A 72,089-nucleotide genomic window follows, 5' to 3' on the forward strand; every position below is an offset into this window, starting at 1 on the left:
TTTATGTCCTATTAAAGGGTCAAGGCAGTCTCTTTATTTAACCAATGAAATTAACACAAAACAGAAGACTCTCCCCCATCATTGGTGAACAAGACATTTTGCCCTTGTCCAAAGAGTCTGCCTAAGGCTAAAGTGAAAAGTTTTGGATTAATTCCTGTTGGTGTACAAAAGAGTTCTACACTAGCCAAGAATGGAGTATAACAAATGTTTTTTTATCTGGGGATAAACTCACAGAAAGAGTAGCAATCTTCAGTCTTTTGTATGCACTGGGAACTGGAACCAAATCCAGCAGCGAAGGGGCCCACACACACTTTACATACACATTTATAACACATGAAACCATTCCCAAAGTGGACCGGTATCTTAAAGGTTATTGGCTTAAGGAGTTCCCACAACAAATTACAATGGCAGAAGAAATCTCAAAACAACCTATTACAGACTCTGTCATATAGTTATTAGTGGTAACTCTTGTAAGAATTTATAATGAAGAACAAATTAAACTAGGTAAATTACAAAATAAAAAATTTGAGGGGAAAAGGAGCAACAAAAAGTGGAATGAAGTTAAGTCCTACGTTCAAGGAAATAAACAGATTCAAAGAAATGGAATAAAGGGTGATGGAGGAAGGTCATTGGTTAAATAGAAAGAAACTGCTTGGCCCTCATTGGTTAGAAGATAGGTGGGAGGAGTAAACAGGACAGAACGCTGGGAGGAAGAGAAAGTGAGCTCAGACTCCACAGCTCTCCTCTCGGGAGCAGACGCCTCAGAGAGACGCCATGTTCCCAGCTCTCAGGCAGACGCATGCGATGAAGCTCTGACCCAGGATGGACATAGGCTAGAATCTTCCCGGTAAGCGCACCTAGGGGCGCTACACAGATGGTTAGAAATGGGCTAAATTAATATGTGAGAATTAGCCTAGAAGAGGCTAGATAGAAATGGGCCAAGCAGTGATTAAAAGAATACAGTGTCCGTGTAATTATTTCGGGCATGAGCTAGCCAGGCAGCCGGGGTGCTGTGGACACAGCCCCGCCGCTCTTATTACTACAAAAGGGTGTGAATTCAGAGCAAGATCCCACCCAGATAAGTTTCTAAGCTGTGAAAAGGAATTACTGAAAAGGTTATAACCAGGTGTGGTGGTGCATGCTTTTAATACCAGCACTCCAGAAGCAGAGGCTGGCAGATCTCTGAGTTTGAAGCCAACCTGGTTTGCAGAAAAAAATTCCAGAAAAGTCAAGCTTAGGCAGTGAAGGTAACCATTGAAAACAGAAAGTTAGTGAAGATGTGATTGAACAACGGAATCATGTTCCAGCCCCTGTAAGTGGCAGAACTTGGAAGCTTTGGCCATGAGGTTCTGGAGTTAAGAATAGAAGTAAGAGGCTATGGATTTTGCCTCCCCAACTAAGGAAAGATGCGGAGGCCATGCATATTTCAAGGGTGTCCCTGAGTGGAGGCTGTGAAGTTAAATCCTGGATTGCCTTGAAGACCCCAAGTTGTTGTAGAAACCAGAGCCATGAGACACCTACCAAGTAAAGATGCTAATAGGTAGTGGAACTAGCCTTAGAGAAAGAAGTGTGTTGCAATCAACAAAGGAGTTGGAGATCTGAAGAGTGTTTTGACATCGGAATGGAAATGCAGAGTTTGGAGCTTTCCCAGCTGGTTTTCAGTCTTGCTGTGATGCAGTATTTCAGCACTATGTTTGGACTGATAATGTATATCCTGTGCCATTATATATTGGAAGTATGTGATCTTTTTGATTTTGATTTTACAGGTGATTATAGTTAAGAGATTGTGTAAATCTCAGAAGAAACTTTGAACTTTAGACTTTTAAAATAAAGTCAAGATTTTTATAAACTATGGGAACTTTTGAATTTGAACTGAATACATTTTTTTTGTTGCAATATGATATGTTTACAAGCTTTTAGGGCCAGGGAGTGGAATTAATGGTTTAAAGAAAATGGTCCCCAACAGGAGCAACACTATTAGAAAATGTGGCCTTGTTGGGTAGGTGTGGTCTTATGGGAAGTGTGCCACTGTGGAGGCTGGCTTTGAGGTATCATATATGCTCAAGCCATGCCCAGTGAGATAGACCACTTCCTGTTGTCTGTGAGTCAAGAAGTAGGACACTCAGCTACTCCTCTAGCATCGTATCTGTCTAAATGTTGCCCTGCTTCCCACCATTACGATACTGATCTAAACCTCTGGAAATGTAAGCCACCCCGATTAAATGTTTTTCCTTTATAAGAGTTGGTGTGTCATGGTGTTTCTTCACAACAAAAGAAACCCTAAGTCAGACAACCAGAATGAAAACTCTCAGGTGACATGACAGGGAGGAAAATGTGGTTCAGTACAGACAAAGAGGCCAACAGGCATCACCTCTGCTCAGCATAACAGTGGAGTTTCAAGCCAGAGTGAGCAGAGAGAGAAATAGAAAGTCCAAAATGGAAAAGAAAAAGCAGTTACCTATGTGTGCAGAAGAGATGACTGTACATGCAGAAATGAGCAGAGTTTGCAAGCACACACTCATATACTTGTACATACTCTTGCACATACACATGTACACATACATGCACACACAAGCACACACAAGTATGCAGGCACATTAACTCATGCACACACACACACACACACACACACACACACAGAGAATATTAAAACATATACCAGTTTCAAAAGTCAATCACAAAATCAGCATGTAAAGTCAATAGCTTTCCTTCTACTATATGACTCAAAATTAATTGAAATTAACAAAATAATTCTGAGCCAGGGAGATGGTTCAGGGGTAAAGTGCTTGTACCACAAACCTGATGACCTGAGGTCAGTCCCTGGAACCCTCACAGTGGAAGGAGAAAACTGACTCATGCAGGTTGTCTGTTGCGGGAGCTCCTTCTGCTCCTTCAGCCAATAGCCACTGAGATACCAGTCCATTGGGGTGTGGTCTCTCTCCCTTTAAAAAAGCGAATACTTCCCTCTCCTCTCTCTCTGGCTTCCGGCTCTGGCTTCCGGCGACAAGGCTCCTTTCCTGATTGTGCAGAGGGCTGTTGTGTGGGATGGTGATTTGTAAGTTTTCCCCTTTAAATAAATAACCATTCTATTAATCATAATTCCAAACTGGTGTGAGATTGTTTGTGACTTATGCCTTCAGTTTTCCACCCAGGTTGTCCATGCAGGTTGTCCTCTGAGCTCCACACATGGGCTATAACCTGTGCATACCCATCCTTATTTTAAAAAAGCAAGTGTTAGGAAATGAAAAATTTTGCATAGCAAAAAACCCAAAACCAACCAACCAAACAAACAAAATCCAAACCCAAATCCCCAAACAACTAAACAAACAATTAAATGCCTGGAAAGACATATACAGACTGGCAGATAATATTTATAAATCACCTATTTGACAGGTTGATATACAAAATATATAAAAAAGGGCCTCAACACTAGGGAGAACAGGTCTTGCTCCCCAATAGCTAAAGTACTCAGGAGAAAGGGTCCTATACTTCGCATGGGAAGCACAATAGAGCTGACCCTGTTCACAGCAGCATGGGCAAGACCCTGAGGGCACGGGAATGTGAAAGCAGGTTGTGCCCCTCTCATCTGCCAAGTGGTGGCATGGATGAGGGAAAGATGCCCTCCTTTTTACTTTATTTTATTTTTAGGAGGGAAGTCTTGAAAGGGAAGATGGCAGATACAAATGGACTGGGAGATGAGTGGGATTGAGATGCATGATGTGAAAGACACAAAGAATAAATAGAAAGAAAGTAAAAAAAAAAGAATGGCAATCGAAGTCACTGGTAAAGCTCTCACCCAGTTACAAAGGTCACAAGATCTGAACGCACATTTCTGTAACATATGAAAGCCACCAGTATCCCTACTGTCAGAGGGTCGTCTGCTCAAGGGACATCAACTGACATCTGCTAAACTGCTCCTTGAGATGGGAAGATAGAATGTTTTGGTGAGGGTGCAGATACAAAAGGTGGCTGACCACCCAGTCATCTGATTTCTTGGTATGTAGCCAAGATCTGCAATGAGGATCTCAAAGAGGTGTTTGAAAGCTTGTGCTTGCTGTAGCATTGTTCACAAAAGCAGAGGCACGGGAAGCAATATAAATGCCCAATGACAGATTGCTGCCTGAATTCTAATTTTCTTAATAATAAAATCCCAGAGTCAGCTATAGGGGTTAATGCTGAAGATCAGAGAAGCAGAGCGGCCAGCCACTAAGAGATTTCTTACTTCTTCCAACACTTAGACAAAAGGGGTGATCCTGTCTCTACGAATCCTCAGACTGCATCCCCAGACTGCATCCTCAGACTGCATCCCCAGACTGCATCCTCAGACTGCATCCCCAGACTGCATCCTCAGACTGAATACTCAGACTGCATCCTCAGACTGCCTCTTCGGACTGTCCTCAGACTGCACGGGAGCTCTTGTCTCCTCCCACTTTATAATCCTCTCTCCACCTAGCCATATCACTCCTGTCTCCACCTCCCTACTGCTGGGATAAAAAACACGTGACTCCCAAGTACTGGGATTAAAGGTATAAATTATCATTTCTGGTCTCAGTGCTCTGTTTCTCCTTTAGACTGGTTCAGTTTCATGTGGCCCAGGGTGGCCTTGAACTCACAGAGATCTGTCTGCCTCTCTCTCAGGAGTGTTGGGAGTAAAGGCTTGTGCCACCTCTGTCTGGCCTCTATGGCTAACTAGTAGTTTAGCTCTGCACTCTGATTGTCAGACAAGCTTTATTTGTTAGTTTACAAACAAAATATCATTACAAAAAGATGATTAGATAAAAATGTGTATGCTTACAATGAAATATTATCTAACCTTTAAAAGGAAGAAAACCTTGTCATTTGTTAGTGATGAATTTGAGACACACCACCTAGTGAGTTAGTTTAGATTCAGAAAGAAAAGTACTGATTTCACTTTTGTGTGGACTTGAAAAGAGCTCAACTCCTAAGGGCTAGGAATTGAATAGAGATGCCCAGGGGATGTGGGGAGCAGAAAACATGGATATGTGAAAGTTCATAAATTTCTTGCAAGATGGATAAACCTTAGAGACTGAGCACGGGGCTTAGTGCCTGAGGATAGTGACTGCACTTTAGATTTTAAACAAGAAAGACTGCCAATGCGGAAAAGCTAAATGAACAGGGAGGAAGGGGATGCTAGGCAGCTACAGCCCGATGTGCAGGTTGTGCTAGTTCTTCCCTAGGTAGAGCCATCTCCAAATGTGAGTCAGCCATTTCTAATAAAACAGTTTCTAAAATCTCATTTCCATGACAATCACCTTGCATGTGTTTCTCTTGTCCTAGATCACTACTTTGTAGCATTTCCAGAGCCTAGACTGTCTAAACTCCAGACACCCTGCTCTGTGTGTGTGTGTGTGTGTGTGTGTGTGTGTGGTGCAAAAGCATGCACGTGCATAGGTGTAGTAGGTCTATTCATTTGTAAACTGCATGAGGCCTGGCACACTATAAATCTTGTTTAAAATCCTTATATACACACCAAGGTTTCTCAACATGACCACTATCAGCCCTGTGCTTGTGTCCTGCAATCCCCGGGATGACAGTGACATTTCTACACCTCTGCCTATTAGAGTGCAACCACACTCGGAGTAGCCAAAAGTGTCTGGAAACCTTGCCAAAAGTCAGCTGGGGCAAAATCCAGTGGAGTCATAGCCTTAAATGCTGGGTTTAGTGCTTATAATACAGTAGTTAATAGCTAATATGTAGTGGCATTTCAATTGTATTTTAATAACTAAAGATTAACTGACGATCTGAGAGGAAAACAGCCCCACTGGCCTTACAGGCCAGGTAATGGTAACATACACCTTTAATTCCAGTAGCCATAATAGTTTGCCATAGAAACTGAGCAGGGCGTGCCTTTAATCCCAGTGGTGCACACCTTTAATTACTAGAGAGGAATATAAAACGGGAGGAAACAGTTCTCAGACACAGTCTCATCCTGAGACTCCTGGAGACATGATCACCATTTTGGATCAAGGTTGAGGCTGGTGGCCTTAATTTTTGGATCTTCAGGTTGAACTTCAATTTCTATCTCTGAGTTTTTATTAATCACGCTTCATTAATAACCACATTAACAAAATTGCTATTAATTAGATGTGAGAATTGAGTAAGATGGGAGAATTCAAGGATGTCTCCAAGATTCTCTCTTTGGATAGTGATTATGTCTTTTATAATAAAGATTAAGTAGTGTATTATGGGGTATATGATCATTCTGTGTGAAGATGTGTCTGCTTTCCCTCACCTGCCTAAGGCACCTTCTGATTGGTTTAATAAAGAGCTGAATGGCCAATAGCTAGGCAGGAAAGGGTAGGCAGGATTTCTAGAGAGAGAAAGTATCTTGGAGGAAGAATCTGAGAAGGGGGTTTGAGGGTCTGCCCACTGGATGGGGAGAAGGTTGTGGGACTACGGTACTGAGGAGAGGTAACAAGCCACATGGTAGAATGTAGATCAATATAAATGGATTAATTTCAGTTTCAAGAGCTGGTTGGGAACAAGCCTAAGCTAAGGCCAAACTTTCATACTTAACAGTAATTCTCCGTGTCATTGTTCAGGAAGCCGGCGGTTCAGAAAAAGACTTGTTCTAGTAGTGCATCATAATTCTCAATGGCTCCCTTCAAATGTGGACTTAAAGTTGAATTAAGACTTTAGACGGAACTTATGCCCACCAGATTTCTGTCCCTTTGTGCTGCATCCCAACAACCAGCAGATCCCTGCTTTGTGAGTTACATATCCATCTTCTCTTTTTAACATTACACTAATAACTTATGTTTAACCCTCTGACTATTTGTGAAGAATTTTGTTAGTTCTTTTTTTTTTTTTCTTTTTTTTTTTTATTTTTTAATAATTTTTTTTATTAAGAAAAGAAGAAAAAAAACATAAACAAAAAACAAGTTTCCACCTCCTCCCAGCCTCCCATTTCCCTCCCCCTCCTCCCACCCTTCTCCCCCTCCTCCCACCCTTCTACCCCTCCCCCCACTCCTCTCCCCCTCCCTCTCCAGTCCACAGAGCAGTCCAGGTTCCCTGCCCTGTGGTAAGTCCTAGGTCCTCCCCCCTCCGTCCATATCTAGGAAGGTGAACATCCAAACTGGCTAGGCTTCCACAAAGCCAGCACATTAACTAGGATCAAAACCCCGTGCCATTGTCCTTGGCGTCTCATCAGCCCTCATTGTTCGCCATGTTCAGAGAGTCCGGTTTTATCCCATGCTTTTTCGGTCACAGTCCAGCTGGCCTTGGTGAGCTCCCAGTAGATCAGCTCCACTGTCTCAGTGGGTGGGTGCACGCCTCGTGGTCCCGACTTCTTTGCTCATGTTCTCCCTCCTTCTGCTCCTCATTGGGACCTTGGGAGCTCAGTCCAGTGCTCCAGTGTGGGTCTCTGTCTCTGTCTCCATCCATCACCAGATGAAGGTTCTATGATGATATGCAAGATATTCGTCAGTATTGCTCTAGGATAGGGTCATTTCAGGTTCCCAATCCTCAGCTACCCAAGGAACTAACTGGGAACCTCATGTTGGGCACTTGGGAGCCCCTCTAGGGTCAAATCTCTTGCTCACCCTAAAGTGGTTCCCTTAACTAAGAATTGTGGTTCCGTGCTCCCCTATCCACCTTTCCTTTATCCCAATTCTCCTGATTCCCCAAGTCCCCCCTCCTTCCCTTCTACCTTTTCTCTCCCCATCTCCCCTTACCCCCATCCCACCCCACCCCCAAGATCCTAATTTTCTCCCCGGCAATTGGGTCTACTTCCCTTAGCCAAGAGGATAACTATATGTTTTTCCTTGGGTTCACCTTCTTACTTAGCTTCTTTAGGTTCACCTATTGTAGACTCCGTGGCCCTAATTTATGGCTAGAAACCAATTATGAGCGAGTACATCCCATGTTCATCTTTTTGGGTCTGGGACACCTCACTCAGGATAGTGTTTTCTATTTCCATCCATTTGCCTGCAAAATTCGAGAAGTCATTGTTTTTTACAGCAGCGTAGTACTCTAGCGTGTATATATTCCATACTTTCTTCATCCATTCTTCCATTGAAGGGCATCTAGGTTGTTTCCAGGTTCTGGCTATTACAAATAATACTGCTATGAACATAGTTGAACAAATGCTTTTGTCATATGATAGAGCATCTCTTGGGTATATTCCCAGGAGTGGTATTGCTGGGTCCAGGGGTAAGTTGATCCCGAATTTCCTGAGAAACCGAAACACTGACTTCCACAGTGGTTGCACAAGATGGCATTCCCACCAGCAATGGATGAGGGTACCCGTTCCTCCACAGCCTCTCCAGCAAAGGTTATCCTTGGTGTTTTTGACTTTAGCCATTCTGACAGGTGTAAGATGATATCTCAAAGTTGTTTTGATTTGCATTTCCCTGATTGCTAAGGAAGTTGAGCACGACTTTAAGTGTCTTTTGGCCATTTGAACTTCCTCTGCTGAGAATTCTCTGTTCAATTCAGTGCCCCATTTTTTAATTGGGTTAATTAGCATTTTAAAGTCTAGTTTCTTGAGTTCTCTATATATTTTGGAGATCAGACCTTTGTCTGTTGTGGGGTTGGTGAAGATCTTCTCCCAATCAGTAGGTTGCCTTTGTGTCTTATTGACTATGTCCTTAGCTTTACAGAAGCTTCTCAGTTTAAGTAGGTCCCATTTATTCAATGTTGCCCTTAATGTCTGTGCTTCTGGGGTTATACATAGGAAGCGATCTCCTGTGCCCAGCTCCTGTAGGGTACTTCCCACTTTCTCTTCTATCAGGTTCAGTGTGTTCGGGCTGATATTGAGGTCTTTAATCCATTTGGACTTGAGTTTTGTGCACGGTGATAGATAAGGGTCTATTTTCATTCTTCTACAAGATGACTTCCAGTTGTGCCAGCACCATTTGTTGAAGATGCTTTCTTTCTTCCATTTTATACTTTTAGCTCCTTTATCGAAAATCAGGTGTTCATAGGTTTGTGGGATAAAATCCGGGTCTTCTATACGATTCCATTGGTCGACTTCTCTGTTTTTATGCCAGTACCACACTGTTTTCATTACTGTAACTCTGTAATAGAGTTTGAAGTCAGGGATGGTAATGCCTCCAGAAGATCCTTTATTGTATAGGATTGTTTTGGCTATCCTGGGTTTTTTGTTTTTCCATATAAAGTTGATTATTGTTCTCTCCAGATCTGTGAACAATTTTGATGGGATCTTGATGGGGATTGCATTGAATCTATAAATAGCCTTTGGTAGAATTGCCATTTTTACTATGTTGATCCTCCCAATCCAAGAGCAAGGGAGGTCCATCCATTTTTTGGTATCCTCTTCAATTTCTTTCTTCAATGCCTTAAAGTTCTTGTCAAATAGATCTTTCACTTCCTTGGTTAGATGTACCCCAAGATATTTTATGCTGTTTTTGGCTATTGTGAATGGTGAAGCTTCTCTGATTTCCCTCTCTGCTTCCATATCCTTTGTGTATAAGAGGGCGACTGATTTTTTGGAGTTGATCTTGTATCCTGCCACATTACTAAAGCTGTTTATCAGCTGTAGGAGTTCTTTGGTGGAGTTTTTGGGGTCGCTTATGTACACTATCATATCATCTGCAAATAACGAAAGTTTAACTTCTTCCTTTCCAATTCGAATCCCCTTGATCCCATTATGTTGTCTTATTGCTATTGCTAGAACTTCAAGCACTATATTGAAGAAAAATATGGAACGCTTCACGAATTTGCGTGTCATCCTTGCGCAGGGGCCATGCTAATCTTCTCTGTATCGTTCCAATTTTAGTATATGTGCTGCCGAAGCGAGCACATTTTGTTAGTTCTTATCTTCTTCTACTTTGTATTTTCCATTTGTTCACTATATTTTGTATATTTTTCTCATTAAATTTCATCTCTTTTTATAAATCATATTCTTGGTTTGCCAATATTAAAAAAACTAAGTATTTTCATATTTTATATCATATCTTTGCCCAATCTTATATTACATTTCTTGGTTGTTTGGTTAATAACAATTTTGTTCTGAATACAGTAAAAAATGAAAATACATAACATAATTGAATACTCATGAACTTTGTGAAGAACAAATATCTTATAGCCAAATCATGGAATACTTATTTCAAAGGTCTCAAAATTTCCCCCTTTCCTCCAATTTTACAAATTAAAATAAGCAAAACGATATCACTATTTCTAAAATATGCTGCTGAAAATAAAGACAGGATGTATAGCAACTGAGGGCCACACAAATTTCATAGCTCTTTTCTCTCTCTCTCCCTCCTTCCTCTCTCTCTGAGGCCAGGTTATCACTATGTAGTCATGCTGGTGTTACAGGCAAGCACCACGGATCCTGGTGGCCCAGTCTGGGACTCCTGTGTTTCTCATTCACTTTGCTTAGAGAATAGCTGAGCTCAGTTGTGGCACTGGCATGAACTGAGCCAACACCTCAGGAAAGCATGGGTTTTAAGTGGTTTGGAATTTGCTTTTTCATGAGTATGTAATGCCATCACTATGCTTTGTAAGAGAACACCAAGAGTGTTAGTAATGCAGTTCTCTAAGACAGTAAATGAACATTATTCGTCATTATTTAGAAAACAAAAAAGGGCCATCTGGTCAAGAAAAGTTATAAGGTCTCCTCATAGAACTGTATAATAACTACAAGCATCCACAAAAAACAGAGAAGCAAATTTGCTATATTTATAAGATAAAGTGTGTAGTGCCCCATAGTGAGATTATTTATGTCTGTATTTCAGGTAGGACTTCTCTCTCCCATGAATTATTCCATAGCCACTCTTCTGGTCTCTCCTATCATCAGTATTATTGGCAGATTTCTACCACAGCTATCATTTTTGTAGATGCATCTCTCATGTGACACCTCCCCCACACCCATTTTTTTCTCTTTTTTTGTAGAATGTGTTACAAAATGTTCGGGATTGCACTTAGGGCACTCTGTGGTTTCATTCTCAATCAGCTTTCTACTCTCTTCCATCAAGGCTGTGCTGTAGCCACATTGACCCACTTCAGATTTTTGAATGTTCTATGTTGCGTTAAAACACTGTGCTGTCATTCTGAAAATGCCCTTCTCTGCTTTTATATTTGGTGAATTCGTTGAGATGCCTTGAAGCCAAAGTCAAATTTTAACTTCTCAATTTTTTTAATCCCGACTTTCTTCAGAAGTTCATAGCACCTTTATCTAACCCTGAGATTAAGTATGTGATTAATGAAAGTTCCCAAATGATTAAATATTAACTTGTCTAAAATATGAAATGAGGCTGTTTAGTTTCATTGATAGTCTATTAAAAAACTTACATTTTGTAATAACATCTCTAAAATGTTATAAATAAATGTATAATATTTAAACATGTTAAGCTGTGTTTGAAGAGAATCAACCTAATAATACTACCTGAGAAACTTTAAAGCACTGTTTTATATGTATTATTTAACATATTCTGTCATGTATTTTTGTCTAAATATTGTTTGAAATAAAGAAAGCTGGTGAGTATAACTTTAATCTTGTTTCTGTATCCTAAGCTGGGATATCAAACCATCTGTGTTCTGTGGTGTTATGATTATTATTACTATTATTTCTTTTAACAAATTTTTAGTAGAATATGTTATGGCTATCCCAAATAGTTCATCTTTGGAACATTGTTTCATTGCACAAAATAAAAGGAAAGAAAATGCACATTATATTAGATTACAAGGTAAAGGCCAAATGTGGTGGTACACATCTTTAATTTCAGTACTGGGGGAAGCAGAGGAAGATGGATTTCTGTGGGTTTTAGGTCAGCCTGGTCTATATAGAGAGTTCCAGCCCATCTGGGGAAACAGAGTCAGACTTTGTTAAAAAAAAAAAAAAAGAGAAAGAAAAGAAAAGAAAAGAGAAAAAAAAACATCTTTGGAAAATGAGAACTAATGTAACAAGATTTTATTATATTTACTTTGAAGTACACAAACGGCTGACAAGCGGTAAGAGAATGCTGCTGAAGTGAAATGAATACATTTGATGTTATCCACAACACAGTGTCCTTTGTCTTAATCCTTCTCTGCAGACTTCCTAGATACTAGAATTGGGAGGTGAGCTGTGACAGGGGCGGTGGGAACACAGTGGCAAACAGGCAGTAAAAGCTGTGTTCCAGCAAGGTGCAGCTTTTGTTTTTACAAAGTGTGACAAGAATTGTGACTTTGTTGTGACCTTGCACCTGAGCCCAAATAATATATGCTGTCATCAAAACAAGAGCAGTTTCAGAAAGCTAATCAGGATCCTATTTGCTTACAAAGTAATGCAATTTAACCAATCAACATGGCTGTCTTTATCTCTGTTGACCAGTATCAAAATAGCAATGCACTCACATGCTGACAACATAAGAATGGCCACTTACACAATGAAGTAGAGATTTTTACATCTTATTTTTCGGTGCACACAAAGCATTGCTTATTCACAGCCCTTAGGCAATCTTTAGAATACAAGAAAGCTCATCACATTATCCCCTTAGATAATATGGAGCTGGTACAATATGCCATCTTAAACAGAGCCAATGATTAGAACCCATTGAAAAGATTCTGAATTCTCATCCCCAAAAGGCAATGCTTTAATTCCGACACACATCTATGTAAGAAAGAAAGGGAGCAAAATGAAAAGTGGGTGATCACTGTGCTTCAATCAGGTTGTGTGCGTTCCTCCTGCGTTAGCGGACAGGCGGCTATCAGACCATGGACTGATTAGGATTTGGGAGCTCCTCGTATTCCTCAGCATAGCGTTGGTAGTGATCAGTGAGAAGAGGCTGATTGGCTTCATTCTTGGTCCTTCTAGAACGGATCAGACAGGAAACTCCCATAAAGATGACAGCCACAAGTAACAGTCCAGCCACTACAGCAATCGTAATGATTTCAGAAATAGTGAACTCCTGACCTGTTTGAAAAATAAGATGAGATGAATGTTATTGCTATTCCAAAGTTGAAGACAAGACAACTCAAAGAATAAAGACCCTGTGCAGGGTCAATAAAGACCCTGCGCAGGGTCAATGGGTATAGGAAGAATTGCTGGTTTTGGAATCTCGTTTCATCAAGTCCCAAGTTTGGTGATCTTTCATGATATTTTGGTACTTTTGTGGAGGAAAATTTACAATTGAAGGTCTTTAATTTTAAAATATCAAAAATCAGTGTTTTTCTTTTAATAGATAAAAGAAAGTGGCATGGTCTTATGAGTAACTGGTGACATCACAGGTGTTTAAATCGAAAACTCATTCTCAACTTGGCTAGAAACATAGCCTCTCTCATGTTAGAATTAACTTCAAATTTTCAGTTTTGTTATTTTCAAGATGAGAAGTAAAATACCTCTAAAGAGTATGAAGATTAAATAAAATAGAGTGGTGTTTGATTATCTCATTACTGGGTCAGAGTGAGTACCCAGTAAATAATAAACTCCCACATTTTTATTCCCAAACAAGAATCTATGGGAAACCTTCATATCTAATATAACACACCAAGCTCAGCACACTGTGAGGACCATACCTTTAAGATGACACATTTGCTTTCGGAGAACACCACAGTAAAAATTCGCTGACAACACTGACCTGGCCATTGAACTTCATAGGCATATCCCAGGTTGTCTGAAGCAGTAACAAACATCTCTGTGTTGGTAACTGGAGGCCAGAATGGTACCATGTTATATTGCCTGTTATGTCCAATGGGAGCATTTTCCAATGGGAAGATAGAAATATCTAAAATATTCCAGAGGAAACTCGTAAGCAGGCAGGAAGTTGATATCAGAATAGTTGCTATGCTCTGAAGATGGCGAATGTGCAAGGAGCACGAGGAAAGTGTTTTCAGACTTTACAAGAAATAAGGGTACACAGCAGGTTTCACTGTAGAACAGGGTGAATGTAGCACAAACTGTATCACAAATAACAAAAACTCAGAAACAGACATGGATTCAACCTGAAGATCAGAAAAGCAAAACAGCCAAGTCACTAGCGAGCTCTTACCTCTAAGAAATTTTCAGACTGAAAGAGAGCTAGTTCCTGTCTTATACGTGCTTATTTTCCACTACTACCTGGATCTGCTACTATGTTGATCTTGTGTAGACCAGGGTGGGCTTGAACTCACAGAGATCCAGAGATCCATCTGCTTCTGTTTCCCCAATCCTAGGATTAAAGGTGTGTGACCCCACTTCCTGGCCTCTAGTGACTTAGTTTTACCTTCTGGTCTTCAGGCAATCTTTATTTATAAAGCATAAATAAAATACCACTATAATAAACACTGGTATTGCTAGAACCTTTAAAGTCAGAGGACTTGGGTGGTACTGCTATGTAAGAACCTCTCCAGCTCTTCTGTGTTTAAACTATAGAAGCTACTTTAAATAAATCCACAATTTATTTATAATTTGCAAATTACTCAGTGGTCTGTAATTCAAAATTGAGAGATGGTTGCCTTGGACCTTAAATATATCTGTGCAATATTTCTTAATATTTCTTTTTTTTCGAGACAGGGTTTCTCTGTAATTTTGGAGCCTGTCCTGGACCTAGCTCTTATAGACCAGGCTGGCCTCAATCTGCTTGCCTCTGCCTCCCAAGTGTTAGGGTTAAAGGCCTGCACCACCACTGCCCAGCCTGCTGTAGTTTTTTAAATGTTGTTATTCTGACTTCAGATTTTGATAATTCTACAATTCTGATTTCAAAGAATCTTCAATATGTTTAAAACTTTGATAAAGTTCAGAAAAACAACTCTGTCCTCTCTGCTCCTGGACTATTTTTAAAAGTCTGCTTTTGTGGGAATGTTGCATGATTCTTCCCCATTTCTTACTTTAGCTTTTCTCATTAGTTCTTGGCCTCCTTTCCCAAGGGATGTTTAGAAATAAATGGGATATGTGGGAAGGTGTCTGATTGGTCAGTTCTCATTTTTACTCAAGTTTTCAGCATTGACTTTTTCTATTGTTTAAGACTATATTTTATCAGAAAAATGCCACAGGCTAGCTACTGTTTATTGATGGCCTTTCTCTACCAACTGACTGCTTGTGTCTGAGAGTCTTTAGACTGCCCAGAATTCAAGAAGAGGGGTTGAGGGGATGATAAGAAAAAAAAAATTCTGCTTTAATCAACAGCCTTTAGATTAGATCTGGGGAACCTTTACCAAATTTATACGAATGAGCAATAATTAGGTTTTAGCCATTGTATGAAACACAGAATAGTACACATTTTCATGGCTTCTACAAAACTATAATAAGAGAACACTTCTATTCCCTTTGAGATTGGGAATGACTGCATAGATATTACTTATATATTTTTGGCTAGTTCTTCAAAGCCTGTACTTAACAGGAGCTGATTTTGTTCATTTCTAACCTATGAATTCCAGTTTATGTAGTGTTACAATAAAAATAATCAAGTGAAAAAGACAAGATCTTGATGGAGGAAGGTCATTGGCTAAAAAAGGCACTGCCCTGGCCCATTTTATTGGTTAGAGGATAGGTGGGAGGAGTAGACAGGACAGAACTCTGGGAGGAAGAGGAAGTGAGGTCAGAGTCTCGACAGCTCTCCTCTTGGGAGAAGACGCCTGAGAGAGACGCCATGCCCTGCTCCTGGGATGAAGCTCCGACCTAGGATGGACATAGGCTAGAATCTCCCCGGTAAGCGCACCTTGGGGTGCTACACACAGATGATTAGAAATGGGCTAAATTAATATGTGAGAATTAGCCTAGAAGAGAATGGGCCAAGCAGTGCTTAAAAGAATACAGTGTCTGTGTAATTATTTCGGGGCATAAGCTAGCCGGGCAGGGGTGCTGGGGTGCTGGGGAAGAGGCCCCGCCGCCCCTAATACTACAAGATCTGAGTAAATTGGGAGTGTGGGGATCATGGGAGAGGGTAGAAGGGAGAAGAAAAGGAGGGAAATGGAGAAAAATGTATAGGTCAATAAAAACAATTTAAAAAATAATCCCATGAAACACACTCAAAGTGATTGCTATTATTCCAAACGGAACAACTTGTTCTGACAATTATTAAGTTGAACACTGGCGAGATTGGCAAAAAGCAAGTGCCCGATGTAAAGGTATATGCTAAGGAGTGGGGAGTATGATGAAAAGTTAGGGAAATGTCAAAATGTAGATTACTGGACCTGGGTTGAATCATAAAGATATTAATTTCTTATTTTATTTTAAAGAAATTACAGTGGTTTGAATGAGAATGATATATTTAAATGCTTAGTTACGAGCATGTAGATCTGTCTGAGAAGGATTAGAGGATTAGGAGGTGTGGACTTTTTAGAGTAGCTGTGACATTATTGGAGGAGGTGTGTCAACGGGGGTGGGGTGGACTTTGAGGTTTCCAAAGCTCACTCCAAGTCCTATGCCTTCCTCTCTCTTCATGCTGCCTATGGATCAGATGTAAACTCTCAGCTACTGATGGAGGAAGGTCATTGGTTAAAAAATAAAGAAACTGCTTGGCCCTCATAGGTTAAAACATAGGTGGGTGGAGTAAACAGAACAGAATGCTGGGAGGAAGAGGAAGTGAGGTGAGACGCCTCAGACAGAGGCCATGCTCCCCTCTCCCGGGCAGAAGCGATGAAGCAAGCTGCCAGGTCAGACATGCTGAATCTTTCCCGGTAAGACTGGTGCTACACAGATTATTAGAGATGGGTTGATCGGGATATGAGAGTTAGCCAGTTAGGGCTAGAGTTAATGGGTCAAGCAGTGTTTAAAAGAATACAGTTTGTGTGTTGTTATTTCGGGGCATAAGCAAGCCAGGCGGCTAGGAGCCGGGCTGTGGGAAAGGCCCGCAGCTCCTACTACAAGCTACTGCTCCAGCACCATGCCTGTCTGCTTTCCACATGATGATAATGGACCATCACTCTGAAACTACTAAGTAAGCACCCAATTAAAAGTTTTCTTTTATAAGAGTTGTCTGTGTGATGGTATCTATTCATAGCAATAGAACAGTGACTGAGACAGAAAGTAACATTATAAGTAAGAAATTCATTGTCTGTTGCTGTTATGTATTTAAATACACATGAAATATGAAGCAGGATACCAATTAATAAATTCATAACCTTGCAAGTATTTATGTGTGAATTGCCTGTCTGAATTCATTTTTTTGAGACATCTTTGTAGGAGAGACCCAGCCAATCACCTTACTTGTAGGGTGGGGTCCCCCGAGGATATTTCTTACTTATAAAGATTGTGGGTGCACTCCAGGCCGCCCCTTCTGCTTTCCTGTTCACTGCTGGAACCTCTGGTTCTGTAAGTCTATTTCCCAATTAAAGCTGTATATATTTATTACAATTTCTGTCTGTCTGTCAATTTCATTAATTTACGCCGATACACTTGGCGTCTGTTGAAATATGGGCGGCGGGCTATGTCCCGCCACCCGGCTAGCTTTACACCCAAAATAATTACACAGAAACTGTATTCTTTTAAACACTACCTGGCCCAGCCTCTTATTGGCTAGCTCTTACATATTCATCTAACCCATTTCTCATAATCTGTGTAGCCCACAAGGTGGCTTACCAGGGAAGATCTTAACCTGCGTCTGTCTGGCGTGGGAGAATCATGGCGACTCCCAACTCGGCTTCTTTCTCCCAGAATTCTGTTCTGTTTACTCCACCCACCCAAGGGTTGGCCTATCAAATGGGCCAAGCAGTTTCTTTATTAATTAACCAATGAAAGCAACAGATTAGAAAGAAGTCACTCCCAAATCACATCTCCCTGTATAACACTGGCCAACTTCTGAGTACTGGAATTATAGTCACTACCATAAATGACAAATTACTTGTTTCTTAAATGATTTCTGACAGAATAACATTTTGATCAACACATGGATTGTTGGTCTGGAAAGGTTGCAACAGAGCTTTCTGATCTACATAAAGAAGTGTGAGGCCCTCGCTGGATAGATAAAGCAAAAGAGAGCTAACCTTCAATACTGTGTGTGCATGATAAAAGCACAGAAGCTAAAGTTCAGAACATTTCCAAAACATGAAAATTTATGATGTTTAAACTAGTGGAAGCACTTTCATGGTTTTGAAAAGCAACATACTTCACTTGGCTGAGTAGGAACGCAGTAAATGAGGTCTCTAAAATAATATTTTAAAGAATGCAGTGAAATGAACTTGAAAGAGATTTCCTATGGCATGACATAAAAACTCTTAACTTCTCAAGACGATCAAATTTTCATTTTTTTTTGAGGCCATAAAGTAATATAACTCAGAATTACAGATTACGGATATGGCATGTTTAGTGTTTTGTGGAACCCAAGAATAGGTCTGTACCTTTCTTCTATTTATATTAAAAGGAAATGAGAAGGTTTGTTGGAAAATATGGGTAGGAAAAACTTGGAGCACATGGGAGTTATCTTTTCATGACAGGAATGCCAGCAGTGACATCTTAATGGTAACAGTACTGAGAGACTTCCACAGTATTCAATGTGGTTTTCAGTATTTGGCAATGGCTGGATGGGAGAGCTACTGCATCTTTATTTTGCAGCCTATTTTATGGTTGTCAAGTGCTAGCTTATATTGATAGCAACACCACCAGAATAATCCCTTTGCGAAGCCTGCAAAATCATATAAAAGCACCTCACCGGCGTTATACCGCCTCAGCCATTCGTCAAAGACTGCATCAGTGAAAGTATGCAGGAGGACAAAAATCGGATCATTGGGAGACAGATGGGTTTGTCCTCCTGTTCCGTTCAGGAAGAGGTGGGCCAGGTTGTGAAGGCTTCGGACAGCAGGGTCATATTTCCCGGTGGGATCACTGTAACCTATATTTTAAAGTAAGGATGAATATAGTAGAAAACATTGTGAGTCAACAGCATAGATTATATTAGGAAGCTATTTTTCACAGCTCGCCAGGCTAAATATTGCCTCAGTATAATAGTGTTGCCCCTTGTAGTAATGGCTGATGACATTTGCTTGCTATACTCAGAACTAGGTTAGTTCTGAGCTGGTGGTGTGGTATTCCAAATGTAGCTTCTAGGTTAACAATAACAACCCGCAAAAGACAGCAGTCAAAATATATGAGTGCTGAACTTTGACAAGGCACAGACTTTTCTGCATGGAAACCAAGACAGTGAAAATCCCCCAGTTACTGCTTCCACCACTGAGAGCATTGCTGTCACTGACCTGCAAACTCTCCCACCTCCCTCCTTTTTAATGACTGCCAGCATATTTATTTTCAGAAAATTAATTTTGTGGGGATGCTAAAATGCCCTCAATTTCTCTCTTTTTCTACATAGTTTAAAAAATCTGGAATGATTGTTGTTAAAATATTTAGAGAATTTTTAAATCCCTCTACATATTAGGCAGATGAGGATAAATGCCAGTTTAGGTCAGAAAGCAGCTGGGGCTTGTGATCTGTGATAGAGTTAAGTGTATCTCATTGGGTTGAACTTCCATGTCTATATAGTCGCTCATTCATTTACTCATTCATTCATTCATTCATTCTCCTAGTTTTTTGACTCAGGGAACATAGTCAGCATATTGCTTTTAAAAATCAGTACTGTATTCTTATAGATATCAGTCTAGTATCCATATGGAGTAAATATTGAGCCAATTCTGTTGGTGAATTAATATGCTTAAATAAACATAAGGAGAGTGTACAAATTTGATAGCAAAAGGGAATAAATTTGAAGTTAGTGATTGGAGTTACAGCTTACGTATCTCTGAACACAGAAGAGAGAGAATCATTCCTGTTGAAAGGAGGGTGGTGCATAGCACCGGTGTGATGCTGGCACTCAAGGGGAATTCCAATAGTAACAAATTTAAAATTAAGTTAGACATAATTGTACTCCTCTAGAAATTTGAATGCATTATCGTTGGCTGTCTCAGAAAGGCACTACACCTATTTGAACTGCACTACTTCAACTTAAAAATACTTCGACTGCTACGAGGAAAATCAAGCTAAACCTCAGTAGACACTTATTTAATTTTTATAGACTTTTAACATTTGTTATAAAGTGTTTCAACTCAAATAAAACTGCCCAAACCAGACTTTACAGGCTGTCAAGCAATTGGAATTTAAATTGTTAATCTTACCTTTTAAAAAGAAACAATTTGATGATTACGAAAGTTACCTGTAATGCTACACTGTGACCTCATTACACAGGAAGCCCACTAACTGCCAGGCACTAAGTTGGAAAGACTATAGAAATCTAAGGGGTTTGAAACAATAATTCTCCATGATTTTTTTCTCTGATAACCAAATATAATCTGATATTCCCCTTACTTTTGAATTTGAAATTGTGACTAAATCAAAATCAACAGTCAATTCATATAATCCCATGTGATCAATGTGGCATCCAAATGCTTTTTAAAAACATCCAATTTGGGGCTCTCCAACTTACTCTCCTAACTAGATTAATTCAAAACACCCGTTTTTCAATTGTTTGTTTACTTGCCTTCCACTGTGTTTCGAAAACTGTTTGTAGAATTGGAATAAAAAGGAGGTGTGTCAAACACGCCAACCTCCAAACACTGGGTGACATCCTGTGGCGCAGGAAGACGCTGCACTGCTGGTCTCCCCACGTTCCCAGCTGGGTTTCTCCTGATGGGCCCACCCTCAGTGCCTAGGGAGGAAAGGCATGCACACAGTTAGAGAATGTCTACAGGTCTGGCTACTGCTCTTTCATATACAGTGAAAATACTGAAAATTAGATCCTTGTGGAATAACTAGGAAAAGACACGCTCACTGTGAAAAACATTTAAATAACCCTGTCCTGCTTCTGTGAACTGAGACAACCTGATATATCAAAACATTGGAAGAAAACAATAATCACGTTGACAGACATGGGTCTGCATGCTGCTAAATTCAACAAGCTTTATTAAAAGAATATAAGAACATGAGAAACTGAGTTTTGTTAAGAATAATCTTATAAAGCTAAATATAAAACTAAAATATAAAGCAGGCCATGGTAGCACATGCACTTGGGAAGCAGAGGCAAGTGGCCCTCTGAGTTTGAAGCCAGTATTGCCTACAAAACTAATCCCAGGACAGGTAAGGTTACACAGAGAAACCCTGTCTCAAACAAACAAGCAAACAGGCAAAAATACAAACAAACAGAAACATTAAAATATGAAAAATTTTACCCAAATGCCATCTGTTACAAGTCTTCAGAGAGGTAAGAAAAAATACCCCCAAATCTCCTTGGAATTTTGTGCTTATTTCAATCAAAAATTTTTTCCACCTTTTTAAAAATAAATTAATGTCATCAATAAACTTTTTGAAGGGTAGTATGGATGCCTTAAGGGAGGGAAGAAAGGTAAAGAGAGAGAGAGAGAGGAAAGGGAGAGAGAGAGAGAGAGAGATGAGAGAGAGAGAGAGAATCATAAAGAATACATTTTCCAGGAACTCTAAATGACAAAATGACTGTGGAAGAACTTCTGTAAGTAAAGTCAGAGAAATTCTGTAAAGCGTGTAGTCTAGAGAGGGACAGTAGCAGAACACCGTACGCTTCATTCTGTTTGTCTCATGAGCACATAAGCGTGCTCATCAATCCTGGCACAGTGCCAGCTGCTTTCCAGGAAGGATTGACAAGGAGTTGGTGCACACTTTGCTATGGCTCTTTGGTGAAGAGCTTGCAAGGCGCAGAGCAAGCTGTAGGGAATGATGGAGTTAGACCAGAGCCACATTGTGAAGAAATCAGGTTCCAAGCTCAGAAAGTAACACTTAATTCACTGGGAAATGGAGGAACTGCGGTGAGTGGGGCAGAGAAAGAATGGTTAAGAGCACATTTTACGGCTCGCTATGGTGATTGATAGGCTCATAAGTGCTCCACAAGGACAAAGCAGATAGCCCATTGGCCTGCGGGGGACAGCACTGCAGCTCCAGTTGGTCTCTCTTTTCATTCACAAATGTCTTATATTGAATCCTGTGCACAATGTCCCCTATCTGTTGCATTAGCATAACAACCATTAAATACCATAGCAATAAAACATAGACCTCTGTCTGTTAGGAGTGCAGTAGCCACGTACAGTTTGCAGTATAGACTATACTCAAAAACATTCAGGCATCACTAAATCTAAAGTTCAACTTTTAGCTGTATTTGGGGAATTATAAATAAATCCCATGAGGCTTGGAAGTATGGTCTACTTTGGTTGCAAGAAACCACACCCTAGTTCACCTTTTGATATTTTATTGTTGAGACTTTGGGTAGTAAAAGAAATTGGTAGAGCCATTTTGATTTTATCTCAGTGGTTTTCAAATTTAGTTGAACATGGACAACCTCTGCTAATTCAGTCACTAATGTCCTATGAATTCTAGACTTGTACAGTTTCCACACTGGAATGAATGAGAAGTTCAGAATGTGTGAGGGAAAAATAGATTTGAAAAATTCTGTAAAGAAAGAACCATCACTTTTTGTATGACGAATCATAGATGCATTATGAGGGTGGAAAGAATGTCAGGTGTCACTGACTCAATTTCCCAGCCACTACATTTCATGAAACAAGTAAATAACAGTGTGTCTGGAATTTCTAAAGAAATGTCCATCTAAGAATATGCATGTTACAGTCTCCCAAAGATGTCAATGAAACTATAGAAATGAATAAAATCTTCTCAGACAGAAGTAGGATAAAAGAAATAATTTCCGTGAGAGTTTAAGAAGACATATAGTGCCGGGCGGTGGTGGCGCACGCCTTTAATCCCAGCACTCGGGAGGCAGAGGCAGGAGGATCTCTGTGAGTTCGAGACCAGCCTGGTCTACAAGAGCTAGTTCCAGGACAGGCTCCAAAACCACAGAGAAACCCTGTCTCGAAAAACCAAAAAAAAAAAAAAAAAAAAAAAAAAAAGAAGACATATAGTAAGAATGTCATATTGTATGAGAAATATGATGTGATTGGTAGTGTCTTCCTGTATTCTTTATTATGTTTGATTTTCAAAATTAAATGTGTGTGTGTGTCTATGTGTGCACATTTAGAGATCACAGAGTCCCCATGTGGGCTCTAGGAATTGAATTCAGGTTGTCAGCCTTAACAACATCAGCTTTTACTTTTACTTGACTGTCTTGCCAGTTTTTTTTTTTTTTTTTTTGGTTTTTCAAGACAGGGTTTCTCTGTGGCTTTGGAGCCTGTCCTGGAACTAGCTCTTGTAGACCAGGCTGGTCTCGAACTCACAGAGATCCGCCTGCCTCTGCCTCCCGAGATTTTTTTACCATGTTCAATAAACATGATGTTTAATTTTTACATCTTGAATTGTCACAGTGGACAATCTTAAAATTTGTTTAAAAAGGAAAAGTACTCTTCAATTTTCATGAAATTGTGAGGTTTGTTAAATAGAGTGATAGCAAAACCTATGACAAAACAAAATACTTTCGCTGTTATTTTTTCCTTTTATGTCGTATTTTCATGGGCTTTAAATTTTCTTTTTCTTTCTGGACTGGGAAGATAGTCAAACTCAGAGACCTGAGTTTGACCCAAGATCCCACAGGAAAAAAAAAAAAAGTGAAGTACATCAGGGCACACTTGCAATATCAGCATTGGAAAGGCAGAGACAGGTAGAGCCCCAGGCTTGTAGTGAGTCATGGATGCGTTCTGGGGCAGTAAGAAACATTGCTTCCCCACTCCCCTGCTCCAGAGTCAGATGGAGCCTAAAGCCTGGCTTTAATCACAGCCCTTGAGAGACGGAAAGAGCCTGGCAGTTAAATCTCTATGGGCTACATAGTGAGATGCAGGCCAGCTAGAGCTACACAGTGAGACACGGTCTCAAAACTAAAAGAAAATAGGCAGACAGAGCTAAAACAATGACAATTGATGGTGGCCTATGGCTTACACATACACATGTGTATTTACACACTCATGAACATGAACACACACAGACAGACACATGCCACATGATTATGTCTAGCCACCAACATGGCAGGAAAATATCTAAGAACTCCCAGTCCTAAGCACAATAAGCCTGGTGAGAAAGACGCATGAGTTAGTATATGAAGACACTGTGACCTTCAGTTTCATTCCTCTGTCACAAGGTGGAACCAATTGCTCAGGTGTTAGATTGCTAAGGAAATATTCATGTATTATCACATTTCTTATATTAGTACAAAACTAAATATTTTTCTAATGATAAAAATGTACTCAGTTAAATATATTTAAACTATTCTCTTTTTAAGTGCCTAAAGAAATACAAAAATTTATACATAAAATACAAGCAGAATAATATATCACATATGTAATAATAAATCATAATCTTATTTTTCATATGGAAAATCAAATATTTTTTCTGGAAATGCCTGAAGTAGAAAAACAAGAAATAATAGAGAACACCAACAATTAAGACTGTGTTAGCACAGAGAGGGTAACTGTGTTTCATGGAAGAAAATGGGAAGCTCATGAACAGACCAGTGTACAGCAGAAATGTTCTGTGTCAGAGCTGTGTATGTTCTCTTCAGGAGAGCTGGAGCTGAGTCTGCAGGCATCTTTCTTTTCTCGCTTGTATCCCTATGAAAAGTATCCCTTTTGGATGTTGGTTCTCTGAACAAGCATGGAATTTTCCTTTTATTTTTGCTTCCTTCTTGTTCTGCTCCCAGAGCACTCCCAACTAATTTTTTGCATATTTCAGATATTCTTGCAGGATATTTTCAGTAAAACCCCAACCCAAGACACATGACTGCTAAGTAGTGCTTAGTGTGTTAAGAGGATTAATGTACTCTAGGATTTTTGAAACTAAAGTTAGCAATGTACTGATCAAATTGCTGAAGAACAATAATAACATACACAGATACTTATTTCCCAGGAGCACCGTGTACACTGCTTTGCATCTCCTTGGTGCTCAGTGTGCACCTGCACTGGCAGCAGGATTCATTCTGAAGAAACAGGCCTTGCAGGAGCACAATCACTTTATCTAATAAAGAATAGTGAATAGTATCTCTGTCATTCGGGTCTTACTGTTGCAAAGTGTTCCCAGGGTGTCGTAATCTTCTAAGGACTCGCAGACCACTCTCCATTGAGAAAAGACAGAGCTGGGGTTTATAAGAGTAGAATCAAGGCTGCTTCTGGATCCCATTAAGTCATCGGTGCAAATATCGCAGACATTTTTCCCAGTTGCAAAATTCCAATAAGGAAGGGAGAAAGAAGGCTCCTGCAGCATCTCCTAGATCACAGAAATCCATTAGTGGTCCCTGTTTCTACTTACGTCTTTTTTCTTGGCTTGCTTGACTCTGGTGTCCTTTTCTGTTAGCTCTCTCCATGTGCTAAAGAACCAGTGCATGCAATAATAATATCTAGGATCCCAGAGAAGTTAAGGACCTTATTGAACAAAGTTTGTAATTTAGTTGGAGGACTCATATAGGTAGTAGAAGCAATGAAACTCACTTCCTGAAGAAATTTCTACAAATAATTTGGGGGAAATACTGTTTTCATTGTTGGCAGATAACTGTATTTCTATTGCTTTTATTAAAATTTTTGATGTTTCTATCTCTTTTGCCTTCCTATTATTTTTACATGTCTCTCCCCTTTCTCCCTCCGCCAAGATCTGTGTAATAGTTCTGGTTGTTGTGGACTTTGTAGACTAAGCTGGCCTCAAATCCACAGATTCACCTCCAGAGTGCTGGGATTAAGGCCTGCACCTCCACTGCCTGGCTCCACTTTCCTGTTTTTAATGGAAGCACTGCCAATTCTTCGCATCATGTGACCTCAGTTTTGAAATGATTTGTGGAACAGTAAGTATTGGGGTTTTGTTTTGAATGTGGTCTGAATGACTGTAGTTAGGTAGAGTCTGGTTTGCTGACAGACTGCATATTTTGTCTCATACAGATTCTGTTTGCAAAGCTCAAAAGTTTTGTTTAGAGACCTACCCTGCAAAGCTGCACTAGGAAGACGGGAGTCTGCCTGAAGCTTACAGACAAAATGCTAAGCAGATTCAGAATGAATTCTGTGCCTGTTGTTTTTAAGACCAGTGACCTAGTTTCCACTTAGAAACCATCTCACACTTTTTGAAAATGCTTGAGACCAAGGACGCATGCTCCTTAAAACACTGGTGTGGGAGGTCCTTCTGTCTATGTGTTGCTTTTATTGGTTAATGATTAAAGAACTGGCATGGGAGGAGAAAGGCGGAGTTAGGGAAAACAATGGAGCTGCCTGAGACAGACACTGGGAACTTTGCCGGAAAGCCACTGCCATGTGGCGATACACAGATTAATAAAAATGGGTTAATATGTAAGAAATTAGCCAATAAGAAGCAAGAGCTAATGGGCCAGCAGTGATTTAATTAATCTAGCTTTTGTGTGATTATTTTGGGTCTAAGCTATCCTGGGAGGTGGGGTCTGCTGCTACAAAACACTGCCTCCTTCAGAGGGTGAGATTTAGTGCAGAGCTGCTTTTACCTTAGGTAACTTTCAAGGGCCTGTGTCTTTCTGCTCCTTTCCTGTGTCTCCCTTTTGGAAGGCAGCTCCTTATTCTTGGGTGTTTTCGGGCTCAGAAGCTTTTCAAGGTACCCCCAGCTGTTGATCACTAAAAGTTTGTATTACTCATACAAAAATAATCACTGTGCTTTACAAAAGTTAGTGACAACTGCCAAGGGCTCTTTGTAAGTCAAGACCAACTGTGACTGGGCAGCTGACATTTGGGAGCCAGAGCACATTCATATGGTGTTGTGTGTCACAGGTAGCCTGGAACGTGATGATGCCTTGTGCTAGAAAATGGAAGTCATCGAGGTGGAAGTTACAACAGCAGAGTTCAGGCTGGAGACACTTCCTGCCCACCTTTCCAAATTCTCATATGCCATTGGGAAAATGCCTTGAGAGGATGAAGATCTACAGTCTGTTACTGATGGCAGATTTATCCACTCACAATCTATTAAATGTCTTCCCTGTAAACAGAGCCTTAAATACGATGCTGAGAGGAGTGGATGGACTCATTTAATCACCTTCAAAGTAAATACGGACAGACTCCTGTCTGCTATCTTTGTATTGCAGTGCGAAGTAAATACGGACAGACTCCTGTCAGCTATCTTTGTATTGCAGGGCGTCACTCTGTCCCGCCCAACCACTGCTTTTCCTTGAAATGCTAGCATAGTGCCCCGAAATTCAACAGTTTTTTTTTTTTTTAAAGAAGATATTAGTGAATTTTAAGACTTTAACTTTGGGATTGAGATTCATGACTAATGCTTCAAATAGGAAGCTAGTTGAGTTTACAGACTGAATAATTGAGATCCAACAATAAGCAGTTTTATTTGGGGCTGGATACTGCTCCTAGGGCCTTTTGCTTGCTAGGCAACTGCTCTTTATTTGAGCTAACCTCGCAGTCCCTAAACCATTCACTTTCTGAATGACAGTACTTTTCTCAAGTATTTGTTAAGTTAGTGAAAAGGCAGCAGTTATATATTTACCATACTAGATATTCTAGTGTCTTTTGAGTGTATCTGCTTATAAAAAAGGCTTGAAGTTACTGTGCTTGTTTGAGGTCTACTTTACATTCCTCTCCAAAATGCTAGTTTTCAAATGACAATTTGTTTCTAAAGATATGCCATTTTGAGGTCCTTTTAGAAACTATATATATATATATATATATTAAAGGTGTGTAAAATGATATTTTGATATATTTGAATGTGTGTATGTATGAATTTATATATGCATATATATATACACACACACATACACACAATGGAGTAAAATGATTATTACCCCCAAGAAAATGAACACACCCATCAGTTTTTATTTATGTGATGCTTTTGTGTGGGGCTCTTCTGTAAGTCTTAAAGTGGTAGGGAATATGAAAAAGTTTAGTTCAGTGGACATGAAAGGAACCATTGACTTTAGAACCATCAGCTGTTTGAGGGGCTATGTGTGGATAGAAGAGCAAGGCACAGTGCACCCCTTCCCAGGAGGTGGCACCTGCATGCATTCTACAGGTCAGGACGAAGGGCTGGAAGCTGACAATTCCATTGTTTCCTAAATCATTTCCAAACTTTCAGTTCTTGGCCAAACAAGGTCTCCACTGTTTTTCTCATCATTAGCATTCTTTCATTTCACTGCACAAAAGATCAAGGTTGTGGGAAGAATCTTACCTGGAAGTCACAAGTATCCTGACAACGTGATTGTTTTGTCACAGCTCATTCTTGTCATTCAGCACAAAGTGAATCCCAATGATTTATTTACACGTAGGGACCTAAAAACCAAGACGGAACATACCTGCATGTCTCTCTCCAGCTGCAGCAGATGGTACCTGTGCCATGTGAGAAAAGCTGGTCCTTCATGAGAGAAATCCACATCGCCAAAGCTTTCCTGCCCTACCCCAAGGAAGGTTTTTTTGACAGAATAATAGTGTGTCCAAACAAAGTAGTTGTAGATGGAAATGTTCTCGAACTGTGGTGTGTTGCCATCTGGTCCCAGTATGTCTTCTGACCTCCTTGTGGCAATGACAAATTGAGGATGCGTTGTGCGCTTTGCCATATCCAAGGCTCTCACAAAGTGGCTCCTTTCTTCTGCACTTAAGTCAAGAAGATTTCTCCTGACTTTAAGGATGGAAATGTTAAGTTGTGAAAATCAGCACAATCATATTACAACATGCTGTGCTCCCTCCAGTGTCCATTAGTTCATATGTGCTCCCATTCAGATCTTTTATAAGCTATTTAACTGCTTAAATATCATTTCCAAGATGCTTGGGACCAGATAGGTTTTGAGTTTACAGATTTTGAAATATTTTCTTGTACATTATATTTTTGGGATTAGGTCCAAAGCGAAATGTAAAATTCATTTGTTTCATATACACTCCATTATACACGCCATTATACACATAGCCCAAGACAATATGAACTATAGTTTCATCAGTTTGTGTTTAAAACAAAGCTTAGCAGTATGGGACTTTCTATTTGTGATACTATATTGGGCTTGGAAACTTGTAGAGTTTGAAGAATTTTGGAATTTTTGATTATGGATTCCCAATCTGTATGTTATTAAAAACACTCCTAATGTAAACCGTTGTTTAGACTTATCTCTCTACCATTCCCTCTTTTCTCAGCAATTTACTTTAATGGGGCCCCAGATCTTAGTAGGTCCTGAGACCTTATTACAACCAACTCCATGATGGAAATACCAATCAGTCTATAAAACTCATCACATAGAAAACACCACCTGCCAAAACTAAAACAAAGGCCTAATCCATCGACGTCCACAGAGCTTTGGGTAGATCTATAAATGTACTAGCTCTTCTTTTCAGTTTCTGTAGTTCTGCTTCTGACTAACTGATATTGTTAACTGAATTATCCCAGCACAGAACATGGTTTTTGTGCATAAAAGCTCACCCTGAGGAAGGCTCAGGGCTACACTGGCATCCTGAGTACTCAGTGTAGTCACTGGCCAGCTAATAAAGACGTTCTAAAGCCTTGTTCAGGCAGTCTTCTATGGTGCATACCCTGCAACATTTACTCTTGAGTCTTTAAAATCTTTTTAAATCTTACATGAGGATGTGTGGTTCTGCGATATTGTCATATTTATTTTTGTTCACTATTGGCGTTTTTTGTTTTAATTTTCTACTTTTTTTTGAGACAGGATTTCACTGTGTAAGCCTTGATATCCTGGAAGTGACACTGTAGACCAGGCTGTCCCAAAAGTCAGACATCCCCATGCCTCCTTTTCCTGGCTTCTAGGATTAAAGGCATGTGTCACCACTCCACAGTGGAATTTTCTACTTTCTAAACATCATAAATCTTATAAAAACAAGGCAGATGAGCCCAGCATAGTGGTTAAAACAGAGTTTTCTGTATTTTGGCACATTTTCTTAGGCTCAATTTTCCTTTTGTGGTATTTGAATAAAATGAACTCCTGTTTTCCAAAGACACAAAGATTAAAGAGAAAACACACACACACACACACACACACACCACACTTAGACCAGGATGTGGATGATAATAAAGTCTCAAAAGATAGTCTGTGAAACCCTTGGTCATTGTCTGAGACATGTAAAACCAGCAAGTGCTGCTGCTATTACTGTTTTATGCTCCACACACTTGATCCTTCATCTAAAATGCAAGAATTCCATCACCACTGTGAGGAACTATGGTTCCCATGGCAGCTCAGAGAGGAGAGACTGCCTTGTTAGAGTTAGATAGATCTCAGTGGGAATACCATGCTTGCCAAAGGTCCAAATCGATGAGTTTGGCCTTTCTGCATCTAATGGACAAAGATTAGCATAAACACCTCTAGTGATACAAAATCAGTTCCCAACACATAGTTACTGCTCAAGCATTTTTGAAGGAAATACTTGTGTGTGGAGATGACATAAACAAGTGTGTGAGGACCAGAGGAGAGTGTCAGATGCTCTCTATCACTCTCCACCTCACTTTCCTGATGCAGGGCCTCTTGCAGGCGTTCATGACATTTTGGCTAGACCTGTGGTTTTTCAAAACTCCATAGATTCACCTGTCTCTCACCCTTAGGCCTGGGGTTACAGGCACATGTGGCCATACCCAGTTCCTTAAGTGAGTACTGGGGACCTGAAGTCAGGTTCTTCTGCCTCAGCAGCAAGTGTTCTTACCATTCACTGAGCCATCTCTCCGGACCCATGGAAACACTATTAGTTAAAATGTGGGTGGGTTCAATCCCAAATTTCTATACCAGACAAGGTTCTTCAACTTCTTAATTTTCCTTTTGCTTAACTAGGGAAAAATAGTTGAGCTTTATGATTTGTAGGTGTTTCCTGATGTAAGCGATTCAGGTTCTGTATATTGTGTATAACCTTGTAATTGAGTGAAACTGCCTCCCCCATCTTTCCACTCACCTACGAGAGTTTTCTGGTCGCATGCAGCTCCTCTCCACCCAGGACGGCAGGTCCCACAGTTGTGTCCTGAGAAATTGCCGTTGCACTGACATGTCCTATTGAAGAACTTAAGAGGCCAGCCCTCTCGGTCATCTTTGCCATCGTGGGGGTAATGGGGGCTGTGAGGCCGGGAGTCTGCGGTCACAGACTCACACCTTCCCCTTCCTGCCGATGAGCCACAGGGGTCAGTCCCAGGTCCAGAGGAAGGAGACAGGTCTGGGCAACACTCTCTACTTCTCAGAGCCTCAACACTGGTACACTCTCGTGGAAACTGAGCCCAGGTTTGATGAAAAAGCATCAGGGAGAGGAAGATAGAAGCCAGGGGGAGGACTTCGTAAGATTTCATTCTTCTAGAAGAGTACAAGATACAGATAGAGTATGGATACAGATCTAGTATGCTGCTTTTTGCAGGGAGGAAACTGAGGTACCTAGATCAAAGCCAGCTGAAAAAAAAAAGGCAAACAGAGTTACAAAACTTTTTTTGAATACTGTTCCCAACCTACTCCAAAATGGAGTCCTTCCATGTGAAACAATATTACTAAAAATAAATAAAAACAATTTACTTTTAAATATCAAGCAAAATACCTAGATCACTGAATCCATTCTCCTGGTATTTGAGTTTTCTTATGTAAAACTTCTACTTGCAAGAATCTAGTTCTAGGGATGGGGAAGTGGCTCAGTGGTTAAGAGCATATATTGTTCCTTCAGAGGAACTAAGTTCAGCGCCTTGTGCCAACATCAGGTGGCTCATGATACCGTGTAACTGCAGCTCCCAGGGTTCCCCTCTGCTCCTTATGGGCATCTGCACTCATGTGCACATATCTATATGCAAACACATAATTTAAAAAGAAGACAGAGCTAATCTAAAAAGACTTAACCTGGATATCATTTACTGAAAGCATCTACTAGTGACAACCATACTAACATTTAACCATGGATCTGAAAGGGAAATCGGGAGCAGGCACCTAGCAAGCAAATCTCCTTTATCCCAGTTCAGCTTTGGCCACAGTTGACCCCCAACAGACCTGCTCACCAGTACCTTCAACTTCAGGAGGGTTTCTCTGCTGTCCTCCTTCTGAGCCAGTGTTGGATGTCTGCTTGTCCCCTGGTGCCAGCTGTTAATTGCATATGGGTTTCTGCCAGACAGTAAATCCCAGACGATCGCTCACACTGGGAGGGGCTGGTTCTCTCCTCCAGCTCTCACTAATCCCTTCTCACACCAGTGAATTCTCCTGCCCTTTAACTACTCCTCAGCACATGACTCCCGCCCCACTGGTTCCCTTGTGATGGCTAAGGTTTTAAGAAAAGGTCAGACACACTGATTTGGAAGATGTGTTAGAGACACTGAAGAGCTTTTGTTTTCATTGTAGCGATTTTATTTTTTTCTTTATCTTTATACTTAAGGATGAAACAAGGTGAAGTCCTTTCTCAGCCACACAAAGTCCAGGTGGGACTGGTATCCTCTGGTAGCTCTTAAAGAGCCACTTTCCCCTGAAACTGAAAACTCATGAATAGGTAGTCAACATTCAGATGTAAGCCTGAGTTTGGAATACATGATTACACATGTAATCATGTGTAATTTGCACAAAGCTTGTCAGAATTCACGATCAGTGTTGGCTCTTCTTTTGATGCTAAGCTAGAAGTGTGCAGAAAACAATATATAAAATAACCCGATATGTGTTTAGCAACCAAAAGACAGCTAAGGATCTGTCTATAAATTAAGGTAAGAAAGAATAAGAGTGCTTGCTTCTGTTTCTAGTTACTTATGTATGCCAGCATTTAATCTGTTAGAACCAGAATTGTCAAACCATGTTTGATACAAGAGTGCCTGTACATCTGGTCACTCTTGTTATTTTCAAATTTTAATCAGTTGTGCCTACAGCCTAGTAATGTGAGTACGTACTAGGACATTCTTTTCAACGCATAAAAGAAACAAAATATTTATGTTGATGATTGATTACATACACAGTGGACAAACACGTTTTTTCTTCTGTATCTCTAGGCGATTCGAATCTCACGAATGAAACCATTCCTGTATAAGTAGGCTTTAGTGACTAGATTTCCCCCACTAGCGCTGTCTCAAAAGTGTACTTGAGTTGCTGCATGTGAAATCCTACAACAAAATTTTATAGTTCTTATGGCAGTTTGATATATTATTGTAATAATATATAATAATATATTTACCCATTCTCCAGTTATTAGACTTTTGGGGGTGTTCTCCTGTATATTTTTTGTCTTGTGAAAAATACCCCTATAAATAATCGTTAAATGTTTTCTGTTGAATATTATATATATTCACGGTAAATATCTGTAGAGGGAGTTGTTAGTCTTGAGGCTTGGGACTATGTATAAAGTAATTTTAAATTACTTTCTAAATTGTTCATATCATTTCCCATTTTCATCAGCATTGTTCAAGGTTGCTAACACTTAGTATTAATAGACTTATTTGTCAACACTGCATTGAATTCTTTACCTTTATTCCCAGCCTCACTTCCTGTGGTTTCAATTATTTGTAGTCAGCCAGTCTGAAAATATTAATCAGAAAATTCTAAGTATAAGCAGTTCGCAGGGTTTAAACCATGTGCCATCTGTGTGGAATGATGAAACCTCATACCAACCATCTGGACCCGATTCATCTTAGTTCTGTTTCCACCCTCTGTGTGCTCCTCATTCTCTGTTATTAGCATGCTGCTCTGACCTCTCCTTAGCTCCCTGGTTCTTGTGGTCTCCATCGACTGAATTTGGATGGGAGTCACAGATTATAGTATAAAATGCAAAGGGAGGTTATTGTAGAAGAATATGAGGCATTCTTAAGGATGGATTGTGACAATAGCCAGAGAGACAATTATGTCAACTTACATATTTAGATATCTTGTGTGTGTGTGTATGTGTGTGAGTGTGTGTGTGTGTGTTTAATGTTTTTATTTGGGGTGGGAGACAGGAGGGAAACAGGGTGAGAGAAAAGACTGGAAACAGGCAGCCTGCTATGTTCCCTTCTCAAACAAGAACTTTCATTTTGACAGCAGGCTCACCGAAAGGGCACATTGAATTAGTTCTTGTGGGAGAGAAGAGTGCTAAACCTTTAGAAAGCCTCCAGTAACAAAATAACCATATACAGTGTGTGTGTGTGTGTGTGTGTGTGTGTGTGTGTGTTTAGTTCAATGTCATATCCCTACCCAGGGTCAGACAGACAATTCATATCTCCCTGTTTTGACCAGTGGTCAATGACCTGGGGTTTGACTCCTGGTTTTATAAGCTGATTATGAAGGGGGTTCAGCCTCGGTGACATTCCAGCCTGCTGATGTCTGAAAAGCCTGAGGAGTGGTTTCAGAGATTATCAGGCCAACTATAAAGATACTGAGATGCATGAGTTCAAACAAGTTTTATGTATTTATCAATGACTTTATGATGTAAGAGCAATGATGCTGGAAGCCTGGATCCTGAAGACAGCCTAGAAGTGATTCTCTTCACAGAAAAGGTAAAAGTTTTATTTGGTAAGGAAGAAAAAAAAACCAAACCAAAAATATATTGACATTTCTAAATTATATAGTAAGAATGACTACAACTAAACAAAGTAGATACAAAAATCATTACTCGGTGTGATTTCATACATTCACTGGGAGGTGTGGAATGTATTCTCAGATGATAGATTAGTGAACCTTCTGCATATTATCAACTAGATAAAACATCAAACATATATTTTTAAGAGGTTTATTTTTATTTTATACATATGTGTGTTTTTGTCTGCTTGTGAATCTGTGTACCATCTGCATGCAGTTCTTGCAGAGGCCAGAAGAGGGCATCATATCCTCTGGCACTGGAGTTGCAGAGGTTTGTGAGCTGCCTTGTGCCTCTGGAAAAGCAGTTAGTACTCATAATGCTGAGTCATCTCTCAAGGCCCCAAAACACCAAATATTAATTGTTATGACTTTTCATGAGCACTCAATAATTTTTACCTTGTTTCTAGTTCTTCATTATCACTGGTATCTTAATTTTAGAGATAATTTAATTGCTGTATTTCTCCTGTCTCTTTCTTCCCCTTTCTTTCTCCAAGTCTTCCTGTTTACCCCTCACCATTCTCCTTCAAATTTATGCCTCTTTTTCCTTTTTTCTAATACTTTTTTATTACTTTATAAATAATACCATTCAAAATTTCCACTTCTTTCCCTCCTGCTCCCTGTCCCTCTTCTCCCTCCCCCTCCAATCCTAGGAGAGGCTAGAGTACACTGCCCTGTGGGAAGTTCAAGGCCCTCTCCCCTCCATCCAGGTTTAGAAAGGTATGCATCCAAATAGACTAGGATTCCAAAAAGCCAATACATGCAGTAGAGACAAATCCCAGTGCCATTATCATGATATGCCCTCTTTTTTCACTAATTGTTATGAACTTGAGTGTTGTGTGTGTGTGTGTGTGTGTGTTTATTTTCATTTCCTTTTTATTGGTAATAAAGAGTTCTTTTTCATACAATATATTCTGTTCATGGTTCTCCCCCTCATCTCTTCCCCCTTCCTTCTCTCCCCACCATCCAACTCCATGCCTTTTTTCTATCTCTTAAGAAAATAAATGTCTTCCCCTTTCCTTCCCTACCCACCATCCAACTCCATGCCTTTTTTTATCTCTTAAGAAAATAAACAGGCAAATAAAAAAGACAAAAATGAATACAACCAAATGAACAAACTAACAAAGAAAAAATAGGTGAAACATATATATATATATATATGTTTCATGCATACACATACATACATACATACATACATATATACATACATACACACACAATCCATGAAAACACAAAATTGGAATCATAATGTACAAGCAAAAGGCCAGTAGAAAATGTCAAAAAACAAAGCAGTATGAGACAAAAAAGTTCTCCAAAAATACATTTGAGCTCATTTTGTGTTGGGCATGAGGCCTGTCCTTGCCTGCATTACTCATGTCTTTTGGTAAACTTGAACATCAGATTGATTCCTTAGTTTCTCTCTCTCTCTCTCTCTCTCTCTCTCTCTCTCTCTCTCTCTCTCTGTGTGTGTATGTGTGTGTGTGCTTGTTCTTGCTGATTCAAGTGTGTGTATGGAGGCCAGAGGTCAACCTCAGACATTACTCCTCAAGTGCTGACCACTTTGTTTTTAATGGCATGGTCTTTATTTAAGGGTAGCCTCACAGATCACAATCCTCTGCTCAAATGGAGAACAGCAACCGAATCCTGCAACTGGAAGAGAGGCCAGATCCATGCTTTACATCAGCATTTATAGTAAAAGGCCACACCCAAGTAGGTGAGTAACTTAAAAGCTACTGGCTGTAGGAATTCCTATAACACTCCCTGTCTCTTCCTTCCCTTTCAACCCTCTCCCATCGTCCCCATGCTCCCAATTTACTCAGGAGATTTTGTCTTTAACTACTTCTCATGTAGATTAAATAGATATATGTCTCTCTTAGGGTCCTCGTTGTCTAGGTTCTCTGGGATTGTGATTTGTAGGCTGGTTTTCTTTGCTTTATGTCTAAAAACCACTTATGAGTTTATACATATGATAATTGTCTTTCTGGGTCTGGGTTACCTCACTCAAAATGATGTTTTCTAGCTCCATCCATTTGCCTGCAAAATTCAAGATGTCATTTTTCTTTCCTGCTGTGTAGTGATCCATTGTGTAAATGTATCACATTTCCCTTATCCATTCTTTGGTGGAGAGGCCTTTATGTTGTTTCCAGGTTCTGGCTATGACAAACAATGCTGCTATGAACATAGCTGAGCACATGTCCTTGTGGCACGATTGAGCATCCTTTGGATATATACCCAAAAATGGTATCACTGGGTCTTGAGGAAGGTTGTTTCCTAATTTTCTGAGAAATTGGCACACTGATATCCAACGGGGCTGTACCAGCTTGCATTCCCACCAGCAATGCAGGAGTGTTCCCTTTACCCCTCAAGCTCTACAGCATAAGTTGTCATTAGTGTTTTTGATCTTGGCTATTCTTAACAGGTGTAATACGGAATCTCAGAGTTGTTTTGATTTGCATTTTTCTGATGACTAAGGATTGTGAACAACATTTCCTTAAGTGTCTTTTAGCCATTTTAGATTTCTCTGTTGAGAGTTCTCTGTTGAGAGTTCTCTGTTGAGATCTTTAATCCATTTTTTTATTGGATTATTTGTTTGTTTGTTTGGTTTTTTTTTTGATGACCAATTTTTTGAGTTCTTTGTCTGTTTTGGAGACCAGATCTTTGTCTGATGACTACCACTCTAGTTTTTTAATGCAGATTCTGGGGATTGAACTCAGGTTACCACGCTGTGGGGTATGCGCTTCACTTCCTGAACACCTCAGACCATTAGCTTTTACATTTCTTTATGTTTGAAGTACTGGACGTGTAAAAAAACATGCTGAGTTTTTAAAACTTATGTTGAGGCTATGGATAATTGAAGAGATTATCCATTCCTTCACTTCTTCCTGATAATGGCTATTGTCTGCAAGTAATAGTTTCCAAGTTGAGTAAGGGAAAATGAGTGTAAGTGGAGTTTGGAAATGTGACTCTGTTATGAAAGCCACTTCTCTCTTAATATTTACTAATGCTACTTTTTATGATCTACTTTTAACATTTTATTTCTTTACTTTAAGACAGAGTCTCATCATGTAGCACTGGCTGTCCTAGAACTCACAATGTTGACTATACTGGTACAGAACTTACAGAGATTCACCTGTGTCTGTCTCCTACGTGCTGGTTAGCAGGAATATGTTACCAACTTGGCTAAGTTCAACATTTTAGTTAGATGCATGTCACTGTGGTCCATTTATGACATATACATTACTCTGTAGTGAATACTTGCTGTAAACATGAATTCTGTCCCATTTGTAAGGCTCCAGGTTGAATCATGCAGGTTTAAATGTTCACTGAGCATTTGTCTTCAAGTTTTGAGTCTTTATCTTAAAAATGCCTCAGAATTCTAGGGGGCACTCACACTTATCCATCAATATTTCAGGTTTCTTACCCACTCAGGGCAAAATTATTTGTGAAAAATGATAGATACAAAATAATATTTAGGTTGTTTTTTTATCAAAGGCTTTGAGTTCATAAAAATTGACTTTCTTGTCAGATTAATTGTTGTGGAATATTGCTTTACATTGTGTGAAGATGTGTCACTGTGATTTGTTTAATAAAGAGCTGAATGGCCATTAGCTATGCAGGAAGAGGTTTGGTTGGATTTCTTGGGACAGAGCGCTCTGGGAAGAAGAAAGGAGGGGTTGTAAGTCAGATGCAGGGAGAGCAAGACATGCTGGCAGGGAAGGAAAATTCACAAGGCACGAGGCGACAAGTAGATGAATTGAAATGGGTTAATTTAAGTTATAAGAGTTTGTGGAGCCTAAAGAAAGAGCTTTCATAATTAATAATAAGTCCTGTGCCATTTTATTGTGAACCGGTGTCCCAAAGAACAACCCCCCCCCTACCCTTACTAGATGGTTATTTCTATTAGATGGAAAAATTGGTATGACGAACCCATGTGCAGTGAGGTCACTGCCTCTGTCTTCCAGCATGTCACGTGTGCAGAATGTCTCAATATGTTTTTTTTTTCCTGAAACTCTAGTTGAAGTTATAGACTATTTATCAAATTAGTATGTGTTAACATTAGGGAAAAGAGCATGAAGCCCAAGGCTGACACTCAGCATAAAATAATTTTGTGACTTTTTCCTATAGTTCTAAAATCAATTGTAGTAAAAAAAAATACTTATATCTTTAAAAAGATATTTAAAACCCACTGCTCTCCTCATGTGTACTCAGCTGTATACATATAGATAAACAAAGTGTGTCATGCTATATTGAAGGACAAAAAGACTACCACGATGACACTCACACAATTTTATCTAATTTTCATAGTCCCTCTAGACCATTGCTGATTTCTATATTCAATTGACATTCTGAAATAAGGCTGAGAATTCAAAGAGTGATGTACTTGTCCTGAAAGCTACCAATTGCCTCAGTGAACATTAGCCTTTTTAATTGTCTGAGTCTCATTTCTTCATATGTAAAATGGATGCAATAAACATATATTGTTAGAACCAATACAGCTTAAACAAAAGTTAGCATTAGGGTAAATATAGAACAACACTGAGATTAGCCAAAGTTGGGTATCTTCCCTCCCCACCTCAAGACAGGGGTTCTCTGGGTAATAGCCCTGGCTGTCCTGGAACTCGTTCTGTAGACCACACTGGCCTTAAACTCACAGAGATCCACCTGCCTCTTCCTCCTGGGATTAAAGTCGTGTGCCCCCACTGCCCAGCGACAGTAGGCATTTGAAGTGAAAGAAATATTGAAACTGATGTCAACCATGACTGTCTTAGACTGCAGTGCATTAACACAGTGCTTTGACTACTACTGGCATCCAGGCACGAAGGAAAGTGAAACATTTCCAACCAGCCTGCTCTAACACAGCGTGAAAGCCTGCAAATATCTGCTGGTGTCTTCTAATTCAGGACATCGGTGGAGAGAGTATGAAGGAAAGATATATACATTGTCCCTCTTGGCTCTAACATTGTGGAAAGTTTAAAATGTCATCAGATATTATAGTGTATGTCAGATATGAATGGTAAAATCCATGTCTGACAGCCCCTAGCCCTCTGCAGAAAACAGTTGTAGGATTTCTTCAGTAAAACTTAAGTCTTGTTTTCTTAGGGTAGTACACTTGGTTAAGGCTAGTGGGAGCCAGGTAATGCTTTCACAGAGAAGCTAAACCTCTTACCAGTTAACAGTAGAAATGGTGAAATATCTTTAGAAAACTGCTAATGTTGAGTTGTACATACAAAGAAATAGATTTGAATCGACAGGAAATAAGCTTAGACAAGGGAACTTAGGAGAATTTAGAACCATGATTCTCAGGGATGGACACATTGGCAGTCCTACAGCTGCAATCGACTGTTGTGTATTGCAATTCTGCTTAGATTTTAGTTCAGGAAAGCAAGCCTGAGTAACTTTTCTAATTTTTGAAGTCTTGTGGTTGTCATTTGTGAATCCAATATCTAAAAAATAGAGAACAGAAATCTGGCTTAAATTGAGAGATGGAATTTGTTAGAATCAAATGTATTTTTTCTTGTGAGAAATTTGTTAATAAATATTAATGTTTTGTGATTATTTGTACCAAATGTAGCAAATACACAAATTACCCAGTTAAATGGTATGCTGCATTAGTGAATTCTCTCCCTAGCTGAACTAAGCTTTGCTTTATTGGCGGCAACTCTGTGGGTGTTAAGGCAACTGGAACGTGTCCATTAGGCCAGTCATGTGCTTTTACCTCAAGGAAAAGCTTAGATTCAGTGAACACAAGGGAAGGAGTGTGAGGCCTGTGTTCTGTGTGCAGCAAAGACCCCATCAAACACACGTTTGATTTAGGAGGAGATGGGTTGCCGCCTGTGCTTTGTAGCAGCAGAGACCCCATCAAACACAAGTCTGATTTAGGATGGAATGGTTTGCAGAGGTTTGAGAATGAGGTTTCTAAAAACCTGTGCTGTTAGTTTCTTAGATGAACCATTGAATCCGAACAGCAAATCCCAAATATTGGCATGGGGCCACCTAGCAATAATTTGATTTCTCTTCATTGGAATTGCTTCAAGAGAAAATAATTTAAAATGTTTATTTATTTTTTGCTGAAGATTTTATATTCTCCCTTTCTTAGCAGGTGACCCTGTAAGAGTGCCCTGTCAAATACCCTGTGGATACCTGTGTGAGTTAAGAAAGCAACCAAAGATGGGGGTTTAGAATGGGATTGAGTATTTGTTCAGTCACAGTTGCTGCGCTCGCCTCCAGTGTGAACACAGTGTGGTGCTGACAAACGACAGTTCCAGTTCTCCCAGGATTCTGAAGAGATCCTCTCTATTTTGAAATATTTATTTTTATAATTTTAAACTATATGTAAGTGTGTAAGTGCAGGTGCCCTTGTGGAGCAGAGGTGTGGCAGCCCCTGGAGCTAGAGTTATAGATAGTTGTGAACTGCCTGACATGGGTTCTAGGAAACAAACTCATGTCCTCTGAAAGGGTAGACAGTCAGAAAGTGCTCCTAACCACTAAGTCACCTCTCCAGCCCCTAATTTTCTCTCTCTCTCTCTCTCTGTCTCTCTCTCTCTCTGTCTCTCTCTCTGTCTCTCTCTCTATGTCTCTCTCTCTGTCTCTCTCTCTCTCTCTCTCTGTCTCTCTCTCTCGGTCTCTCTCTCTCTCTCTCTCTCTCTCCCCCTCTCCCTTTCTCTCTCTCCCTCTCTCTCCTCTCTCTCTCTATTCCTCTCCTTTCTTCATTCATCTCCCTTTCTCCTTTTCCCTCTTGAGACTTGGTTTCTCTGGGCACTCTGGTTGTCCTGGAACTCACTCTGTAGAACAGTCTGCCATCAAACTCAGAGAACCACCTGCCTCTGTCTCTGAGTGCTAAACCACCACCAGACCTATCCTCATTATCTTATTTAGCATGTATTATGGGCAAAATAAGACTTAGGTATTGATGTCATGGAAATATATGTGCTATATCAACATTAGTACAAATTCAATTAAAACCATTAAATATTTGAAGACATGAAGATTTTATGCATATGTACAACATATCTTAACCATATATACTGCTCACTACCCTCAACTTCCATTAGGACCTTCCACTCACATCTACCTCACAACTTCATGTTCTCTTTAATACTTTATAATGAACTAAGTTATTGAGTTATTTTTTAAACTCATTTACTTCTGTTAGTGCTTTATGTACATGATTGCACATGGGATTATTCCTTAAGGTCTGGGGAAACTTTCAGTGGTCACATTCCTGAAGATAGGTGATGTCCCCTTCCAAAGTATCTTAGTTAGGGATTCTATTGCAGCAGAAGGAGCCTGCAACACTAGGCCTAGCTTGAACATATACGATCTCAAAGCCTACCTTCACGGTGATACACTTCCTCCAATAAGGCCACATGTACTCCAACAAGGCCACATCTCATAATAGTGCCACCTATGGGTCAAGCATTGAAACATATGTGTCTATGGGGGTCAATCCTGTTCAACCACCACATTCCACTCTCTGGTCCCCATAGATTGCAGTCATAACATAATGCAAAGTGCATTTAGTCCAACTTCAAAAGTCTCCATCGTCTAACAATCTCAGACTTATTTAAAAGTTCTAAGTCTCTCATAGGATTTATTCAGTCTCTTAACTGTAAACCCCCATAAAATTAAAATCAAAATATAGATTACATATTTCCAATAGATAATGGCACAGGATATATATTACTGCCTAAAAATGGAAGACAAGAAGGATTGTGAGGAAATGCTGGAAACAATGCAAGGACAAAAACCAGCTGGGCAAATTTCAAACTCTGCTTCGCCACGTCTAATGTCAAAGGCCTTTTCAGATCTCCCACTCCTTTCAGTTTTGTTGACTGCCAATACTCTTATTTCTCTTAAGCTGGTTCCACTCCTTGTTAGAAACTTTAATGGCAAGTTTCCCATGACCCTGGCATCTCCAAAAACCTTGGGGTCTCCAAGGCAATCCAGGTTTCACCTTCACTGCTTCATACACTGACCTCTCTAGGCCTTAATTCAGGGATACTCCTGACGCATTCCTGGCCTCGATGGCTTTCCTTAGTTGTATAGGGATATTATTCCATAACCTCTTTTCTTCTGTTCTTGACTCAAAAGCCAGAAACATGTGATCTAAACTGCCAAGTTCTGCTGCTTGCTGGGGACAGAACATGGCCCCTAATTCAATTACATCTTTTTGATCATTACCTTCACTACCTAAGCTTGACTGTACTCGAATTTGCTCTGTAGATTAGGTTGGTCTTGCACTCGAGGATCCGCATCCTTTGTTTCTTGAGTCTTAGGATTAAAGACATGCACCATGCCTGGACATAAATGATTCTTTAATTCCTTTTTCACAAAATGAAAGTTTACCTGGGTATAATCTTGTCCTGAGGTCACCACTCCCTTTATTCCATTTAATATCAGGTGTTTCTTTAACCTGTTTATCTTCTTAACACAGGGTTTATTTATCCCTATTCTACTTCCTGGTGACCCTTTTTTATCTTCAATCTATACATTTTCTATTTTTATTTTCTCAACTTGGTCATTTTCATTATAAATTTTCATAAGACTGAACATTAGTAACCACACAATAGAGTATATACTAGGCTGCTTTGAGAGTTCCTTTGCTAATAGAATTAATCTAAAACTCTTTATTCTAACCTCAAATAGACTTTACAAACAAGGGCAAAAAGCAGCAACATTCTTCACCAAATATATACAAGAATGATCTCTATGCCTATCACAGAAATACCCTAGTTTCTTTTTACCAAACTTTGTCTTAAGGTTTTTATTGCTGTGAAGAGACACCAAAACTACAACAACTCTTATAAAGGAAAACATTTAATTAGGGTTGGCTTACACTTTCAGAGGTTTAGTCCCTTATCACCATGGCAAGAAGAATGGCAACATCCAGACATCGTGATGCTTGAGAAGGAGTTAAGAGTTCTATATCCTGATCAGCAGGCAGCAGATGACTATGTGATACAGTGCCTATAGCTTCAGTATATATGAGACCTCAAAGACTATCCCCAAATGACAAAGTTCCTTCAACAAAGCCATACCTACTCAAACAAGGCCACACCTCTTAATAACACCACTCTCCATGGGTCAAGCATTCAAATATGTGAGTCTACAGTGGGTATTCATTTCAAACTACCATGCCAGAAGTTCATCAGTTAGGTTTCAATAGTGAAAATGTGGAGCTATACATACTTTGATACTACTCATAGTGTTCATAAAGTTTATAGGTTTATAACATTCACAGGTAAATGGATGGACCTGGAAATGTGTGGCGGAAATTTAGTGTTGTTGACTTGAGAGCAGTGCTGCTGGTGTCAAGACTACATGCCATTCTTGTTCTTCTCTATCCTGAATGCATGAGTGGAATTGGTACTGGATGTTGTCTCCGAGTAGAAGGCAGCACATCACAGAAACTGTGTCACAATAATGACTTTCACCAGGAAGCAGCACAGGAAGAGTGCTCTCTTCAGGAATCCCCAGGAAAACAGAAGATTGGAAAAAAGCAAACCCAAGCCTTGTCCAAGTCTACACGATTTTCGTGAATCTTCTGCTAGACACCATTATCCCTTAGTAATAGTCCCATTGACAGAAAACCTAGAGACTGATGCTGTCTCCTGAGGTTGGGAAAATATTACACGTCCAATTTAGGAGTATTACAGATTCATAAGTAATTCAGCCATAAAAGATTTATGAATGGTTGTGGGTGTCCCACTGGAAATGTCAGACAAATTTTTCTGTTAACTTTTAGTAGCATCTTTACTAAACTGCACTAAAAATACCTACTACCTGAAGTTAAATGCTGAAAACCAAAGACTAAAAACTCCTGGAATTTTGGATTAAACTCCTTTTTTTTTTGTCTATTTTGGGCACAATTTGTAAAATTTTGAGATGGGCCCATGTAAAAACTATCCTTACTAGGAAGAGACTAAAAATAATCTTCAGAAAAAACTATCAACTTTGGATAAAATCAAGAAAATACTGAAGTAGTGACCTGTCACACCAGGACAACTTCTAAGGAAGATGAAACAGGACACATCGAAGTAGATGTCAGGAAACTCCCAGAGGGAATCTCACAGTCTATGGGAGCAGGTCGGCAATCTCAAGAGCTTTCTTTTGTTTTTATTTTAAAGTGATCTGCTCATGTTTATTTGTGTCTTTTAAAAACTTGTGAATTACTATTTCTCAGTTTTTATACTTGACTTTTTAAAATATATATATTTTTGATTCTTTGGAAATGTCATTTCATGTATCCAATCCACACTCATCTCCCAGTCCTTCCACATCCCAGTGTCTTCTTCACCCTGGTAGCATCTCCTGCAAAGGAAATCTCAAAAAGAAATAACAAAAATAAAGTAAAAATAACAGTAAAACATTCAAATAAGAATATTAAAACAAACAAAATACCAAAATCAAAACCAACCAACCAAGCAAACAAACAAACAAACAAAACCCACTTGGATCCTCCATCTTTCTTGCCTCTCCATTGCCTGTTCTTTCTTTCTAGTGACATTGGAAGCTTCAGTGTATGATGTAGTATACACTCTTTTGTCCAAACAGCTTTATTTGCAACTGTTATTTGTACAGCTTATTGTTTGTCAGATTCAAGGCCACTGGCTTCTGGTACTCCAACAATGCAGTGCTGTAGGAATTCCTACTACCAGTAACCTTTCAGTTACCACCCACTTAGGTGTGGCCTCTTATAGTATAAATGCTGATGAAAAGTGCATGGTCACCCTCTCTTCCGGCAGAGTGATTGCGTTCCTGTTCCCTGTTGGTGCAGAGGACTATAATCTGAGTCCATCCCTAAATAAATAACTCTTTATTATACTCAATTTTGATCTAGTGTGGGATTTCTTTTTAGCATCCTAGCCACCTGGCTAGTTTATGCCCCAGAAATAACAGCGCACAAATTGTATTCATTTAAACACTGCCTGGCTAACTCTCACATCTTGATTAACCCAGCTCTATTAATGTGTATAGCACCACGAGGTAGTGACTTACTGGGAAGATTCTAACCTACGTCCATCTTGGGCCGGAGCTACATGGCGACTACTTGACTCTGCTTTCTTTCTCCCAGAATTCTGTTTGGTCTACTCCACCTATCTAAATTCTGCCCTATCAAAAAGCCAAGGCAGTTTCTTTATTAACCAATGAAAGTAACAAATAAACAGAAGACCCACCTACATCAGAAAGGGATAGAAAATATTCCCAGAAATAGACTGCATAATGCTTTATTGACCTTGAATTTTCTTTTTTTTTAACTTTCTTTTTGTTTTATTGAGAAAAAAAAAATTTCCCCCTCCTCCCAGCCTCCCACTCCTCCCCCCTCCCCCTACTCCTCTCCCCGTCCCCCCACTCCTCTCCCTCTCCCCCCACTCCTCTCCCCCTCCCTCTCAAGTCTGAAGAGCAGTCAGGGTTCCTTGCCCTGTGGAAAGTCCAAAGTCCTCCCCCCCCCATCCTGGTCTAGGAAGGTGAACATCCAAACTGGCTAGGCTCCCACACAGCCAGAACATGAAGTAGGATCAAAACCCAGTGCCATTGTCCTTGGTTTCTCAGCAGCCCTCATTGTCAGCCTTGAATTTTCTTAACGCTAATGAGAAAGAAACAACAGCAGCAGAGAAACATTGGATAAGAGAAAAGACTCCTGAATTAAATAAGATGATGTATTTCAAGGATGTGCTTACCTCACAATGAAAGCCAGGAGATGTGCTACATTGGGGAAGGGGTTTTTCTCTTGTTTCAACAGGAGAAGAAAAGTTATGAATACCATCAAAATTAATAAAGATTCAGTTTGAAAAAGAGAAATCACTTTAGAAAGAGAAATAACGACTCATCCACAGAGGTGACAACCAATCAGGTGGTAACAAAACCTCATAAGGGTTGAGGCAGTATTCTGTTCTTGCTTTTGCAGGAAAATACTCATTTTCAGAAAGCCAAGAGACCCTTGACATCTAGATGCCTATAGAGGAAAAGATAATTATCCAGATAGGATCACCAAGCAAATAGAATTATTACTTATGAGGACAAGTCAACTGAGGGTAAAAATCTCTGAATAATAAATAAATAATAGTCATGGCACATTTAAAAATCAAAGCTGGCTTTGGAGTTGGACAGTGACTCTGCTGTTCTCTAAATCCAAGCATGTTGTTAAAAAAAAAAATTCAGAGTTTCTGTTTCATGTCAGGATCCATAGTGTGAGACAGAAAGATAAAAGAATTTAGAAAAAAATTACTTTTCTCCATACCTAGTTTTGTCTCTATACTACCTTTCTTTGAATATATATGTTTGTATAAATAATGGTTAAGTATTCCACAATGAACAACAAATTTTCCTGAAGTAATCTTTGAAGTTTTCGGGAAGAAGATGGGGCCCCACAACAACAACTCTACCTGGTTGATACGGCATCATAATTCTAATAGTGTTACTATAAGACCTGTTTTGGGTAACAGCTGCTCAAGAGGGGTCCAACTTGGTCAGCTGAAATGGTGTACTCTTTTCTTCTCCTTCCTTCCTTCCTTCCTTCCTTTCTTTCGTCCTTCCTTTCTTCCTTCCTTTCTTTCTTTCTTTCTTTCTTTCTTTCTTTCTTTCTTTCTTAAACATTTCTACCTCCTCCCATCCTCCCATTTCCCTCCCACTCCCCCCAATCCTGCTCCTCCCCACTCTCTAGTCCTAAGAGAAGGTAGGGTACCCTGCCCTGTGGGAAGTCCAAGCCCCTCCCATCCAGGTCTAGGAAGGTGTGCATCCAAACAGACTAGGATCCCAAAAAGCCAGTACATGCAGTAGCATCAAAATCTGGTCTCATTATCACTGGCTTCTCAGTCAGTCCTCATTGTCAGCCACATTCAGAGAGTCTGGTCTGATCACATGCTTGTTCTTGGTCTGATCAGCTGGCCTTGGTGAGCTCCCATTAGATCAGTCCTTTAGGGTCCTGACTTCCTTGCTTATGTTCTCCCTCCTTCTGCTCCTCATTTGGACCTTGGAAGCTCAGTCTAGTGCTCCAATGTGGGTCTCTGTCTCTATCTCCGTCCATTGCCAGATGAAGGTTCTATGGTGATATGCAAGATATTCATCAGTGTAGCTATGGGAGAAGGCCAGTTCAGGTTCCCTCTCCTCTCCTGCCTATGGACCTAGCTGGGGAAATCCCCTTGGACACCTGGGAATCCCTCTAGAGTCAAGTCTCTTGCCAACTCTAAAATGGCTCCCTTAGTTAAGATAACTTCTTCCCTGCTTCCATATGTACCCTTTCTGCATCTCAGTTATCCCATCATGACAAGCTCTCCCCAGTCCTTCCCTTCTCCCTTCTCTCTCCATCTCCCCTTCCCCCCAACTTACCCCCACTCCCCTGCTCCCAACTTTTGCCTGGAGATCTTGTCTACTTCCAATATCCAGGAGGATAAATATATGTTTTTCTTTGGGTTCAGCTTCTTATTTAGCTTCTCTAAGATCATGAACTATAGACTCAATGTCCTTTATTTATTGCTAGAATCCACTTATGAGTGAGTACATACCATATTTCTCTTTTTGGGTCTGGGTTATCTCACTCAATAAAGTGAATGGTGCACTTTTTTTTTGCAATGTTTTGGCCAAAACTCCAAATAGGAAATTCAGAAAAATCCTACCGAATACTCAGAGACTATTTGCAATTATACCAGACAATAATTTTGCAATTATCCCAGACACCATTTTACTTTCACAGGATCCCATAGAAAGAACTTCACCCCCATGACAGCTGGAAGTAATTCTAGAAGATGACATTTCCTCTCCCAACAAGGTTTGTGCTCAGGGTTAGGGACATCATTTAGGGGTTGATTATAATTGTTATAGGGTTGAGAGTATGGGGGTCATTATGTAAGCTCAGGGATCTTTTTGACAAAAAGGGAAATTGGACAGAATAATAGATTGGTGTAAGCTTACTCACACTAATAATAATAGTGAGTAATAGAGTGAATACTTGTGAGCTATTATTTAGGTGATTTACATTGATATAGATTCTTGTTCATTGATACAAACTCTATATTGAATATGTTTCTATTTTCATCTACCAAATTTGTATACCTCTGCAAAGTTATTTTGTCATATTGTATGCATGCATGCTTCTCCTTCTGCTTAAGACATTTTATGTATTGATACAATTTTAGGATATGTTTATCATATTGCATATGATCTTCTGATCAAGATACTTATACATTATTTACATTTTGAGGTCATTGTTCTCATTTGTTACACAGTTGTTTAAAGATTGTTTAATATTTTATTATGAAGTCTTAGTCTTTAAGTTATATAGGTATTAGGACTTATAAGTCTATAGTTATCTATGTTTGTCATACTTATAGTTAGACTAATCAGGTCCTTTAGATATATAGAGATTTTATTAAGCATAGATAGATAATCTTCAACCACTTCAAAGAGATGTAGAATATGGCATTTAAATAATTTAGGGTTCTGTTGACATGAGACACTATTGCTCCTGGCAGCACTGATCTATTCCCTAGAGAATATTGAGCACCGAAGGCACTCTCTTGGAGCTTGTTTTCGTCTTGGCAAAACTGATCTTTGGGCAAGGCAGTGCCCACGCTTCAACCACTGACAAAATTCACAATGTCCATACAGGACAAGCAGCATACAAGAAAAAAGACTGTCAAATCTTGCCAAGACAGGGTAAAACGGTTTTGAAAAGTTTCCTGCCTCTGAGAATGGTCTTTCAGTTACTCTAGGAGTTAGCCAAACTTGGTTGTTCTAATGTTGCAAATGAGACTTTGGGTGATTGCCCAGGTAGCCAGTTGTCTCTGTCATTTGTTACACATTTTGGAAGTTGCTTGATTGCACTTCCTGCTTACTCAAGTAATATTATTTCCCTTCTCTGTTCTTTGATGGAATTGAAGACTAGATAGTTGTAGTAACTTTCCTCTCATGACTTGGCCAAGTTATTTATAATACAAGACTTAAACTCCTTAGGAAAGGATAATTATTGAAACATTTATCACATGTCTTGCTTGATATTGTTTATGCTGCTTGTAATTTTAATTTTTTTCTTTTTTTATTGAGAAAAGAAGAAAAAAACATAAACAAAAAACAAGTTTCCACCTCCTCCCAGCCTCCCATTTCCCTCCCCTTCCTCCCACCCTTCTCCCCCTCCTACCACCCTTCTACCCCTCCCCCAACTCCTCTCCCCCTCCCTCTCCAGTCCACAGAGCAGTCCGGGTTCCCTGCCCTGTGGTAAGTCCTAGGTCCCCCCCCCCACCGCCCCCCCCCCCCCCCGTCCATATCTAGGAAGGTGAACATCCAAACTGGCTAGGCTCCCACAAAGTCAACACATTAAGTAGGATCAAAACCCCGTGCCATTGTCCTTGGCGTCTCATCAGCCCTCATTGTTCGCCATGTTCAGAGAGTCCGGTTTTATCCCATGCTTTTTCGGTCACAGTCCAGCTGGCCTTGGTGAGCTCCCAGTAGATCAGCTCCACTGTCTCAGTGGGTGGGTGCACGCCTCGTGGTCCCGACTTCTTTGCTCATGTTCTCCCTCCTTCTGCTCCTCCTTGGGACCTTGGGAGCTCAGTCCAGTGCTCCTGTGTGGGTCTCTGTCTCTATCTCTATCCATCACCAGATGAAGGTTCTATGATGATATGCAAGATATTCGTCAGTATTGCTCTAGGATAGGCTCATTTCAGGTTCCCAATCCTCAGCTGCCCAAGGAACTAACTGGGAACCTCATCTTGGGCACTTGGGAGCCCCTCTAGGGTCAAGTCTCTTGCCCACCCTAAACTGGCTCCCTTAACTAAGAATTGTGGTTCCATGTTCTCCTATGCACCTTTCCTTTATCCCAATTCTCCTGTTTCCCCAAGTCCCCCCTCCTTCCCTTCTACCTTTTCTCTCCCCATCTCCCCTTACCCCCATCCCACCCCACCCCCAAGATCCCAATTTTCTCCCCGGTAATTTGGTCTACTTCCCTTAGCCAAGAAGATAACTATATGTTTTTCCTTGGGTTCACCTTCTTACTTAGCTTCTTTAGGTTCACCTATTGTAGACTCCGTGGCCCTTATTTATGGCTAGAAACCAATTATGAGCGAGTACATCCCATGTTCATCTTTTTGGGTCTGGGACACCTCGCTCAGGATAGTGTTTTTATTTCCATCCATTTGCATGCAAAATTCGAGAAGTCATTGTTTTTTACTGCAGCATAGTACTCTAGCGTGTATATATTCCATACTTTCTTCATCCATTCTTCCATTGAAGGGCATCTAGGTTGTTTCCAGGTTCTGGCTATTACAAATAATACTGCTACGAACATAGTTGAACAAATGCTTTTGTCATAAGATAGAGCATCTCTTGGGTATATTCCCAGGAGTGGTATTGCTGGGTCCAGGGGTAAGTTGATCCCGAATTTCCTGAGAAACCGAAACACTGACTTCCACAGTGGTTGCACAAGATTGCATTCCCACCAGCAATGGATGAGGGTACCCCTTCCTCCACAGCCTCTCCAGCAAAGGTTATCCTTGGTGTTTTTGACTTTAGCCATTCTGACAGGTGTAAGATGATATCTCAAAGTTGTTTTGATTTGCATTTCCCTGATTGCTAAGTAAGTTGAGCACGACCTTAAATGTCTTTTGGCCATTTGAACTTCTTCTGTTGAGAATTCTCTGTTCAGTTCAGTGCCCCATTTTTTAATTGGGTTAATTAGCATTTTAAAGTCTAGTTTCTTGAGTTCTCTATATATTTTGGAGATCAGACCTTTGTCTGTTGCGGGGTTGGTGAAGATCTTCTCCCAGTCAGTAGGTTGCCTTTGTGTCTTAGTGACAGTGTCCTTTGCTTTACAGAAGCTTCTCAGTTTAAGTAGGTCCCATTTATTCAATGTTGCCCTTAATGTCTGTGCTTCTGGGGTTATACATAGGAAGCAATCTCCTGTGCCCATCAGTTGTAGGGTATTTCCCACTTTCTCTTCTATCAGGTTCAGTGTGTTCGGGCTGATATTGAGGTCTTTAATCCATTTGGACTTGAGTTTTGTGCATGGTGATAGATATGGGTCTATTTTCATTCTTCTACAGGATGACATCCAGTTGTGCCAGCACCATTTGTTGAAGATGCTTTCTTTCTTCCATTGTATACTTTTAGCTCCTTTATCAAAAATGAGGGGTTCATAGGTTTGTGGGATAAAATCCGGGTCTTCTATACTATTCCATTGGTCGACTTCTCTGTTTTTATGCCAGTACCACACTGTTTTCATTACTGTAGCTCTGTAATAGAGTTTGAAGTCAGGGATGGTAATGCCTCCAGAAGATCCTTTATTGTATAGGATTGTTTTGTCTATCCTGGGTTTTTTGTTTTTCCATATAAAGTTGATTATTGTCCTCTCCAGATCTGTGAAGAATTTTGATGGGGTCTTGATGGGGATTGCATTGAATCTATAAATTGCCTTTGGTAGAATTGCCATTTTTACTATGTTGATCCTCCCAATCCAAGAGCAAGGGAGGTCCATCCATTTTTTGGTATCCTCTTCAATTTCTTTCTTCAATGCCTTAAAGTTCTTGTCAAATAGATCTTTCACTTCCTTGGTTAGATTTACCCCAAGGTATTTTATGCTGTTTGTGGCTATCATGAATGGTGAAGCTTCTCTGATTTCCCTCTCTGCTTCCATATCCTTTGTGTATAAGAGGGCGACTGATTTTTTGGAGTTGATCTTGTATCCTGCCACATTACTAAAGCTGTTTATCAGCTGTAGGAGTTCTTTGGTGGAGTTTTTGGGGTCGCTTATGTACACTATCATATCATCTGCAAATAACGAAAGTTTAACTTCTTCCTTTCCAATTCGAATCCCCTTGATCCCCTTATGTTGTCTTATTGCTATTGCTAGAACTTCAAGCACTATATTGAAGAGGTATGGCGAGAGTGGACAGCCTTGTCGTGTTCCTGAGTTAAGTGGGATGGCTTTGAGTTTCTCTCCGTTTAATTTGATGTTAGCTGTCGGCTTGCTGTATATAGCTTTTATTATATTTAGGTATGACCCTTGTATCCCTAATCTCTCCAAGACTTTTAACATAAATGGATGTTGAATTTTGTCAAATGCTTTTTCAGCATCTAATGAAATGATCATATGGTTTTTTTTTCTTTCAGTTTTTTTATATGCTGGATTACATTGATAGATTTTCGTATGTTGAACCAGCCCTGCCTCTCAGGAATGAAACCTACTTGATCATAATGGATAATTTTTCGGATGTGTTCTTGGATTCTATTTGCCAGTATTTTGTTGAGGATTTTTGCGTCGATATTCATGAGTGAGATTGGCCTGTAGTTCTCTTTCCTGGTTGAGTCTTTGAGTGGTTTTGGTATCAGAGTAATTGTGGCTTCATAAAAGGAATTTGGTAATTACCCTTCTGTTTCTATATTGTGGAATACATTAAGGAGTATAGGTATTAGGTCTTCTTGGAAGTTCTGGTAGAATTCTGCATTGAAACCGTCTGGTCCTGGGCTTTTTTTGGTAGGGAGGTTTTTGATAACAGCTTCTAATTCTTCGCGACTGACAGGTCTGTTTAGATTGTTCACCTGGTCTTGGTTCAACTTTGGTATATGGTACTTATCTGTCTTCAGGTTGGGAAAGTTTTCTTCTATAATTTTATTAAGTATATTTTCTGGACCGTTGAGCTGCACTTCTTCTCCTTCTTCTACTCCAATTATTCTTAGGTTTGGTCTTTTTATTGTGTCCCATATTTCCTGAATGTTTTGTGATGAGAGTTTGTTGGACTTGCTGTTTTCTTTGATCAGAGCGTTTATTTTCTCTATGTTATCCTCAGAATCTGAGATTCTTTCTTCTATCTCTTGTATTCTGCTGGTTATGCTTGATTCTGTAGTCTCTATTTGTTTACCTAGATTTTCCATGTCCAGCCGGCCCTCTGTTTGTGTTTTCTTCTTTGCCTCCATTTCAGTTTTCAAGTCATGAACTGTTTCCATTATCTGCTTGATTGTTTTTCCTTGGTTTCCTAGGCTATCATTCACTGATTTACTCAATTCCTCGAACTTTCTGTTATACTTCTCATCCATTTCTATAAGGGCGTTTTTTATATGCTGTTTAAGGGTGTCAATCACTTTCATGAAGTCAGTTTTTTCTACTTCTTCTTGATTAAGGTGTTCATGTCCTCCTGTTGTGAGGTCACTGGCTTCTGGTGGTTTCGTGTTGTTTTTCAGATTGTTGGGAGAATTCCTGCATTGGCGTCTGCCCATCTCTTCCTCCCAATACTCCCCTTTGGATCTTCTTTTACAGGATCAGGTCTTCTTGCCCACTGATGTACCTTCCCAGTGATGTCACTCCCCAGAGATGTTTCTCCACAATGATGTTTCACTTGGGGCCCAGATCGAATCTCCGCTGCTTGGTTAACTCGTGAACAAAGGGCCCACCCTGCTCGCTGAGGGCAGGCTATGGGAACAAAGGAGCTACAGGCCACCCCTTTGTCCTCCCGGTTCGGGTTCAGTCCCAGCACCCTAGCAGGCTGGGCAGGGAGGCGCTATGCCCCAAAGGAGGGAGAGAGGGAGGGAGACAGGGGGTGTGGGGATCTGGATGTAAGCTGAATGGGATAGAAATAGAGAGGCGGTTTGGGCAGTATAGCCCCTGTGGGATGGCCTGGAAGTGTGGGAGGGCTGAGGTATGTTCCCAGCTGCTGCAGCACTCACTCACCACAATGATATTTCAATCGGTGCCCAGATCGAAACTCCGCGCTGCTTGGTTAGCTCGCGAACAAAGGGCCCACCCTGCTCGCTGAGGGCAGGCTATGGGAACAAAGGAGCTACCAGCCACCCCTTTGTCCTCCCGGTTCGGGTTCGGTCCCAGCGCCCCAGCAGGCTGAGCAGGGAGGCGCTATGTGGCCAAGAAGGGAGGGAGGGAGGGAGACAGGGGGTGGGGGGATCTGGATGTAAACTGTATGGGATAGGAAGAGAGAGGAGGTATGGGCAGTATAGCCCCTGTAGGATGGCCAGGAAGTGTGGGCGGGCTGAGGTATGTTCCCAGCTGCTGCAGCACTCACTCACCACAATGATGTTTCACTCGGTGCCCAGATCTAAACTCCACTCGTGAACAAAGGGCCCACCCTGCTCGCTGAGGGCAGGCTATGGGAACAAAGGAGCTACCGGCCACCCCTTTGTCCTCCCGGTTCGGATTCGGTCCCAGCGCCCTGTAATTTTAATTTTTATACCCATATTTGTTCTTATTGTATATACTTTGGCATTAGGCTTAGAACTTTCTTATTCAAACAAAAGGGGGAAGTGTGATAGGAATTCCTACACCCAATAGCCTTTAAGTTACCTGTCCACTTGGGCATGTCCTCTTATACTATAAATGCTGATGCAAAGCACACAGTTGCCCTCTCTTCAGCAGAGTGATTCAGTTCCTGTTCTCCATTTGTGCAGAGGACTGTAATCTGTGAGTCAATCCCAAAATAAATAACCCTCCATTATACTCAATTCTGAGCTAGTGTGGGATTTCTTTTCAGTGTCCTTCAATGCTGGACCCTCACCATTGGTCCCTCACCAAATGTCCTCTCAGATATCCTCCTGTTTCCCCAGGTAATGGAGACCCTGCAGCTATAATTCTGCAGGGCCAGTTTTTTCATGTATTCATAGAGAGATGGAGTAGATGTTGGGGAATGGCAACTCAAAACCCTGGGTGTATACCTGAGGGGTTGCTGAGTTGGTCAGTCTGGGCTGCAAGGCCCACCTCCTTAGGCTAGGGGCCTTGATGAGGGGTAGGGCCAGCTTCCCAAGTGCTGGCAGCTAGTTTTCCTATGAGTGGTTGTGCCAGGGTGTCGGGGTCAGTTCAACAAAGTCCCTGTATCCTAATATATGGTGCAATGCATGGTTTGCATGGGCCCCTGTGGTACCACAGGCAATGGACATTAACACAGACCCCAGTTCCATCAGGACCATGAACCCAGATGTGTTCATCAGCAACAGCCTGAGGTCTTGGTCTTTCCTTTTTCCTTCCTTCCTTCCTCCCTCCCTTCCTTCCTTCCTTCCTTCCTTCCTTTTTTCCTTCTATCCTTCCTTCCTTTCTCCCTTCCTTCCTTCTTTCCTTCCTTCTTTTTTCCTTTTTTTCCTCTTCCCTCTCTTGTCTTTCTTTTTTTTTCCCAAACTTTTACTATGACTTGAACCTGTGAGTCTACTGCCTTTTCTACAATGTGGATTTCAGTACAGATCACACATAGTGAATATATATATATATATATATATATATATATATATATATATATTGTATCTTTTAACAAACATAAAAGAATTCAAGTGAGTTTCAGGAAGTGATGACTTCAAAGTGGAGGACACAAGGAAAAGAATCGTAGGAAGTCTCAGGCAGGGCTACAGCTCCTAGTTGGAGGTGAGAGAAAGCTCCAGGAAGGAGTTGAGAGAAGCCATGAGAGAGCTGAGAGGGTAAATGCCATGGTAACAAGAATTTCAATCCAGTGCATCCCTAAGCAGACTGAGAGATGTGCCAGAAAAAAAAGTACCAAATGAGAGGACAGGTGAACGTTTCCACATGATGGGGCCTAATAGGGGGAGAGGAACATCCTGGCACACTGGTGTGGCTTCTGTAGTAAAAGTAGACAAAGCAGGCCGCTCCCTGGTGGCATCTAATAGAAGAGAAGAGACAAGTGTTTATAGCAGGTTGTGAGAACCCAGCCCAGAAGGAGGACTAGGAGAGGCTTTTGGGGAAAGGGAGGGCTCCAATAGAGGGAGAGGAGTAAGCCTGCTAGTAAGTAGAGAGTTTCCCACATGTTGGGTGCCATGGAGGGTGTAGCAGAGTCCAGGAGTCCTAGAGAGGACACTCACCAAGTAGGTGAGGAGAGACAGATGGTTAAAGTAGGTGGAGAAAAAAGTGGCTGAAGAGGTCGACTCTAGACTTTGGAATCAAATATGGTGGGTGGCAGAAGGCAGAAGAAACTAGTGGTTTGTACATACTTTAAGAGATTCATATTCACAGTTTGTTTCATTGAGGCTGAATCCTTTGGGAAAAAAGTCATTTATGCCAGTCCTGTGGTTTCGGCACCAGATGAATGGGAAAAAAAATGAAATGAAAGGAGGAAGAGATGACGACTACTAAAGTATAAAGATTTTTATTGTAAATATGAAGTAGGAAGCAGGCAGAGGGAAGAGTCCAGGCTGGACACAACTGGCAAACTAAACCAGACCATGAGAGGGGAGAGACAAAGGGAGAGCAAGAAAGAATCCCATGACCAAGAGAGCCAGCCTGGGTCAGGAGACCAAGAGAGACTAGTTTAGCTAAGATGGATGAGGAATATAGGGGCCAGGCTGGGGGAAGAAAAGAAGGAGGGAGAAGTTTATGGTAGAGAGGTGGGTAAGAAGTGATGGGAGGAGCCACAGGTACTGAGACTTGCCTTGAGTTAGAGACCTAACATTTCCTTCCTTCATTCCTTCATTCCTTCCTTCCTTCCTTCCTTCCTTCCTTCCTTCCTTCTTTCTTTCCCTTTTCCTTTCATTTGTTACTTACAGAAGAGTGAGATTATTTCTGGAAGTCATCAAAATATTCCAAACTAGCATGGCTGACCAACAGGCAGCTGTGCCACTGAGGAATGCATTAACCCTGAACCCTAGCCAAGCTTCCACCTTCAGATTGTAGTTCATAGTTGGTGCAACAGGGAGTGGTGACTAGGATGTCAGGTTGGTTTCCCTAACATAGTGTTAACTAGTCTCATTGCCATTAAAACAGCCATAGCACATCGGGGGAAAGACTTAGCTATTAAAGTATGCGCCAACAAGCAACAAGTTTGATGAAAGTTTGGAGCCTCAGAACTCATGTATATAGTGGGTAGGTCTGGTGTCCCACCTGCCCTTTCAATGGTCAAAGACAGAAGCAGCAGATTCCAGAGCAAACCAGCTAGCTGACTAGTCCTATGGCGCAAGCTCTGTGTTCAATTGAGAGATCCTGTCTCAATTAATAAGATTGAGAGCAACGAAGAAAGACTCCTGAAATTAACTCTGCTCCCCCAGTGAACACATGTGCACCCATACACTCAAACAGCAATGTACACACATAGCACATGTACACACAAGGAAAGAGAAGATAAAATGGACCTATTTATCAGCTATATTTCTGTGTGTTTGTTAGTAATAGGACTGTGGACAGTGGTCATGCGGAACCGAGAAGAAATAGCTACTCTATAGCCCTAAAACCAAAATGTTAGCAGAAACAACCCAAACTAAAAGTGGAGTAAGGGATTGTTTATGTGGTTCTATGAAGAAGACAGAAAAGCGATCAAAAGGCATATGAAAATCATCCATCAATTATAATTTACGGGAAAAGACAAATCAAAAAGCTAAGGAGAGAGGACCTTTTGCTAAGGTTGACCACTGTCTACAACATAGCAAATTATAGTTGTTGGCAAGGATGTGGACCATCCAGAACCCTTATGTAAAGTTGGTGGGAATGTTACTGCTTTGGAAAATGTGGTTCTTCAAAAAATTAAAAATAAAATTATCATATAATTTAATCACATCAAAATGTTCTCAAAAGAATTGGAAGCAAAGTTTTGAAGAGATTTTGATATAATGTTTATAGTTGTTTTACTCATAATAGATGCAACCCAAGTATGAGTGGACAAATAGACCAACTACATTTGTTGTAAATATTACAGATTGAAAACCACAACTTTCACCTCAAAAGCGATCAGATAGTTATTCTGTGGTCAATATGAGTAGCCATAAATATTAAGTTACTTTCATAGGTTATGTTATCATTGTTCTTTAGAAAAACGTTCTATTTCCTAAATTACCTTATAGTATAATAGGTCTCCACATGGGGTTTTCATTCATTCATATGTATATTTGCCTGTTGTTAATGTTTACTGTACCTCATCAATAAATTAAAATTTGTCATAAGCATACCTGCACAACAATAAACAGTACACACTGGATTCTGCAGTATCTGTGGTTTGGAGGACCCACTAGGGACTTGGAGGGCATTATCTGCAGTTGGTGGGATATTGCTGGGCTCTTGTCCAAATTCACAGACAGAAAAAGAATGGAGTTCCTTCTGCCTCCTCTTCCTTGGGGTTACCTGAGCTATGAGGGGAGGGATTTGCTAGAGACAACTCATTTAGGGCTGAGAGTTCACAGGTCTCTCACTCTCTGCATATTATTTTTGGGGCTTCCTATTTGTTTTCATCTTCTGAAGGAGGAAGCATCTCTGATATGATTGATCGAGAAACTGATCTATAAACAAAGCGGAGTATCATTAGGTAACTTTTTTGTCACTTTAGTTCTTCTTCTTCCTCCTCCTCCTCCTCCTCCTCCTCCTCCTCCTCCTCCTCCTCCTCCTCTTCTTCTTCTTCTTCTTCTTCTTCTTCTTCTTCTTCTTTCAATTTAGCAGTAGTTAGTTTTACTGTGTATCTCTGGGCTATTTAGACTTTGGTTCCTGGTTACCCAAGCAGTACCAGTTATGGGTATTATTTTTTGGAGTTATGGGTTCTATATTACTCTGTGGGCCTTAAGTCATATCTGATTTTGGTTGGTTACTCCCACAAGTTCTGAACCACCATTGCCCTAGCATACCTTGCACACAGGACACCAGTGTTAATTATAAGACCATTGGTTATAAAATTGAAGAAAATATCTCTTACTTCCCTATCAAACATTAAATAACTAAATTCCCAGGGAGGGCATGGCCTCTTGAGGCCTTTCCCTCTCCATGACAGAAGGATGCAAATGGACCCTGACTTGTACAGGTCTTAGATGGGTAGTCAAAGTTGCTGAGAGTCCAAGAGAGGAACGATTCATGGTAAGGGCATGCCTGGAGACAGCATTCCAAAACACTCCACTCCTTCTTCTGGTTCTTCCTTTCCTTCCAATGAACTTCACATTCAATACAATTCCAAAAAGAAGAAAAGAAATAAAAAGAGAAAGAGAGAGAGAGAGAGAGAGAGAGAAAGAAAGAAAGAAAGAAAGAAAGAAAGAAAAAAGAGAGTTAATAGAATAGAGTTGCCAAATGAGAAGGGGGATGAATAATTATTGTTTGGCCTGTATACAATTTCTATTTTGTAGTATAATAAAATAGAAAGAATTCAAGTAAAGGGCCATGGCTCTGGTTGTACAAAAAGATGAATGTATTGGATGCTGTTGGACTGAATCTAAAAGCAATTAAGGCAATTTTATCGTTTATGTTTTGTGTATTTTATCACATTGGAAAAACAGCTATTTAAACATAGGTGTTTCATTTTTATTTTCCACAGAAGCAAGGCTAACAACTAGCAAAACGAAATTGCATATGAGTTTGAAATTTCAAGTTAAGGTAGTCTTGCCAATTAAAGCACAGGATTCCGATAAATTTGAAATTTGGATAAATGACGAGCAGTTTTTAGTATAAATATATTAGAAACACACTAATACTCCCCCTTGCATCAGATAACCAGCTTATTTAGGAATCTTGTGTTTCTGCCCCATAAATCTAGAAATCCTCACATGGGTTTCAAGGTTCTCGCTGTTTCTGACATGGTTCAAGCATATTCAGTAGTGTGAATAATCATGCAAGTTTTTAAAAAGGAAAAATGAAAAGGTCATTATCCTTCTCTATTCTTTGCAAGTGAAGGCCACGGTCAACTCTATCTGAGTAGAACCGATATACTCACAGTCCTCTCAATGGGAGGGGAAAGAGCTGGCAGCCACCTCTTGGTTTAAGTCAGCATGTGATGGCCACATGCAGGCAAACAGTAGGGTGCCTTTAGCTGGCAGCGCTCATCTCCATATTGACGTCTAACCAATTTATTACATTTCTAAAGGGTGCTGTATTATATCAAATTGTTTTTAAAAAATGAGTATCCTACTTTTTTTTTTATTCCAGACCTGATGTTCAAGGAGAAATCAAAGTTTCTTTTCTTGATTTCTTTTTTTTAAGCAGATTAAAGTTTATCCCCTTACTTTTCCTTAAAGTTATATAGCAACAATTACAATTGTTCCTTAGAATTTAGGGTATCATTCATAGTAAGCTGGAGATTTCATCACAGAGTGGTACATGTAGGACTATATTAAAATATTCCCAAACACTCAAAGTTGGCAATTTTTTCCATTTTGAAATACAAAATTTGCTTCATAAATGTATCGCAAGAATGTGGTAGTTAATGTTTTTTTAGATTAGACAGTCTCTATGTTGGACATTGTCCATCATGACAGCAGAGGCCTTTTGTGTCCACAGTAATTGTCAGTTTGTACTCCCATTCTGTCAGGATTTGTTCCATAATATAAATAAGCAAGTAACAATTATAAGCAGTTCAGGGGCTAAGCCTTAGGAATGTCACACTGGTACAGTATTTCTTACTGTGAAGAAAGGTTTTAGCTGTTCAGACTATCGGTCAGTTGACTTCCCAAATGAACAAAAGTTAGAAGCACGCTAGACTTTGCCCACTTAACTCTTTCTTTCACTCCTAACACATGTCGTTTGAATGCATAATTAGAATAATGCAAACTGTAGTTTTTATGACTTGTCAGCTATGTTCTACTTCATTTTTCATATGACTTTTAGGTCAGGTCATTCTTCCAGAAGAAATAGTTTGCGTTCCACTCTTCTTTTTTTTATGCTAACTCATGACTGTGGCATAATACCCATGTTCTCTGGCTGAAATGCAGTTTTTTCAGTGGTTAAGTGTTTCAAACTCTAGCTGCATAATCCTGCCTTTGTTGCAGAGACACAAGAATAGTAGCCTTCTGTATCTACCCTTGTAATTCTGGCTAACTTTCAGTAATCCCACCAGTGGCACCATCTGATTGATAACTGGAAAGAATTTCAATCATCAAAAATACAAATATTTACAATTCAAACATGCTGCTGGTGTGAAGAAGCTTGCATTCTAGTTTAGGAGTCAGGTGAGAGGCAGAGAGAGAGAGAGAGAGAGAGAGAGAGAGAGAGAGAGAGAGAGAAGTGCTGACAATAAATCAAATCAACCTGACAGATACAACGTTCCCAACTGTGTGTGCATTGTATAGCAGGTGATTTGAAGGACACCAATGCAGAGGTGAAAAAGACACTAATAAGATATCTGGAAGCTATTTTATTATTAGTGAAGTCACAAATGTCTTTGTGAAGAGGTAGCACTTAACATAAACCATGTTAAAATGCTGCATACTTAGAAAATATATCTCTATATAGAATTTAGAACTCTGTCTCTATATATCAACTGTAACAGAGAAATTTCTTTTATTTTTCAATTTTTACAACAGAGAAGAAATACACAGTCTTATGTAACTCCATTCCCTTAGTGTCCCACAGTGATTTTTGTTGCTGTGCTAAGACACTGACCAAAATTAACTTGAGGAAAAAAGAATCTATTTCATCTTACACTTCCACGTAATAGTCAGTCAGTTAGGAAATCCAAGGCAGGAGGAGGTCAAGAGCAGAACTTAGAAATGGGAACTGAAGCAAAAACGTTAGAAGAACACAATTTATTGGCTTGTTCCCTGAGGTTTGCTCAGCCTGTTTTCTTATATAACCCGTGACCACCTGTTCATAGTGGGCTGTGCCACCTCACATCAACCATTAAAGTAGAAAATGCCCCAAAAACTTGTCAGAAGGCCAATCTGATGGGGATATTTTTTCACTGTAACTCCCTTTTCCCCAGATGACTATAGTTTGTTTCAAGTCAACAAAAACTAACCATTACATTGAGTTATTCCTTAGAATATTATTTATACAGTTACATATCTGGATACTTGTCTCTATACATACTAGAAATATTGTTTAGTAGCTGAAGTATTAAAATGTTTTGATTTTTCTTGATAAGTAGTAGAGTCTCGGAGTTTATCTCTTCAAGCTCCTTTTCAGGACACTTTATATTTTCTCATTAACTAGTAGCTACAGTGTTAAAAATTATCACTGAGCTAAGTCCAGGCTTCCCAGTGATTGAAGGCTAATACTCATATGAATAGAGTTGATGGGAAGAAATTAGATTTATTAAAGAGAGTCATGGGAGGAGGAGGGACTGTTGACTTCCAAGCTTCCTCTTGTTTTACATTGAAGGTACAAAGGGTTTTATATTGAGGGAAAGGAAGAGCAAGAAGGCTATCTATGTGCAGAGCATATAGAGAAGGCTCTTTCTCAGCTATATCTCCTTTCATTTGTTTTTATAGAATACTTCACAGGTCCTTGATCTTCTGGGCATGCTAGTGTTTCTGTGTGTGTGAAAGTCAACGTCAGGGGTATTCTAAGTTATTCATGACAAACTCCAGGGATCCATCTGTCTCCACCACAGTTACAGATGCTAGTTTCTATGCCAGCTTTAATGTGGGTGCTGGAGATCTGTATTTTGCTCCTCATGGTTGAGCAATAGGCACTTTCTTCATCCATCCATTCCCCCTAGCTTTTCCTGGAAGTTTTAATGATCAAAAAGGCATATTAATGAAGGTCACAGAATGTTTTGGGTTTTGTAAACCTAGATGCAAATCATTTAGAACTGTTCAGATGAAGTTTATATTTACAATTTTGTATGTGGGACTAAGCCTGTATATGGCTCTGTGTGGGTGTGTGTGTGGGAACAATGTAATGGAATTAAACTTTTCACAAGAACAACTTCCCTAAAGACCTTGCCTCTTATAATGGCAATCATTTCTGCAAGGGGTATAAGGTTTGACTTCTTGTATTTGGTCCAACTGATTGCGTGTCATTTAACTATTGTTGTATTTTTAACATCATTTTTGGCTTCTTCTTTTGATGAAAGGTTATCAATGGATGTGGGGGTCTATGATCTACCTAGTTACATAACCCACTTGAAGGTTCCAAGATGAGAAACAGTCAAAAGCCACAGATCCTGGTTCTGCATCTGATCACATTCTGAATGTAGAAATGGAAAAACATAGTTTATTCTCCTGAAGCTCACAAGTACTGAAATTTTATATTCATTTCATTATCTACAAAGTGTTTAATTTTCTCTGCTCCTTAATCCTGAAATTAGTGCATACTTTTGACTTTCTCAATTAATTTACCTACATTTATCTTTCACATTTTTAACTAAAATGTTTATGAAAAAATGAATTTTGTGCTAAGAAAGCTCAAGAATAATGTGCATGATTTGGAATTTTTGCCTACATGGTAGGATTAAACTGAAAAAATAAGTGTTTCTGAAATTCATAGCCAATGCAAGAGATTCTGCTTGATTAAAGAGGAAATGGAAGGTATATTTATGAGGCAAACCCCTTATTTCACTGGGTAAGTGGAAAGAAGCTTTTAACAGTAAACACCTTAATTATTTGAGCTATGGATAATAACTTTTTCATTTTTCTGGGCTGGAAGAATCTTGAAAATTCAAGATTTAATAGGTTTTTAAAGTCCACATTTCTATGTTGCAATTTTATCTCCCCCCAAATGTCAAGAAATTGTAATTCATTTAATATTCAAATTTACAGTTCAAGTTTTGGGATAAGGTTTGAATAAGCTTGTTGGGATATTCATGTAAACTATGTATTGAAAGTTAGATTATAAATTGTCAGTTGAGACTAAACAGTAAAGAACTTAGAATAGGAAATCATGACGGTGAGCCTAAGGACTGCACGTGTTTTTTCTTAGTATGTTTTTTTTTTTTTTTTTTTTTTTTTTTAAACTCAACAGCTTTCTGGAATGGTGAATCATTTTATTCAAGAAGCAATCCATGCTGTCCTAATGGTTTCCTTCACATAGGGAATGTGAAGTGATTACTTATATTGCTCTATTATTAAATAAACTTTTAATTATTTATTAAATAAAACTTGAGAGTCACATACTGGTACAAAAATCTGATATATCCAAAAAGTGATGGAGGAACAAATCAGCTGACCCTAACTCTCCACAATTCCAGATGGAAAAGATTGTGCATCTTCCTCAGCCCCTCCCTACCAGTTCCTGTGCCCCCCACTCTGGTCCTCCAAGCCTCTATGGCTAATTAAGGTCAATCTTGACTCCCCCTTCTGGTTCAAGATAAACTTTACTGCAGTCTTGAAGTGTCAGTGAGAACAAATTTCCTGCAAGAGGAATGGGGTCCTAAAGTTTTCTGGCTTAGAGGTTGTTATCATTGCCCGTCTCCTGGACCGCTCTGTTTATTCATTAAATGCATTTATTGTCAACTTGTGGGTCATGACCTCTTTAGGCATCAAAAAAGTCTTTCAGAGTGGTTGTTTAAGACTGTCAGGTAACATAGATCCTTGCATTACAATTCATAGTAGTAGCAAGATTACAGCTGTGAAGAAGCAACAAAAACAATTTCATGGTTGGGGTCACCACAACATGATGAACTGTACTAAAGGGTTGCAGCATTAGGAAGGCTGAGAACCACTGATCTAAAATAATTACTATTGTGTGTCCCTGAGCCTCTTCCTGAGACTTCTGGTTAGTATCTCAGAATCTTTCTTTTCTTGGAGTATGTGTCTTTGCTGTCCTTGTTCAGAAGCCTGTAGATCTTTGTTAGTCTTTACAAATTAAGACTCAGTTACAACCCTCATTCTAAATATGAGACTCTCATCCATGTCAACCTTCCTAATTTTCCTTGCAAACATCTTTCCACTGAAATTGTTTTATATTTTTTCTTCTTAATTCACATCCTTCTTTATGCCTCCTCTCTTACCAGAATAAATGTTGCCAAGGAAAGAGTTCCTTGTCTGTCACATTAAGTGTTGTTCTTGCAGCTCCTGTAACAGAATGACAATTAAAATACAGTAAATATTTACTGCAGAAATGAATGTGTGAATTTTGAGTTCCTAATTAATAGAAGTGAAACTTTCTATTCAAACAAAAACATTCTTTGCAATTGGGTTGAGAGTTTTCCTGCCAATAGTAGTAAAAAGAGTTTCTTCAAAAGGGCAACATACTGGAATAGACATACTGTGCTTCTTGTGTCTTCACTGAGATCCTTAGGGCATTCTCAGAAACACATATTCCTAAGTAGCTATCTAGTCAGTGCTGGAGTCTGCCATGTACAGGTAATACCACAGTTTTTGTTCCCCCACATTCTAAGCACCGTATTCAATGCTAATTGAATATATACTGGTTTAGTCTTCTGCTCCATTCTGTTTCACTGGGCCATATAAGCATACAAGTGATAGCAAGCATAGCATACAAGTGATAAAAGCAGCTTGAACTGAGATTGCACCGTGGCTCTCAACTCTCCCTACCGATCTTTTATTTCTTTCTATGATTATGTTCAATACACATGCATATCTGTTGTATATGCATATGTATATGTGCACATTAGGTTTCAGATCACTAAAGATGCAGGCCAATTCACATCTTATCCACGTAATTGCTTCCAGTCATCAATGTCACACTTGATTTGTGCTATATTGAACTAAATTTAGCTCCTTGTCATCTCACCAGCATAGGATAGCATTGCTGTTGTAGTGCCATTGTTGGGTCCTATTCTTCAGCTAAAGTAAGCTTGAAGTATTTTATTGCTGTTTTTTCCCCAGTAAGTCCAAAAAGTCTTCCAAACACATTCAGCTAGCAGAGAAGTCTCTCCATTCAACTTCCTATGCTTTTGACACCTTATTACTGTGATTCGCTTGCTCAATTTTTTCTGCTTTTGTAGCAAGATCATTCTAACCTTTCCAAAAATTGTTTTTATCTCACTGTGTCACTTGTGAAGTTGACTCATATGCCTACTGTCTTTTTGTTTGAAACATTGTCACAGTGTTAATATCTGACATTTTAATTCTGTATTTTAGAGTTTTTCTTGTATTTGGGTTTTCTTGCTTAATAATGACCTGTCCAGATAGCCAACTGAAAAGCCACTTTTGTTCAGTCCTCATTTTAACCTTTAAAAAATTAAATAATAATGATTTAAAAATGACTCATTTGAAATCAGAGATAGTATGTCTGCAGAAACCTAGTGACTTTTCTAGAAAAAGACAAAAAAACAAAAACAAAACTGGTATAATTCTGATTAAGATTAATGGATAATACTTGGCTAAGAAATACAGATTATGATTGCAGTTGCTTTTCAAAAACATAAATGGGATACACAGCCTTAATTAATGTTAGTATTTGTTTGTAATCATCACCATTAGTGTCAGGAACAATACTACCACTATTAGTAGTCTGGTAATGTGTACTGTGTTCCTACCATGTGTCAGGTACCTTGAAATTGCTAATAAATTTTACATAATTTTATAATCTTATGAACATCTAATCTAAAAGTTAGATAACTTAAATCAATTAGCTATGGATAAAGGAAGGCCAACAGAGAAACCTGAAGCCCCATTCAGGTCATTTGTGTGAATTCCATTATTAATGCCATCTCTCAAATATAAAGAATAGAGTGTTCCCCAGGACTCTCAAATATCATCTGATTCGGCGGAAACATTGGCTGAATTCCCACGAAACAGAAACTCAGAAGGGGAAAGAATGAACCCCACTGACGAAGTCAAATAGAGAAATTCCAAAGTAAGAAAAGTAAAAACATTTGACTTTTTTTTTTAAAGAAGAAAAAACCCAAAGAAATTCTTATAAAAGGATGCAATTGAGTGAACTTTATAGATGTAGTTCTCATGGATATTTGGCGTTACTCATGGAACCAGTGACGTCAGTCATGTTTGCAGGATTTGTACAAGTGACTCATGACCTGCCAGGCAGACAATGCAATACTGTCTCCTTTCCCAAGTCTGAAAGTCACCAGTCGAAACTTCGCACACGCTGTATCCTCATAATGAGCACCACCACATCTCCTTGCTAATTAAGTTTGTCATGCCACAGCCAGACCCCTGTCAGAGCCAAGGATCTGAGACTGAGAGACATCAAGAAGAAAGTAGCACCTCGAGATAAGTGCAAATAGTTGAGAAACAGATTACTAGTTTTCCAGAAAATCTGCCAGCTTCCGAAGCAACCCTCCACTTTCACATTAGCTTCTTAATTATATAGTCACAGCAATTAACTTCTGGGAGCTGATGAATGCAGAAAAGAACTACACAGTGTACCCTACCATATAACTTATTCTGAAGGAATATGGGACAACCATTATTTCTAAAACTCAAAAGTAAATCCATTTGTTTTATAACTCCACTCTGGAAATGATACATCTGGGGACAGTGACAATAACACAACAGAGAAACAGAAAGAACACATTGCTGATGGAGGCAGGTGTAGAGGCAGTGCTGCTTTAGTGAGTTGGGTTTTTTTGTTTTTACTTTTTGACTTGTTTGTTTTGTCTGCTTGGTTCCATACAAAAGAGAAACCTTTGACCCAATGTGGATAATTTTTTTCAATAAACATATTGCTGCCTTTATGGCTGTTGATTTCCTGAGACTACATGCTCTGCCACAGCGGAACTATTGCACAGGTCTTGGTTTTCTAGGTGTGAAGGGTTTCTTTATCATTTAAATCAAATTTAAATTTTTGCTGGGAAATTTAGGTATCCTGACAAATAGGTTTTATAGTTCCTAAAAACTTGAAAGAAAAATTAGCATGATCTTAGATATAATTTTCTATTTCTAATGGAATGACACATAGAACTTCACTCTTTTACTAAATAATTTAGAACCTTTGTTATTTTTTGGTGAACGTACTCTGCTCAAGTGGAAAAATATGTTTAAGTTTAGTGATTTCACAGCAGTGAAACACATTAGCATTTTAAATTGTGCATGAACACAGTAAAAAGTGAATTCACTCGGTTCATTGCCTAAAGTCCCCTAAACTCAAATCTTAAAACTTCAAAAAGATATCTCATAAAAGTAAAGGTACAAACCAGCTTCACAGGATATAGAGAGACACATACAAACAAAACAATAGCAAATTCCAATATATTAAAATATAATAAACCTTAATTGTGAATTTATTTAGGATATACAAATGAGAATGTAGTTTCAGAAAAACAATTAATGCATTTGATGAAGTAAAAACAAGAAGCATGTACATCATGATGTTTAAAAAGCCCTTAGGAGAATCAAATACCTGTTTCTGATAACAGAATATTGTTGAACTATAAACATTTTTTCCCCTTAACTTCAGTGGAAAATGTATGAATAAGCTGAGAAATACTAATGTGTTTCAAAATAAGATACTTCATTAATTTTTATTAAAATAAAAATGGGGCAGCAGCTAGTGGCCACTATTGCCATGATTACAATTATTGTTTTAGGTTATTTTTCCCTAATGCTGTGAGACATGCCATAGAACCAAAACGTGGGCATTGGAACTGAAGACACGAGATTACACTGCTGTTAGTGGTAGTGAGATTACGGCAGAAAATCAACTAGTGTGCTTATCTAGAGGCTGGGGAAATGGCTCAGAGATTAAGAGCACTGGCTGCTTTGCTAGAGAGTGTCTCCCACCACCCACATGGTAACTTACAATGGGCTGGAACTCTAGTCTCAGGGACTCTGATGTTCTCTTCTGCCCTCCAAGGGTTCTAGGGATGAGTATGGTGCACAGGCATGCAGAGAGTTAAAAGTAAAATACTAAAAATAATCTTGTATGTAATATTAATAAGACAAAACAGGTAAATTAAGTCATAAATGTGTAAAGCATAAATGTCTGCAGAAAAGGTGTTTGACATGAATAAGGCAATGTTTTCAGTACAAAGCTTTCATTAGTGAAAAACATCCATAAAATTATAAATAAAAGCACATGTATTGCAGTTAATAGATTTATTAAATCTTTCAACATGGGGAAGGTGATAGGAGGAAGAGGAGGCATAGGAGGGGAGGAAATGAGCGTGGATTTGATATAAATACATTGCATGAGTGGGGTGATTTGGGTAAGAATGGCATCCACAGACTTGTATTTGAATGCTTGTTAAGTGGCTTTAGGACCTGTTGCCTTGTTGGAGTAGGTGGATTAGGTGTGGCTTTGTTGGAGGAAGTGTGCCACTGGGGGTGGACTTTAAGGTTTCAAGTGTCCATGCCCGGCCCAGAGCCTCTTTCCCCTTCCTGTTTCCTGAGGATCAAGATGTAGGACTCTCAGCTCCTTCTCTAGCACCATGCCTGTTTGCATGCTGCCATGTCCTGCCATCAAGATAATGGTTAAATCTCTGCAATAGTAAGCCAGTCCTAGTTATATATATATATATATATATATATATATATATATATATATATATATATATTTATACAAGAGCTGCCTTGGTCACAGTGTTTCTTCACAGCAATAAAACCCTAAGACGACAAATGTACAGAATTCTCAAACTATAAAAAATATTCTGTTTACTGAGTAGGAAGCACATGCTTGACATAGGTAGTTTGAAGAAAAGGCACTAAGACCTTCAGTGAATTTAGGATGATCTATAAAACTCCATAATAAAGATAATATCAGATGTTCCTTTTGACTATTGGCAGTGGATCCTTTAGAAGGATATAATTCTCCCAATGTGTCATGTTGTTTGTGCACCTTCACACATAGCAGGTGAGCCTGCATTTATTTCTCACACTTTTTCTTAGCCACTTAGCAATCTATCCAGACCTTACAACACTTTTAATTTTGGTTTTTTGAGACAGGATTTCTCTGTCCTGGAACTAGCTCCTATAGACCAGGCTGGCCTTGAACTTACAGAGATCCACCTGCCTCTGCCTTCCAAGTGTTGAGATTAAGGGTGTGCAGCCCCACTGCCCAACTAACATTCTTTCTTAAAATAATTTTGTAGCATTAAACTTTACATATGTATTACTTATTTCAAAGATACTACCATTAGGGAAAAAAATCAAGAATATGATGACATAATTATATATGATTTTCATAGGAGTTTCTTCTGTTAGGAATAAATAACAAATTGTGCTACAATTGTGAGATAATGAATTAAATGAATTAATGAGTGAAAAGGACCATGGGTACCTTGTTCCTTGCTGCTATGAGCATCTTAAATGTTGTCAAAAGTGGCCTGAATCACTTTTGAATGAAATGGAAAGTTAGAAACACAGCAATCAGGATTGAGATTTATGGGAGCAATAACTAAGACATCAAGATATATCAAGCCATGTTATGAACCTTAAATCACAGTTAGATCTCAGGTTTAAAAATGTTTACTCACACTTAAATAATATAATACTGAGGGAAAATAAACTTTTTAATGTTAAAAATGATAATTTTATTGTTTTTAAAGAACACTTGTTTATTTTTTACATTTGTGCAATACATTTGCTTTGTTATTACTGTTAATAAAATGCAGCTATATTTACTTCAAATTCTAGATTCACATCCACACAGACACGTAGGCCCATGCCTGCCCAAAGGGAAACACTGCAAGTACTGTTACGGCAGGGTTGACTATCTTGCTCGTGTTCTCCTGGTGACAGCTTAGCACATTCTTTGGCTCAGCGTATGTGTTGAATATTCATTCACTGAATTAATGAACCACTTTTGATTCTAATAATTGTATTCGTAATCAGTCCAATTCTTACAAGACTATCTTACAATTATCTTCTAATGGATCCAGCAATTTGTTCACCTCAGGTAAAATTACAGATAACCCAATACTGCTTTTATTACTTCTTTTATTTTTGAGATTATCATTACATCATTTCCCGTCCCCTTTCTCTTTCCAAACTCTTCCATATACCTATCCTTGCCCTCTTTCAAATCCATGGCCTCAGTTTTCATTAGCTGTTGTTCCATGCATACATTTATACACATATGTGTGGTGGTTTGAATAAAGCTAGCCCTCATTGGCCCATAGGGAGTGGCACTACTAAGAGGTGTGGCTTTCTTGGAGTAGGTAAGACCTCGTTTGAAGAAGGGTGAGGGGTGAGCTTTGCAGTTTCAGAAGCTCAAGGCAGGCCTAGTGGTTCACTGTCTCTTCCTTCTGCTAGGAGATCCATATGTAGAACTCTTAGCTACCTCTCCACATCATTTCTGCCTTTATTCCCCTATGCTTCCCCCCATGTCGATAATGGACCAAACCTCTGAACTGTAAGCCAGTTCCAAAATCTTTTTTTTCCTTTATAAAAAATGAAATAAATAAAACCACAACTAAAACAGTATATATTCCTAAATGTTACCCTTTCTGTCTGTATAATGCTATTTATATACATGTTTTCAAAACTGACCATTGATATTGGATAATTGGTGCTATTCCCTGGGGAAGAGTTCCTCTTCCACTCCCAGTATTTCTTAGTTGCCTTTAGTTCCTTGTGTAAGGCTGAAGCATCATGGACTTTCTCTAGTTCTCTTTAGCATGTCCATTGATGTTGTCTTTGTTTGCCTCATGTGTAGGCAGTCATGTTTGTCATACTTCATGGGTGTAGATTCTGACATTCCTAGGAGACACAACTGTACAGCAAACTCTCTGATCATTTGGTGCTTGTGATTTTTCCACGCTCCTGAACCATGGGTGGAGGAGTTCTTTTGTAGATATATCCATTGAGACTGGGTTTTGTAGTTCAATTGGTTGGGGTTTTCTGTAATAGTCTCCATCTGTTGTAAAAAGAAGTTTTCTTGGTGAGGACCTAATTTATTTGTGGATATCACAACCACAAGCACACACACACACACACACACACTCTCTCTCTCACACACACACTCACACACACAATAGGTAATACACTGGTATGGCAAACTGGTGGTTGTAGGTTCTCCTCCAAGCTCCATGACTTCACTAGCCTTGGGTAGTTGTTTTGGTTTCCACAACCATGCATTATTTACCTCTTGTTGAGCAGGTTTTAAGTCCAATTGCAGAGCATATCAAGGTATGTGTGCCACTATTGCATCCGTAGGGTAATCATTCTATTATGGTGATTATTGTGCTTCATACCATTAAGAAGTCTATTTTATCTGCTATTTTATCCATCATTCTTTCAAATGTTCTCTCAGCTAATTTTGTATGAAGAGGAAAAATTCTTGAAACTTAAACTTGACATAGTTTACATAAGCAGATGGATTTTACTGTGATGAGTGACTTTACTCCTTTCATTTGC

General features: G+C 39.6%; 1 protein-coding gene and 1 non-coding gene across 2 annotated transcripts; both read right to left on the reverse strand.

Annotated features, from left to right (window-relative positions):
* Positions 1–9,677: 9,677 nt before the first annotated feature.
* Positions 9,678–9,784, reverse strand: LOC121448990. Its single transcript, XR_005974450.1, has one exon. It is a non-coding gene; the product is annotated as a U6 spliceosomal RNA (small nuclear RNA).
* Positions 9,785–11,934: 2,150 nt separating this feature from the next.
* On the reverse strand, positions 11,935–31,045 carry Tyrp1 (tyrosinase related protein 1). The gene is made up of 7 exons (XM_041652825.1): positions 30,661–31,045; positions 28,074–28,396; positions 24,832–25,036; positions 20,349–20,516; positions 18,534–18,713; positions 13,545–13,691; positions 11,935–12,880 (listed from the first exon to the last, which is right to left on the reverse strand). Exons 1-7 carry the CDS (start codon positions 31,043–31,045, stop codon positions 12,675–12,677), a joined length of 1,614 nt encoding a protein of 537 aa, XP_041508759.1. The 3' UTR covers positions 11,935–12,674.
* Between the last annotated feature and the right edge of the window lie 41,044 nt (positions 31,046–72,089).

This window comes from Microtus oregoni, unplaced genomic scaffold (genome assembly GCF_018167655.1).
Source record: "Microtus oregoni isolate MIOR12 unplaced genomic scaffold, Mior012 000005F_ref0000423, whole genome shotgun sequence".
NCBI lineage: Eukaryota > Metazoa > Chordata > Mammalia > Rodentia > Cricetidae > Microtus > Microtus oregoni.

Excerpts from the sequence above, each read along its gene's own strand:
- Tyrp1 (XM_041652825.1), bottom strand. The coding sequence starts at position 31,045 with ATGAAATCTTACGAAGTCCTCCCCCTGGCTTCTATCTTCCTCTCCCTG. Across the intron at positions 18,714-20,348 it reads TTTTCGAAACACAGTGGAAG|GTTACAGTGATCCCACCGGG; the intron begins GCAAGTAAACAA and ends TTTAAAATATAG. Across the intron at positions 13,692-18,533 it reads GCTGAGGCGGTATAACGCCG|ATATTTCTATCTTCCCATTG; the intron begins GTGAGGTGCTTT and ends GGAATATTTTAG.